The sequence below is a fragment of the Vigna unguiculata genome, chromosome 7 (assembly GCF_037176805.1).
Source record: "Vigna unguiculata cultivar grain cowpea cultivar isolate G323 ecotype 2 chromosome 7, ASM3717680v1, whole genome shotgun sequence".
Lineage (NCBI taxonomy): Eukaryota > Viridiplantae > Streptophyta > Magnoliopsida > Fabales > Fabaceae > Vigna > Vigna unguiculata.
In genome coordinates, this window is record NC_140798.1 from 15,589,556 (window position 1) to 15,661,644 (window position 72,089).

The window sequence follows — 72,089 nt, forward strand, 5'->3', positions numbered from 1 at the left end:
CTTGCGTGCGTTAGATCTGTCCGACTAGTTCCTTGTTTCTGCCGACATCTTTAAAAAAAAAGGTATGTCCAGTAGTAGTGATACTGTGTCATTGTCTTCTTCAAGTAGTGAGACTGTGCAGTTTGGGGGGAGTGTAGGTAGGCATTTTGAGGAGGAGAGTACTAGTCCGGTGGCTGTGGTGGGGAGGATACCGATGGAGACAGTGATTGAGGTGATGGAAGATCCTCCCGAAGAAATAGTAGAAAGTAATTGGCCGGCTAAGGTCGATTATGATTGGGTAGCGGCTGATGTTCGTAACTAGTCATCATTGTTCCGGTGGTCTCGTCTGCTGAATTCGTGGTTGAACTATACCCCCGTTATCACGAAAGGTGTGGACCGTGGTATCGTGTCATTGGAACGAATGAGCGCTATTGAACGCGTTGGTCACGGCCAAGAAGGAGCTGCCGAAAAATTCCTTTACATGTATATGTGCCATTTCTCTTAGTTACATGTGAGGTTGCTGCTAGATGACTTTACCATGGGGGTACTTCGTTAGCTCAACGTGGCACCTACTCAGCTACATCCGAATAGTCAGGCCTACTTGTAGGCCTTTCGTGTTTTGTGCCAGTCACCGTATCTGCAGCCTTCTCCTCATGCGTTTCTATATTTTTATGACAAGAGACCTTGACAATCGACTACCTAGTTATCCTTGGTGAGCAGGCCGAGCATTAGCAAACTGGACGCGTTTTCACAGTCGTTCAAGCACTTCAAGGATGACTATTTCAAGGTTATGGTGAAGGGGGGGGGGGCAAGTCGCATTTTCTTAATGCAGATGGGAGTACAGAATTCCCTTTTAGTTGGACGGGTAGCCCTTCTCGGTATAAGGATATGGGTACCGATGAGTTATCGGCGGTGGATAAAGAGGTAGTGGAGGTTCTAATGAAGTTTACTGATAAACTGCCCATTAAGGGCTTAGTTAGGGTTTATAATTCGGTTCACCCGATTATTTGATAACGCTGTCGTTGACGCGATCAAATTAATACTACTAAACTATAGCAACGTCAGTATTGCTAAGATAGTAGTCAAGAAAATAGAAAAGGTAAAGTAACCCTAAGTCGTCTCCCAACGAACACGGAATTGATTTTTAACAAATTAGTTCTTAATAAACTATACAAAGCGGTTAGTCAAATAAAATAAAAAATATAGGGGATTAAGATAAACAAAGATAGAAATAAATTTAAAAGATAAAAAGAAATAAAAACAATAGTAAAGAAAATAGATTGATTCCATTGCTTTTTCAAAATAGATTCATCATCGGATATCTAAAGATTATTGCTCAATTAATTATTGTTGTAGATTTGCAAATTAATCAATGTAAAGTCTCAATTAATTTGTTGGCGTTCTCACTTTTAACCAAAGTACAGTCTCAATTAAAAGTGAGAACTTTTAGATTATCCATAGTAAATTCAATCAAAGTACAATCTCAATCAAATTTTACTATGCCTAATCATGTCTATTCTTTTATCTCCTCACCAAATAAAAAGCTTAATTAATCAAAGTAAAGTCTCAATTAATTTTCGTTAGAGTAAATACCTTTAATCAAAGTAAAGTCTCAATTATTGGTAAAAACTCATTTAATCATATGAAAGTTTCTAAATAAAATCAAAGTAAAGTCTCAATTAAATTTAAAAACCCTTGACTCATATGATCAATATGCATATAGATCTAAAATCATTACTTTTTATGTGATTCAAAGATAAAAAACATAGATAAATTAAAACCTCAACAATAATAAAAAGAACAAAGAAATTAATTCATTCTAACCTCAGAATCCATAATGAAATTACAATGGAATCAACCCAAGAAGTTTAGCAATTCATGGAATACAAAATGAAAAGAAGAATAGAGAGAAGAAAAGAGAGAGAAAGGAAACGAAATTAGGCACCCGTAAGGGTTCCAAAACTCCGAAGTCCCGAGCTTGTTTTCTGCTTCTCCCTTGGTCTCTTTATATAGGAATTGGACTGGGCTTTTCTGGTGCTAAAATCTCTCAAATATCTTTTAAAATAAAGATAAATATAAATATTTAAAAATATTTAGAGAGATATATACTATTTGACAAATATAGTTGGTTGATAATATCAATATCTAATATAATTAAATTAATTAATTACTTAAAGATATATGATAAATTATCACCAATTAATATTTGAATTAATTTTCCAAATCAACCCTTTGCAATCTCCTCAAATTATCTTCTAAATAATCCAATATCTTCAAGATATATTTGTTTGTTGTGGATCTAAAAAGATTCCAGAAGATCTTGTCATATTTAAAAAGATTTGGTAGTTAATATAATATTTTATGATATAATTAAATAAGATAATTATTTAAAAATATCAAATAAAATATCTAAAGATATCTTTTTCCCAAATTATCTTCTATCATAAAGATAAAGAAAACCGCAAGGTCCAATTTTTTTGTTCCTCTCTTCTTGGTTTAGCCAAACTTCTTCACTTTTCCAAGTTTTTCTTGTCATCTTCATGCAATGCTTGGCCTGAATTTTTGTGCTTTTGATAATTTCTTATTCTTCGATTTATCTTTAAGGTGTCATGAAACTTTAATCAATTTATTTCCACACCTCTAAATGAGCTTAAAACTTAACTTCAGCTGCATCAACAAACGTTAAAATATCCAAAAATAATTTATGCAGCTAAAAATCACTTTTTAAGACATTTTTATCACACAAGCTCAAACAACCTAATTATCAGAATTATCAATTAAATCACTCTTTAAGCACACAAATTCAATTAAATACCCAGAATTAAACATTAAATGAGGGCAAAAATACGCACTCATCAGTATCTATTTATGACTTAAACTGTCTTGATGTTTCTAAGTTAAACTAACCGGAACTTGGTGTATTTGTGCAGGACACATGGCTAAAGCTGGAAAGAAGAACTTGACGCTTTTTCAAGCACTGAGGAAGGAGAAGGCCGTGAAGGTGAAAGCAACTGGGAATACTGAGGTCCCAAATTTATAAGAGTCGTTGGTTGAGGTACACGTTCATGGCGGCACCAAGAGGAAAGCCGAGTTACTGGCTAGGCCTGGTAAGGGCAAGGATGCGAAAAATGTGAAGGCGGCCTTGCTTGGGTAAGGGTCATCGAGTGAGGCTAAAGGACCAGAGGCCGGTCTGATAGCGTTGCCAGAGACGGTCGTTAGGAAGGACATCGCGATTAATCTGCCAAAGATAATGATTAATTCTATCGACAACATGGAGTCGAACCACTTGGTAAGGACGATGGTGGAGTTTGGGAGCAAGGCGCTAATTTTGAGTCGCCGAGTTGGTTCGTTGTATCGTCGGGAGGTGAAAGAAGGGAACCGAGAAAAGGTGGAGTTGCAGGAGAAAGTTGACAAGTTCGCGAAGGAAAGGGCTGCGTAGGAAAAGGAGAGGGAAGGGTAGGAGGAAGAAAAGAAGAGGTTGGGAACCTAGAAGGTTCACTGTCTGGATTCAGAGACTAAACTTAATGAGATGATAGCGGATGTTGAGGCGGATTATGATGAATTAAAGGAAAAATATGAAGGCGTGGAGGTGGAGCTCGAAGACTTGAAAGGTTGGATTATTCAAGAGCACATCAACGGGTTCCAGAAAGGGGTGAGGCAGGCGGCCTTCTTTTGCCAATATATTGATGCGGCTGATCCAAGATTTAACGTGAACAAGGATGTGGTGGACGACTAGCTTGTTAATGAGGTCGAGAGCAACCCCGAGGAGGAGGCAGAGAGGGGAGCAGCGAAAGAGGACGGGAATGCGGGAGATGCCGTGGAGGGTGATGATAGCAAGGCGGCTTAGGACATTTATTGTTTATGATGTTAAAATGACAATGAATTCTAAGTTTGTAATAATTCGTACACTATTTTACTTTGCTTTTAATATGATGAATGCTTTGTGTATGCTATGTTGTTTGTTTGATGCTGATAACTTGTGTGATAGTGGTGCGTTAGTGGTATGGTATAATTGTGAGTGGATGTTTGATGTATATAATGTTTGGCGAATGCGATTTTTCATTGAGGATATTCGACCCAGGCCGCTTACTTGTGGTAAGGGTGGGGAACTGAAACGAATTAACATTAAGTTAAGGGTGTTCGACCCAGGCCGCTTACTTGTGGTAAGCGTGGGGAACTTAAACGAATTAACATTAAGTTAAGGGTGTTCGACCCAGGCCGCTTACTTGTGGTAAGGGTGGGGAACTTAAACGAATTAACATTAAGTTAAGGGTGTTCGACCCAGGCCGCTTACTTGTGGTAAAAGTGGGGAACTTAAAAGAATTAACATTAAGTTAAGGGTGTTCGACCCAGGCCGCTTACTTGTGGTAAGGGTGGAGAACTTAAAAGTGCGTGAGAAGCGAAGTGAGGAGTAGTCGTGAGGTTGAGAACCCTTTGTTTATTCATGAAATTTGGGGTGCCTCGTTAAAACATCCCTGGCCAAAACCCTCCTGAAGGAAAAAAGACCAAGTGAGGAAAAATAGTACATCTAGGGTTACAAGTATTTGGTACAAAGCATGTCTTTAACTAAAGTAAAACTTGAGATGGGATACATTCCATGTATTGGGTATTGTTTCCCCTGATAACTATTCAAGCCTATATGCTCCTCCTCCAACGTGTTCACGTATTCGGTAAGGGTCGTCCCAATTGGCGGAGAACTTGCCATCCTTCTTTCTTGCACTGCTGGCCATTCTCCAAAGTAAGTCTCCCTTTGCAAACGATCTCAGGTGTAGGTTCGTATTGTACTTTCTTGCCGCTCGTTGTTTGGCTGCTAAGTTACGTATTTGGGCTTCTTAACTCGGGCAGGAGGTTGAGGTAGGTTCTCATGTTTTGATGATTTTGGTCGGGGTTGTATAGTTCTCGGCGCACAGATGGTTTGCCAATTTCAATGGGTATTATGGCGTCTGCGTCGTACACTACGCTAAATGGAGATTCGTTTGTTGCTGATTGAGGGGTACACCTATAGGCCTATAACACTTCCACTAATTCTTCTAGCCATCGACCCTTGGCGTTGTCCAACCGCTTACACAGTTCTACTTGTATAACTTTTTTTGCTGCCTCGGCCTGTCCATTGGTCTATGGGTGTTCGACGGAGTTGGTTACATGTTTATACATCTTTGTCTATAAACTATCGGCCATTGTCGGTTATGATTGTATGTGAGACGCCATATCGGCATATAATATCCTTCCAAATAAATTGTTGTACTTGTTGGGCTGTAATGGTGGCTAGTGGTTTGGCCTCTATCCATTTGGTTAAGTAGTCGACGACTACTATCAAGAACTTTACTTGGCCTTTGCCGGGGGAGAAGGGGCCAACGATGTCCATTCCCCACTTTGCGAAGGGCCACGGGGATAGTATAGAGTGAAGCTGCTCTTGTTTCTGGTGGATAAGGTTGCCATGCTTCTGGCATGGTATGCATTTTTTGATGAAGTCTTAGTAGTCGGCCTCCATGGTTGGCCAGAAGTAACCATCGCGAAGGATTCGGGTAGTCATGGTGTGTGCGCCGGAATGATAGTCGCATATGCCCTCTTGTAATTCTTTAATTATGTACTGAGCTTGTTCTATCGTGACACATTTGAGAAGTGGCTGGTCGTATCCGCGTTTGTAAAGGTCATCGCCTATCATCGTGTACCTAGCGACTTTAGTTAGCCAAATTCTGTCGGCGTTAGGTGGAGGGTTACTGGTTTGGAGGTATTGGATGTAAGGAGTTGTCTAATTGTCGGCTTGGTGTTGGGTTAGGTTATGGCAAGTACTTGTGATGGAAGGGGAGGACAGTGTTTGCTGCAATAGGGATCGATGGTGGCTTTTTAACTTGGCGTTGGCTAGGTTGGATACTATGTCGGCTCTGACGTTTTTGGATCTGGGAATGTGTTGGATGCGGACTTGTTCGAAGGCGGACTGGACGACTTTCCAGACCAGATGGTAATATTGTAGGAGGGTAGAGTCTTTGATATGGAACTCGTCATTTAAATGGCCTACAGTAAGCTTGGAATCGGTTTTGCATGTTAGCGACTTGACACCAACCTCGCGGGCCAGGGATAAGCCGACGAGGATGACTTCGTATTCGGCTTGGTTGTTAGATGTCTTGAAGGTGAAGTCGAGGGATTTTTCGATGAGGATGTCGTTGTGGCCTTCTAGCACGATGCCAGCACCTGTTCCCTTCGGGTTTGACGAACCATCAACATAAAATGTCCATTGGTCCTCTTCAGGAGTTTGTTGGAGATCGTTGACAAAGTCTAGAAGGCATTGAGCTTTGATGGGGCCGTGAGGTTCGTAGCGGATGTTGAATTCAGATAACTCAACGGCCTAGGACGACATCCGCCCCGCAAGGTCTGGTTTCTGCAATATCTTCTGAATTGGGTAGTCAATTTTGACGATGATGTTATGATTTTGGAAATATGGGCGTAGGGCTGAAAATTTGGGGTTCTTGTCCTAACGATAAATTGGTAGTTAGTGATACTGGGAAGTGAAAACGAAGGTGCTTGAAATGAGAATCGTATGATAAGGATTGTGAAAAAAGTTTAAGACCGAGATCGGGTGAGTGGAGTTGAGTTTGTAGGCACTGGGATGCTGGGATTCATACCCAAATTTACGTGAACCGCCTGGCGACACGGGGTCTGCCGCCAGGCGCCATAGTAGAACCAGTAAGGGCGCTTGACTGCGGGAAATTGGGAAATTGGGAAATTTAGAATTTTGGGGATCATTCAGGTTCCTATTGTGTGACAGAGTAACATAGGTAAAATTAACATTGTTAAGGGTTGGCTATATTAGGGAAAGAGAGATTGATAAATTAAATTAAGGAGTCTATGATGGATTAGAAACCTGGTAACTTTAAGGATGGCATGGCTGAAGTATAAAATGGTTACTTTGATTGGATAGGTTATGTTTGAGTCCAAGTAGTAGTCTGAATGGTTGTTTAAAGTAATTGGAACAATAGGAAGGGTGAAGAGTCCAGAGTACTAGAATGATAACATAGGGAAACTTGGTTACAATGTTGTCATGGTTGAGGTAATGGGAAATTCTGTAAAGACAGAATGAGTGTGAATGCTTGGTGTTGTATTTGTGATTATAATTAGAGAGTGAATTCACATTTGTAATACTGTGATGAAGGAAGACATTGCGTAATTACTGTCATGGCACCTGGCGGCAATGTGAAACCCGCCAGGCGATAGCGTCAGAGCAGAAGGGACTGGGAGTTCGTGGCCCCTGGTGTCGAGACTCAATCTGCCAAGCGATATAGGCAGAAATAGTGGGGTTCTGGAGCGCTGGCGCCTGGCAGAAGGGGGCTGACCCGCCAGGCGGTGGCTACTGTGCTTGCGTGTTTTGATGCGCTTGGCGCTTGGCGGTACGTGTCCCCCGCCAGGCGGTCTGGAAGTTGTAGCGCCTAGCGGTACGTGTCCCCCGCTAGGCGATTTGGCTGTTGTAAGTCCTAGTTATTGGACTTTGTAGGGTGATCTACAAGACTTTTGGTGATGCCTCAAAGGTAAGGTTGATGGGTTCCTTGAGTTGAGCTCGGAACGTATTACTTGAGTTTAGCTCGGGATAAGGGTTAAGCACGTACATTCCTCGAGTTGAGCTCGGAATGGCATCCCTCAAGTTGAGCTCGGGATGGGGGATGAACACGAGGAACCCTTGAGTTGACCTCGGGTTGGCGAGTGTTGCCGGTATGAGTGTGCTGGTTGTGGCCAGTACGGATGGGTCTAGATGGATTGCCCTCCTCAGTAAATCACTAACGAGTTTGGTAATCTTGGGACATTAGGACTATGTTCATAATTGGGAACTCCATTTGGTGTTACAGTGTATGATCTATGGCATTGGTTCCCGCACGTGCTTTGTCGGTTGTGGCCAATAGGTTTGACAGCAAATTATCTTAGGGTAATCATTAGAAGAGGTAGAACACCAATGGTCTGGTTGTGGCCAGACGATAGAGAATAGAGAAAGAGATCGTATATTGGTTCTTTGCAGAAAATATAGTTCTATAGTTGGTTATATATTTATTGTTATGATGTATGCTGATTTCATAAACTCACCCTATATGCTTGTGTTTGGCGATGATCGTGTACGCGGTACATGTAAGCAGAGGATATTGATGCAGGTGGTGCCGGTGACGCTTAGATACGGAGCGGGGGATAACATGGGACACTTTTTATGGCTTTATGTTATTTGTATTTTGAAATAAAAATGTAAAAGTCTATGAGACGTTCTGGATTATTCAGTTTTTGTAATCTCGGATTTGGATTTAAATATTGAAATTATAAAAGTTTAAATTTACCGCGCTTTTGGGAAATGAAGTTTATTCATAAATGTGATTTCTTTATGATATTATTTATGTTATTTATTTAAATCAGTAATATCCTGACGGGATGTTATAGACTCCGACGTGGCAACACTTGTTTGCCTTCTCCGGCGAGTTGCAGGCACGGAGGATGGTGGTGGCAGCTGCAAGGTGCAAGACTGCTGTTGGATGAAGGTGCCTAGGGTTTGAGGGAAGAAGATGATGATGACGTGGCACTACTTCATTGGCTGAATTTTGAGTTACTGGATCATGACACGTGCCATTCTATGATTGGTTAGTTTAATAAGTGGAGTGAAAATGGACAAAGGTAGGGGTGTAGAAGTAGGTTTTCTGTCGCCCATTTGGAAGGAGAGGAGTGTATAAGTAATGTGTGGGGTGCAAAAGTGATTTTTCTAGAACTTGCTGATTTTAGCCTTATTTAAAGGTGGTTTGTAACTTCAATCAATTTATTTTTCCACCTTAAATGAGCTTAATCCTAACTTTCGCTGCATCAACAAACGTTAAAATATCCAAAAATAATTTATGCAGCTAAAAATCACTTTTTAAGATATTTTTATCGCACGAGTTCAAATAGCTTAATTATCAGATCTGTCAATTAAATCACTCTTTAAGCACATAAATTCAATTAAATATCAATAATTAAACGCTAAATGAGAGCAAAAATATGCACTCATTAGTCTTTCTTTTGAAATTTTGAACAATTTTCTTATATAAAATACGAATTATTTAAATTGTAAATGATGAAAACGGTAAAAAGAATTAAAAAAACATTACCTCAAGATAAAAGTTTTCAAATTTAAAAACACGAATTCCCTTTGAGTAATGCCAAAAGTGTTTCTTTCGAAATTTTGAACAATTTTTATATATAAAATATTAATCATTTAAATTGTAAACGATGAAAAGGGTAAAAAGAATTGAAAAAAGTGTTACCAAAAGATAAGACTTTGTAAATTTAAAACCACCAATCCCCTCGGAATATTGGCCAATGTGTTTCTTTTGAAATGTTGAACAATTTTTATATATAAAATGTGAATCATTTAAATTGTAAATGGTGAAAATTGTAAAAAAAATAAAAAATTGTTATAAAAAGATGAAAATTGTGAAATTAAAAACACAAATCCCATGTGAGTTTTGGCCAATGTGTTTCTTATGAAATTTTGAACAATTTTTGTATATAAAGTATGAATTATTTAAATGGTAAACGGTGAAAAGGAGAAAAACAAATTAAAAAAGTGTTACAAAAAGATCAAAATTTTTAAATTCAAGAAGACCAATCCCCTCTAATTACAAGTTAACGTCTTTCTTTTGAAATTTTAAACAATTTTCATATATAAAATATGAATTATTTAAATTGTAATTAAATTATTCATATTTTTTATCAGAAAAATGTTTAAAAGGTCAAAAAAAGATGTTGACAATTACTCAAAGGGAGTTAGTGTATTAAAATTTGAAAATTTTCACCTTTTGGTAACACCTTTTTAATATTTTTTTACCCTTCTCACCATTTACAATTTAAATGACTCATATGTTATATATAACAAATGTTCACATTTCAAAAGAAATATGTTGGCAGTAGTCAGTAAGGATTGATCTTTTTAAATTTGAAATCTTTCATCTTCTGGTAACGCTTTGTTCATTTTTTTTTCTGTTTTCACTGTTTAAAATTTAAAAAATTTATATTTTATATATAAAAATTGTTTAACATTTCAAATAAAACACATTTCAAATGGAATTGGTGGATTACAATTTTAAAATTTTCATCTTTTGGTAACACTTTTTTTATATTTTTTTTACCCTTTTCACCGTTTACAATTTAAATGACTCATATGTTATATATAAAAATTGTTCAACATTTCAAAAGAATTATGTTGGGGGTACTTAGCGGGGATTGGTGTTTTTAAATTTGAAAGAGTTTATCTTTTGGTAACACTTTTTTAATTTTTTTATCGTTTTCACTTTTTATAATCTAAAAAATTAATATTTTGTATATAAAAATTGATCAGCATTTCAAATAAAACACTTTGGCCAATACTAAAAGGGAATTGTTGTATTACAGTTTGAAATTTTTCATCTTTTGGTAACACTTTTTTTTTTACCCTTTTCACCATTTACAATTGAAATGACTCATATGTTATATATAAAAATTGTTCATAATTTCAAGAGAAACACGTTGGACAATAATTAGAGGGAATTGTTGTTTTTAAATTTTAAAAATTTCGTGTTTTTGTAACAATTTTTTAATTTTTATTATCATTTTCACCGTTTACAATTTAAATGATTCATATTTTATATATAAATATTGTTTAACATTTCAAATAAAACACGTTGGCCAATACTCAGAGGGGATTGGTTGTTTTAAATTTGCAAAATTTCATCTTTTGGTAACGCTTTTTTCATCTTTTTTTTACCATTTTCACCAGTTACAATTTAAATTATTCATAATTTTTATAAGAAAATTGTTCAAAATTTAAAAAAAGACGTTGGCCAATACTCAAAGTAAATTGGTTTATTACAATTTTAAAATTTTCATCTTTTGGTAACACTTTTTTAATATATTTTTTTACCGTTTTCACTGTTTACAATTTAAATAACTCACATGTTATATATAAAAATTGTTCAACATTTCTGAAGAATTTTATTTGGCAGTACTCAGCGGGGATTGGTGTTTTTAAATTTAAAAGATTTCATCTTATGGTAACTCTATTTCATTTTTTTACCGTTTTCACTGTTTATAATTTAAAAAATTCATATTTTATATATAAAAATTGTTCAACATTTTAAATAAAACACTTTGGCCAATACTCAAAGGGAATTGCTGTATTACAATTTGAAAATTTTCATCTTTTGGTAACACTTTTTTATTTATTTTCACCCTTTTCACCGTTTACAATTTAAATGAATCATGTTATATATAAAAATTGTTCAACATTTTAAGAGAAACATGTTGGACGATACTTAGAGGGCACTGGTGTTTTTAAATTTGAAAATTTTCCTGTGTTGGTAACAATTTTTTAATTTTTTTATTCTTTTCACCGTTTACAATTTAAATGAGTCATATTTTATATATAAAAATTGTTCATCATTTCAAATAAAACATGTTGGCCAATACTCAGAGGGGAGTGGTTGTTTTTGTACTACACCTAGGCGGCTTAGCCTAACTATAGCCGTAAAATCCGTCTACATAACTCCCAAGGACGCAAATAATCACCATATATATGCTGAGCGAATAAAAGTAACCGACCTAAATCACTAAAAGAGCAACTGACCTAAGCCACTAAAGAGTAACAAGCCTAAATCGGTAAGTATGCATGAACCCCAATCTTGACAAGGCCCAACCCATGACGTGGCCAGACATAAATAATAATCTATAAGTATGCATGAACCCCAACAATTAAAGCTACGTATTCGTTAATCCCTTAATCACGAGATTTGTCTTTTTGAGAGTTCTTTGCTGACTTGAGCGTCAGAGTCTTCTCTGCAGGTAACCCCACTCGGGTCCAAACCGGTCCAAACCGAGATTCCAACAAATAGCATATGCCAGCTAGAAGGAAGCATATTGCGGAGATTGCAGATTGAGGTAAGGTAACGTTTGTGTCTAACATCTCTTATTTGTTCTCCGCAGGAACAATAGGCGCCCACCGTGGGGCACAAAGCAAAACTTTATGGACCAACCCGCATTCTCTCGAAAATGGTTTCTACCCGCAATAGAGCAGGAGTTAACAAGCAAGCTGAAGCAGGTCTTGTAGCACCTGCTATTACCACTCCGGACTTGGCCGCTATCTTGGATGGCCAAGACAAAATGCAACAAGAACTAGCTGATTTGAAAAAGCGTATTGCTGATGAAATGGAGGCACTACGACAGGAAAATTCATGTCTGAGGAGAAAGATCGAGGCCGATCCCACTCAAAAGGAAACATCCGATGCTGCAAAGTCCCTAGCTTTCCAGCTTACTAAAGAAGAAAGCGCATACAATCCTACCCCGCACACCTTCACTACCACTCAACAAACTCCCACCCTCTCAACCCATCATACACACTTCCATCCCACCCTCCCAAGAAACACTACGGTTCCTACCCCCGCCGCCACCCTCCCCACCACCCACATCCAACCTTACAACATCCCTCCCACCCTCCCCACCACCCATATCCCACCTCACAACTTTACATCAACCTTTCCCACCCTCATCCACCATCCCATCTGATGAGTGCGTATTTTTGCCCTCATTCAGTGTTTAATTTTGGGTATTTAATTGAATTTGTGTGTTTAAAGATTGCTTTAATTGGAATTTCCTATAATTGAGTTTATTGAGCATGAGGTACAAAAGCATGTTAAAAATAGCTTTTTAGTTGCATAAATTTTCTTTGGATATTTTCAGGTGTGTTAGTGCAGCTACAACTAAGTTGAGCTCATAGAGGTGTGGAAATAAATTGCTTAAAGCTTCATAACACCTTAAAGATAAATCCAAGAATAGGAAATTATCAAAATCACAAAAATCCAAGCGAAGCATTCCATGAAGACGGCAAGAAAAACTTGAAAAAGTGAAGAAGTTTGGCTAAACCAAGAAGAGAGGAACAAAAAAATTGGACCTTGCGGTTTTCTTTATCTTTATGATAGAAGATAATTTGGAAAAAATATATCTTTAGATATTTTATTTGATATTTTTAAATAATTATCTTATTTAATTATATCAAAATATTAAAAGATATTAACTACCAAATATTTTTAAATATGACAAGATCTTCTGGAATCTTTTTAGATCCACAAAAAACAAATATATCTAGAAGATATTGGATTATTTAGAAGATAATTTGAGGAGATTGAAAAGGGTTGATTTGGAAAATTAATACAAATATTAATTGGTGATAATTTATCATATATCTTTAAGTAATTAATTAATTTAATTATATTAGATATTGATATTATCAACCAACTATATTTGTGAAATACTCTATATCTCTCAAAATATTTTTAAATATTTATATTTATCTTTATTTTAAAAGATATTTGAGATATTTTAGCAACAGAAAAGCCCAGTCCAATTTCTATATAAAGACACCAAGGGAGAAGCAGAAAGGACAAGCTCGGGACTTCGGAGTTTTGGAACCCTCAGGGGTGCCTAATTTTGTTTCCTTTCTCTCTCTTTTCTTCTCTCTATTCTTCTTTTGTATTCCATGGATTGCTAAACTTCTTGGGTTGATTTCATTGTAATTTCATTATGGATTCTGAGGTTAGAATGAAATAATTTCTTTGTTCTTTTATTATTGTTGAGGTTTTCATTCATCTATGTCTTTTATCTTTGAATCTCGTAAAAAGTAATGATTTTAAATCTATATGCATGTTGATCATATGAGTTCAAGGGTTTTTAAATTTAATTGAGACTTTACTTTGATTTTATTTAGAAACTTTCATGTGATTAAATGAGTTTTTACCAATAATTGAGACTTTACTTTGGTTAAAGGTATTTACTCTAATGAAAATTAATCGAGACTTTACTTTGATTAATTAAGCTTTTTATTTGGTGAGGAGATAAAAGAATAGACATGATTAGGCATAGTAAAATTTGATTGAGACTGTACTTTGATTGAATTTACTATGGATAATCTAAAAGTTCTCACTTTTAATTGAGACTGTACTTTGGTTAAAAGTGAGAACGCCCACAAATTAATTGAGACTTTACATTGATTAATTTGCAAATCTACAACAATAATTAATTGAGCAATAATCTTTAGATAATCGATGATGAATCTATTTTGAAAAAGCAATGGAATCAATCTATTTTCTTTACTATTGTTTTTATTTCTTTTTATCTTTTAAATTTTATTTCTATCTTTGTTTATCTTAATCCCCGATATTTTTTATTTTATTTGACTAACCGCTTTGTATAGTTTTATAAGAACTAATTTGTTAAAAATCAATTCCGTGTTCGTTGGGAGACGACTTTGGGTTACTTTACCCTTTCTATTTTCTTGACTACTATCTTAGCAATACTGAAGTTGTTATACTACATCAACCTTTCCCACCCTCATCCACCATCCCATCCCCTCTCACCCACTATCATCCACAGAACCTAGACGTTGTCACCCATTTACTGATTTCATCGCCAACACCCCTCTCCCTACCTAGTGGGAACCTTTCACATTGGACCGTTATACAGGCGAGACCGATCCAGACGAGCACCTCAAAGTCTATATCACCCATGTCGCCCTCTACACTTCTCACTATGTCGTTTTCTGCAAGGGCTTCCCTACCACCCTCAAAGGCCCCGTTCTCGAGTGGTTTACCACCCTACCACCATACTTCATCGACTACTTTGACACCCTCTCCCACATGTTCACCACTCACTTCGTTGGCAGCCGCCCTTATCAAACCACAACCATCTCTCTTCTTGGCGTCAGACTGGAACAAGACGAGATGCGCTAGGCTTTCATCGACCACTTCAGTAAGGCAGCCCTCCGCACACCACACCTTAACCAGGAAATGATACTTCAATGCATGGCACTCACTCTTAAACCTGGCCCCTTCGCCAACAATGTCTACCTATACCCACCCGCATCCATGCATGAACTGAAGCTTCGTGCTGCGGACTACATCCGTATGGAAGAGATGCAAACTCTGCACACAAAATTTTGTAACGACTACACGCCCTCTATGGCAACCTCCCCTAAACAACCTTCACGGCCTGATCCTAGACCCAGAGAACCCCATCAACCTCGCTTCACTAGATACACACCCCTCAATGTTCCTTGATCCCGTCTCCTTGATGAAGCTCTTCAGGCTGACCTCATCCCCCCACCATGCAAGATATCCATTCCCCCCAATGCCTACAAAACTAAATATTGTTGCCATCATCGAAACAATGGCCACACCACAAACGAATGCAAAGCACTCCAAGACAAGATTGAAAAGTTGGTTCGTGCTGGCCATTTCCGTCGCTTCATCTGTAGACACGACCACCCTCCACGATCCGACCACCGACGTCGTCCCCACGATTCTCGCCACGACCGACGTCCTAGCCAACCCACCAACCGTGACCCCCAACCTGCTCGCACTGATATTGCCCCAACCGACCCCCTACTGCGCGAAACCATTAACACAATCTCTGGTGGCTTCACTAGTGGAGGATCCACCTCGTCCGCCAGAAAGAAGCATCTCCGCCATCTCCAATCCATCAACCACATAACCCATTCCCACCACTGACGCTGAATGCCTCCTATAACCTTCACAGACGATGACTTCCATGGCCTTAATCACCAGCAAGATGACCCCATGGTCACAAGGGTTGAATTGGAAAACTATGTCGTTAAGAAAGTTTTCATCGACCAAGACAGTTCAGTCGACATCCTCTATTGGGTAACATATCAAAAACTCCAACTCCCCACCACCGCCATGGTTCCCTACGACGAACCCATATATGGCTTCACAATGGAGAAGGTTGTTGGCACAAGCAAGCTTGAAGCAAAGAATTGATAAAGCCATGTGCATGAAGATCTTAAGTGTTTGATGAAGTTTGACGAAGATCCTCTTGAAGATTAAGTTTTAGTTTGTTAAACCTGTATATAACATGTTAAATGTAATGTGTTAGTGTTATATATTGTTGATAGGTTATATGACATAGGTTAGATGTCTTGTGTGCCTTAGTTAGTCTCTTTTAATATGTTAAAATGCGTTTTAACAGGTTAAAAGGCTTGCTGTATATAGTTTCTGGTATGAATGCACTCAGTCAGTTGAATTATTTTTCAATCGACTGATTTCACTTAAGTCAGGTGAAATCAACTGACTGTACGAAAAATTCTATAGACTATTTTCACTTAAACCAGACTATATAAGTTGTGTTTTCGAGAGTAGAGGTGCGAATCTGAGTTTTTCTGAACGAAATTGTGTCATTCATCTCTAGGAAGTGTTCTCTCTTTGTAATACACATCTGTAACTCGTGTTTGAACATCTTGGTTGATCTTGGAGGCATTTTGGCTTGTGAGTAGCTTGAAGAACACATGTATGGTGTGCTAGGGACAACCACCATCAGGTTTAGATGTTCTTGTGCCTCTGGATGGTTTGCCTGATGTGATTTCAGGTCTGCAAGTGTGATTCTTGTAGGTTGAGGTTCTAGATTTTTGTGTGAGTCAGAAGTCTTGTGTGCTTTGTGTTCAAAACTGTAATCTTGATGTTTGATTTGTAAAACTTTTAAATATAGTGGAAACGAGGCTCAGGTTGACTTGCAAAATTGGATGTAGCTCTGTGGTTAAGTGAACCAGTATTAAAACAGTTGTGCATTCTTCTTTCCCTCATCTCCCTCTCTTTAAAACTCTTTAAAAACTCAACAAAACCAAGCAATTTGATCTTTGGTGTGATTCAATGCGTTCTTGTGTAATCTGAGGCTTTGTACTTGTTATAAATACTGATTGGAACATGTCTTGTGTTCCTGCGAAGAACAAATAAGATATGTTAGACACAAGCATTACCTTACCCCAATCCGCAATCTCCTCAGTAGGCTTCCTACTGGCTGATATATGTCATTTATGGATATCTCGTTGTAGACCAGCTTTGACCTGAGAGGGGTTACCTGCGGAAGAGACTTCGATGCTCAAGTCAGCAAAAACTCTCAAAAAGTCAAATCTTGTAATTAAGGGAGTAATGAATGCGTACCTTTAATTGTTGGGGTCCAGACATATTTATAGATTATTAATTATGTCTAGCCACGTCATGGGCTTGGCCCCTGTTTGGGCCGTAGGTGGGCCTGGGTCTTACGCTAGGCCCCTTAGTTTGATTATCGTGAGCCCTTAGGGGCCTTGTTGGTAGTGCTCTGAATTTCTCAAGTTCTTGCTTGGTTATCCTAAGTTAGCGGTTTAGACCGGTTACCCTTTAATGACTTAAGCTGGGTATTGTTACTCGTTCATACATGGTGATTATTTACGTCTTTGGGGGCTATGTAGACGGTTATGATTAGGCTAGGCCGGCTAGGTGTGGTACACCAATCCCACAGTCTTTGCCGGTATAGTTATAGTGGCAAAGGAAGAGAAGTGTGTTTGGCTAGGCTGGCTAGGTGTGGTACACCAATCCCCCACCTTTTAAGTGTGACTAACATTGTTCAGGCTTGGAATCTGAATAAGTTTGTGGCAGGTGAAGGGGTGGCAGATGTTAGAGGTCTAATCGAAAGGATTTTACGCCGTTATTTTGAGGTTGGTGACGCTTGGTGTGTGTTGTGACGCTTCATATGACTTATGACTTTTGGCGGGAAGAAGTTGTAGCGTTTGGTATTCATGTTTATAAATGAAGATGATGTTGGGAATGTGTTCACGTTGCTTCATTTGTTAGAAATCTCAGATCAGTTGTTTGTATGCGTTAGAGTTGTCCAATATCTTCCTTATTTCCACCGTCCTAAAAAGAATAAGTATGTATAGTAGTAGCGATAGGGTTTCCTTATCAAGTTCGAGTAGTGAGCAGTCAAGAGGGAGTGGGAGTAGTCGGTCGGGTAGTAGTGATAGGGAAATATGGGGAGGATCCCTATGGAGAGAACAGTGGAAGTTAGGGAGGATCCACTTGAGGAGTTGGCAGAGAGCAACTGGCCGGCAAAGGCGGGATATGGGTGGGCCATAGATGTTCGAATGCAACACATGATATTCCGGTGGTTGCAGTTACTGAAGTCGTGGCTGAATTGTACCCCTATCTTTGAGAAAGGTGCTCAAAGGGATATAGTGGTGCCAGAGAGGGTAACTACAGTAGAATGTGTCTGCCACAATCGAGATGGAGCTGCCGAGGAGTTCCTTTACATGTACATGTGTCACTTTTTACAACTACACATCCGGTTGCCGTTTGACGAGTTCACCATGGGAGTGTTGCGTTTGTTGAATGTTGCTCCCCCTCAACCACACCCAAACAGCTGGGCATACTTCTAGGCGTTTCGGTTGTTGTGTATGGCTTTGTACTTGCAACCTACTCCACGGGCGTTCCTTTACTTTTTTGATACGAGGCCGATAAGTTCGACCACGTGGTTGTTGCTTATAAGCTGACCCAGAATTAACAGACTGGATGCTTTTACTCAGTCTTTCAAACACATTAAAGATGGGTTCTTTAAAGTAAGTTGGACGCTCACATTTTTACACCAACAATGGGAGTACTAAATTTCCCTTTTTTTGGTCCAGTAGCCCTTGGAGATATAAGGGGATGGCGAGGGAGGAGTTGTCGGTGGCTGACAGGGAGGTGGTGGATGCGGTGATAATTTTTAGCAATAAGATGCCCACTAAAGGCTTAGTTAGGGTTTATAATTCAGTTCATCCGATTATTGATATTGAAGGTATCTTTTTGTATATCTGAGTTTTATATTGTGTTTGAGTGGTCTGATGGATGTGTGTTATTGTTTGCATGTCACATGGCGTAGATGGGAAAGAAGAACTTGACTCTGTTCCAGACACTGCGAAAGGAGAAAGCGGCTAGAGCTAAGGCTGTTGGGGACACTGAGGTTCCTAACTTGCAAGAGTCGTTGGTGGATGTTCACGTACATGGTGGGACGAAAAGAAAGGCCGAGTTACTGGCTAGGCCTGGTAAGGGCAAAGTTGTGAAGAAGGTCTGAGCTGCTCTGTTAGGGGTGGGGTTGTTTAGTGGCACAAAAGGGCCAGAAGCTGGACTGATTGAGCTGCCAGAGACAGTTGTACAACGAGATATTGAAATTAATATGCTAGAGACGCTGATTAATTCAATCGATAACATGGATCCTAACCATCTAGTGAAGACTATGGTGGAATTTAGTAGTAAGGCGCTACTATTGGGGCACCGGGTTGGGTCCTTGTATCGGAGGGAGTTGAAGGAAGGGAATCGGGAAAAGTTGCAAGAGTTGCAAGAGAAGGTTGACAAACATGCCGAGGAGAAGGAGGCCTGAAAGAAAGAAAAGGAAGAATGGCTAGAAGAGAGGAAAAGGCTGGCAACGTGGAGAGTGCGTTGCTTGGACTCGGAGGAGAAATTGAAGGGCCGCATTGCTGATTTGGAGGCGGGTTATGACGAGATGAAGGAGAAACATGACGGTCTGGAGGTGGAGCTTGATGATTTAAAGAGTTATGTTATCCAGGAACATATAAAAGGATTCCAGAAGGGGTTGCGGCAAGCGTCTTTCTTTTACAAGGATATGGATGCTGGTGATGTTAGATTTGATGTAAATAAAGATGTGGTTGACAGTGTCCTCGTGGATGAGGTGGAATCCAGTCCTAGGGAGGATGTAGGGAAGGTGGTGGAGGTTGAGAAGGTAGATGCAAATCCTGATGATGCGGGGAAGCGAAAGATGTCGAATAGGGGGTGGCTTAGGATTGGTGTTTGAATGTTGTCAATTTGATTTCGATTCTAAGTCTGTCTTAATCCGTACATTGTTTAATTTTTCGTTAATTCATACACTATCTACTTTACTGTTAATGTGATGGTTATTCTTGGTATGTTTGTTGTTGCGCGATACCGATATGATGCGTTATAATATCATGTGGAATGATATTATCGTGAATGAATTGTGATGTAAGCCATATTTGGTTATAGTCCGTTTTAATTTGAGAAGGGTGTTCGATTCAGGCCGTTTACTTGTAGTAAGGGTGGGGAACTAAAAGCGAATTAAACATTAAGTTAAGGGTGTTCGACCAAGGTCGCTTACTTGTGGTAAAGGTGGGGAACTAAACGCGAATTAAACATTAAGTTAAGGGTGTTCGACCTAGACTGCTTACTTGTGGTAAGGGTGAAGAACTGGAAACGAATTAAACATTAACTTAAGAGTGTTCGACCCAGGCCGCTTAATTGTGGTAAGGGTGGGGAACTAAAAGCGAATTAAACATTAAGTTAAGGGTGTTCGACCCAGGCCGCTTACTTGTGGTAAGGATGGGGAACTAAAAACGAATGTAACATTAAGTTAAGGGTATTCGACCCAGGCCACTTACTTGTAGTAAGGGTGGGGAACTAAAAGTGAATTAAACATTAAGTTAAGGGTGTTCGACCCAGGCTGCTTACTTGTGGTAAGGGTAGGGAACTAAAAGCGAATGTAACATTAAGTTAAAGGTGTTTGACCTGGGCTGCTTACTTGTGGTAAGGGTGGGGAAGTAAAAGCGAATGTAACATTAAGGCTTGGAGTAGACCTGAGGTTAAGAACCCTTTGTTTTATTCATGAGATTTGGGGTGTGATGAGTTCAAACTTTTGCCCTCATTTAATATTTAAATTTGGGGATTTAATTGAATTTTCTGTGCTTAAAGATTGATTTAATTAGGATTTGTAATTATTAGATTTATTGAGTAAGTTTGGTAAAAGTGGCGTAAAAATTTGTTTCAGTTGCATAAAATATTATTGGATATTCTAACGTTTGTTAATGCAGCTGGAATTTATTTTTGGTCATTAATAGTGTGGATTTGAAATATTCAAAGTTACAAAATAAGTCCAAAATCAGGAAATTTTGGAAAAGAATAAATTAGGAGCTAAATGCACCCCCAGATTTTATTTGCACACTCCTCCTGCAAGTGGACCACAAAAATCTGTTCTGCACCCCTAGTTTTTACTAAGTTGCACCCCTCCTACCACTAAACTCCACTCAACCAGATTATGCCATGTGGCAATCCCCACCTTTCAAATCAGGCCAACCATAAGCTGACACGTGTCATAATCCTCCACTCACCAAATTGACCAATCAAATCTTGCCACGTCAACATCTCCCAAAATGAAACCCTAACCCTAATTTTCTCCTCTCCTTCCATCACATGGCAGCCGCCGCCGCCAATCTCGCCGTCGGCCACCACGATTCTACAGCACCATATTCTCGTTGCCAACACCACCACCGCGACGGGCACCAACCTTCTGCACCACCGTGTCGCCATTACCAAGAACCTGCAGCTCACCGAAAATCCGACCACCATCATGCATCAGTTGCGTTCAACCATCATCGCGACGCCATCCCCGTCCACACACAAATGCAGCGAACACCACCGCGCAGCAGCTTCGCACGCCGGAAACAGCACCGTAGAATCAACCATGGCCACTGCAAACCTGCACCACCACCTGTCATTCACGAACGCAACGGCAGCAACCATTGCAGCTTGCGCCTGTCACCATCTTCGCACCTGCACCAGCTCACGCCAATGCAACTTCCTCCTTCATCCCTGCACCAGCTTCACGGCCACCACGAGTTCTTCTTCCTCGCGCACAACCATGGCAGCAGCTTCCAGACCAGCACCGCCACCGCAACGCACCACCGTGGATGAGCTAGCGCCGGCAGCAGAGGAGCAGCCGTCATTGCCATCTCCATCTCCATTGCACTTGTAGAAACCTTAATTCTGGAGAGAGAAAATGCACTGCCATGTGTCAGGCTGCTATTGGACAGTCAAACTGGTCAACACTGGTCAATTGGTCAAAGTCAGCAGTCAACTCTGGTCAAAACTGCAAAAATGGTTAAATAAGAGGGGCAGAATTGGAAATTGGACAGGAATTAAGTTGCTAATTAATTAAATAAAAATAAAAGATTTTAGCAACTAACAAATAAAGCCCAAAGTCCAGTTGAAGCCTATATAAAGAGACTTAAGGGACACATAACTTAGACACTTAGAACTCTCTGGTTTTGGTAGATACCGTCTCCACCACATCTCTCATTCTTTCTTTTATTTTCTTTCCTTCATATCATCATGTATTCTATCAAAGCCATGGAGGGCTAAGCTTTTAGGGTTGATTCCACTGTAATTTGTTAACTGGATTCTGAGGTTAGATGAATTTATGTGTTTGTTATTTTGATTATTGTTGTGGTTTTTGTTTATCTATGTCCTTTGCTTCTTAATCGAATAGAAAATAATGATTTTTAATCTATATGCATGCTAATCATATGAGTCAAAAGGTTTTTAAATTAAATTGAGACTTTACTTTGATTTTATTTAGAAACTTTCATTTGATTAAATAAGTTTTTTCCAATAATTGAGACTTTACTTTGATTAGAGGTAATTACTTTAACTAAAATTAGTCAAGACTTTACTTTGATTAATTAAGTTTTCTATTTGGTGAAGAAACAAAGGAATAGACATGATTAGGAACAGTAAAATTAATTGAGACTGTACTTTGATTGAATTTACTATGGACAATCTAACAATTCTCACTTTTAATTGAGACTTTACTTTGATTAAAAGTGAGAATGCCAACAAATGAATTGAGTCTTTACATTGATTGATTTGTAAATCAACAACAATAATTAATTTAACAATAATCTCTAGATAACCCATGAAGAATCTTATTTAGGAAAAGCAGTGGTGATGAAGGATTATCTTGTTTCTTTTTAAGATTATTGAATATGGTGTGAGTTGTTTAAGAAAGCTAAGTGAAATCCCCACTGGACATTAAGATAGCAAGCTATCTAGATGTGAAGGTTCCTTTCACAAAGCTCAAGAAAAGAAGATGATGGATTGATTCAAAATAAAAAGGAAATGGAAGGCACATAAACCATAGAAAACCAAGAACAATTAAAGGAAGAAGAAAACATAAAATGGAAAGGAAAGAAATGGTAAAAATGTGAGAAGCACGCCACTACAAGGCTAGGCTAGAAGCCATGGCAACCTTGAAGATGAGTGGATGTGTGCCGCCACTTGCTATGCAAGATAAGGCTTAAAAGTATTCACTCCCTAGGGAGGAAACTCTCACAAATGGTTGAGACACAAGAATGTTTTTGCTTTATGCTTTTTACTTTATGCTTTATGCCTTTGCTTTACTCTCTCCTCCACATCATTTATGCTCCCCAATCACCATGCGCCACCTAGCATTGCTTTCTTACTCCTAATTAACCTACAAAGCAAATAAACATAGATTAGCATGTTGGCTTAAGTCAAGTCAACTATAGTCAACAACTCAAACCTAGTCAAAGGTCAACAAGTCAACTAAAGTTGATTCAACTAAGTCAACTTGGGAATCAAAAATAGCAAACACAAATGAAAGGGATGAAGGATTAGTGAACTTCCTTTCTAAACATGCTTAGTCTTCTTAAGCATTTGCCTCCATCCTTGGTTGGGGTCAATCCTTCATCATCCTCCCCTCCTTAGAGAGAATTTGACCACAAATTCTTTAAGCCTTTGTAGATGGAGCTTGACTTGATTTGGGGGAGGATTTGCGCCTCCCTTTTATGAGCTCTTCTTCCATCCTTTCTAAGGGTATTAACCCTAGCTTTGGTTAGGCCATCTTTATTTTCTAGACTATTCTTCCTCTCTTGCTTGTGCTTTGGGCCTTCCTTTTTGGCTTGGGAAGAGAAGGAAGGGTGATGTACATCTTGCTTTGGAAGAATTTTTTTGTAGGCAAGTAACACCTTGGTGAAAGCTTGCCCCTTTTCTTTTTCTTCTTTATCTTTTCTTATTATATTTCTATCCTTATTAACTTCTTGAGGTGATAGAGGTAGTAAAGTGGTCTTTTTCCCATTTATGAAGAAAATGTATTGGTTGGTATGGTCATCATGTAAAGTTTGTTTATCAAATTGCCATGGCCTACCTAGTAAGATATGTGTGACTTCCATGGGAGCAACATCATATAGCACCTCATCTTTGTAGCTTCCTATAGAGAAGTTAATTAGGACTTGTTTATTGACATCTATTTCTCCCTCTTTACTTATCCAAGCAAGCTTGTAGGGCTTAGCATGAGGAATGGTCTCTAAGCAAAGCTTTTCCACCAACCTTGTGCTAGCTACATTGGTACTACTTCCTCCATCAATAATTAGAGAGCAAACCCATTTGTTAATTTTGCATCTAGATTGAAAAATGTTTTCTCTTTGAGTTAGCTCAAGCTCACTTTGATCTTGACCTATCATGCGCCTTAATAACATAGGGTCTTTCTCAAAAATTTTAGTTTTACTAGAGGAAGAAGATTCTTTGGAAAGAGAATGGGGAGATGAGTGTTCACTTTCAACATCATTACTCTTCTTTAAGATCATGGTCCTTTTGGTTGGGCAATTTAAAGTAATGTGATTATAACCCAAACATTTAAAACATTTAATGGAACTTGATCTTTGATAAGTGGAATGGTGAATGTGATCACTTGGTGACTTACTTTTACTTGGTGGTTCTTGATGAGAGTTAGAAGGGAACTTATCATGTTTCTTTTTATCCTTTCCCTTCCATGAGTGACTATAGTAGTGGTTGGGTGAGTAACTCTTCCTTGCCCTTCTTTTTCTTTTCAATTGAATTTCAATCCCAACGGCAAGTGTGAAAACATTTTTAAGAGTGGAGTACTCATACAACTCTACTTGGTCTTGTATGTCTCTCCTAAGACCACTCACAAATATTTTTATTTTCTCTTTGTTAGTTTCTTTTATTTCAACACTACGCATTTGAGACTCTAATTCTTTAAAGTACTCACTCACACTCATAGACCTTGGTGAAGCCTTTGGAGCTTCAAAAGAAGTTCCTTCCTATAGGAGGGAGGAACAAATCTAGCACGCATAAGAGATTTAATGTCCATCCAAGAAGCCGCGGGTGGCCCTTGGTCATAATTCTTACAAACTTTATGCCACCAAGTATTGGCATACTCCAAAAATCCTAAAACTACTAGATCAACTTGTGCTTGATCCTTTACATGATTTTCATTGAAAATTTGATCAACTTTAGCTTCCCAATCAAGGAAGATTTTGGGATCACTTCCGCCATAGAACTTAGGAATCTTTAGAGTTTGCTTCTCTTGTGATGGGTTATGCCTAGAATGCCCTATTTTCCTAGGCTCTCTTTCTTTCTCCCTAGCTTCAAGCCTTTGAATGTGCTCTTGGATTCTTAGGTCACTTTGCTCCTTGTCTTTTCTCAATTGTTCAAAGGCCTCCTTCCTAGACAATTCCAAATCCCGAAGCAATCTCATCAATGTATTGTTTTTGTTTGGTGTAGGTGCATTTGATGAACTTGCCATGATTCCTACAACAAAAACACTCAAATTTGAGACAAATAAATGGATTAGGGGTTAGACAACATGAAAATCGAGACCAAATCCAACCCAAATTGTAACCCAAGTGTTTAGATCACTCTCCCAAAGTAACAAGGCAAGGCTAGCACTCAAAATCCACCAAAAGAGTGAAGCAAACACTTTTAAAAACTTGTTCAAAACCTTTCAAATGCAAGACAAGTGATTCGGCCACAACATCCCAAGAGTTTCAAGAAAAGTAAACTACTAAGACACAACAAAGAACACCTAGTGACAAGCAAGAAAAGCACAAAAACAAGAAAGTTTAACTTCTAAGGAAATTTTGTTTTAAAGACAAAACTTGAACAAGATTAAAGCAATGAAAAACACTTTTAAAAACTCTATGGAAAGCATTTGAACAAGCCAAGATTATACCTCAAATTATGCATACACCAAGAAAGATCATAACCAAGTTAAAGCATGGAACTAATTTGCCAATATCACCCAAAATACAAGTATAAAATTTGGTAGCATAACACCTAGTAAAATTGGCCAAATGGATTCACCAAGCAACACATTAGCTCTCGGCCAAACTGTTTTTGGTCATGAAAATATTTTTTTTTTCAAAACTAGGTACTTAAGATGATGAGAAGGATATTTTAGGGTGTCTTGAACACTTAGTTCCTTAAAAATTAGGTCAAAATCAATTTCAAGGAGCATGCTACAACAAAAGGCATAGATCTCATGCAATAGCTCAAATACTTAGAAACAAGAATAAGAAAACGCAAAGAAGCATATGACATATGACTCAAGCAAAAGTTAGACACATTTAAAGACTCAACATGACATACACAAAGACACAAACATGTAGCTATCATGCATTTAAACTCATGGATTTGAGGCTCAAAGAGTAAGCATCAAAAGACATGTTATCCAACCACATTTAGGAGCAAAAGAGTCACAAAACCGAAGCCAAAATTGCCACAACATAACCTGAAAATGTTGTTTTTCGTATTCTCTGCAGCTCTGTACTTTGCTCACTCATTTGATCATAACTCTCTCCACAGAACTCCAAATGCGTTAATTCGTTTTTTGTTGGAAACTAGACTCACAGAGCTTTCTTTTGATATAAAGAACGTCACTTTTGGACCACTGAGCTAGCTGCAGTATTTTTTTCAAAAACGCACACGTTGCTGCCAACACTGTTTTTATGTGGACCATTCAAAGATAGCTACACAAGACAAGGTTAGAACATGAAAACACCATATTCAAGGACAACCAAAGCTCTAGATACCAAATGATGAAGGATTATCTTGTTTCTTTTTAAGATTATTGAATATGGTGTGAGTTGTTTAAGAAAGCTAAGTGAAATCCCCACTGGACATTAAGATAGCAAGCTATCTAGATGTGAAGGTTCCTTTCACAAAGCTCAAGAGAAGAAGATGATGGATTGATTCAAAATAAAAAGGAAATGGAAGGCACATAAACCATAGAAAACCAAGAACAATTAAAGGAAGAAGAAAACATAAAATGGAAAGGAAATAAATGGTAAAAATGTGAGAAGCACGCCACTACAAGGCTAGGCTAGAAGCCATGGCATCCTTGAAGATGAGTGGATGTGTGCCGCCACTTGCTATGCAAGATAAGGCTTAAAAGTATTCACTCCCTAGGGAGGAAACTCTCACAAATGGTTGAGACACAAGAGTGTTTTTACTTCAAAATGTTCAACCCTTTTACATGTCTAGGAGCACCCCTTATATAGAAGAGTTTAGGGGCCTATAAGCAAATAAAAGATACCTAAGGATGTCTCTACAAAAACCTAACCCTAGCTTCTAGAAACTAGGTCAAATAAGGTTACAAAAATGAGAGACAAAAGAGCCAACTATGGTGTGTGCAAGGCTAATTTCGTTCTAGCACAAAAGGAGACAGAATGTGTCTCATATGTCTCCAAAAAGTGGCCAATGTATGCTAAAAACAAAGGAGACCAAAGGTACATAGGTACACTTGTTTTATGCCTTTTACTTTATGCTTTATGCCTTTGCTTTACTCTCTCCTCCACATCATTTATGCTCCCTAATCACCATGCGCCACCTAGCATTGCTTTCTTACTCCTAATTAACCTACAAAGCAAATAAACATAGATTAGCATGTTGGCTTAAGTCAATTCAACTATAGTCAACAAGTCAAACCTAGTCAAAGGTCAACAAGTCAACTAAAGTTGATTCATCTAAGTCAACTTAGGGAATCAAAAATAGCAAACACAAATGAAAAGGATGAAGGATTAGTGAACTTCCTTTCTAAACATGCTTAGTCTTCTTAAGCATTTGCCTCCATCCTTGGTTGGGGTCAATCCTTCATCAAGTGGAATTGACCTATTTACTATTACTGTGTTTACAATCTTCCGTGTCATTTTCTTTGCATATCAAAACCCCCTATTTTTATAATTGCTAGTTTTAATTGTATTTTTAAGAATCAAATATTTGAGATGAATTCCGTATTCGTTGTGAGACGACTCAGGGTTATCTTAACCCTAACTATTTTGTTCACTACTAACTTGGCAATACTGAAGTTGCTAAAGTTAAGTAGTGGTAATTTGATCGCCTAACGACAGCGATATCAAATTTGGCGCCGTTGCCGGGGAATATGGTTAGTATTTCTTTTATTTTGATTCTATTTTTATTTATTTATTTTATTTTATTTATTTATTTATTTATTTTACGCATATACGTTTAATAGAGGTTGTTATCATATTTTATATATATTTCTTTTAATATATTCCAAGCAAAAAGTTCTATTTTTGTTTTGATTAAGAATTTCTTTTAAGAAATTTTTTTGAGACTAGTTTGGAAAACTCTGTCTAGGAAAGACTTGGTATTTAAGTTGTCCACTATGACGCACCTCTCTTTCCTGGGAGTAGACCCAACGACATCTTAACTTATTTCTTTCTTGAAATCTTTCTCCAAAACAAGAATAGGAAGAAAAAAAAAACAGAGAAACACTTTCAGGTGAAGTGCGTAGTGCATGACTCGGGCCAATCTGGGTCAATTTTATCAACTTGATTCAGAACTTGAAAGGAACTTGCGTAAATCACGTAGGAGACTTGAACTCAGGTGTTCTATTGAAGGAGCACCGTCATCATCTGAACCTACCACTGAAAGTGTACCGCTAGAATCACCTCTAGTGATTAACATATCTTCTGATCCATCACCTAAACCAGAAATTCAAGAAGATAGAATGGAAGAAAGAACAATAAGAGAGTTGGCTTCACCGGATGCAGCAATTACACAAAACATGTGCATCCAATATCCAGATGGAGAATGTGAGCTTAAGTCCGGGTTAATCCATCTTTTACCCAAATTCCATGGATTAGCAGGAGAAGACCCGTACCATCATTTGAAGGAATTTCATGTTGTTTGTTCATCCATGAGACCTACAACAGTGACAGAGGAACATATCAAGCTTAAGGCTTTTCCATTCTCATTGCAAGATGCCGCTAAGAATTGGTTATACTGCCTTCCACCAGGATCCATCAATACTTGGGAGACTCTGAAAAGATTATTTCTGGAAAAGTTTTTTCCAGCATTTAGAGTTGTTGCTATTCGCAAAGATATTTATGGGATAAGGCAACAAGAAAGAGAAAATCTTCACGAGTATTGAGAAAGATTCAAAAAGTTATGTGCTTCCTGTCCTCATCATCAAATAAACGAGCATCTCCTCATTCAGTACTTTTACGAGGGATTGAGTATCATGGATAGACAAATGATAGATGCTGCAAGTGGAGGGTCATTGGTGGACAAAACGCCAACAAATGCAAGACAATTGATTGAAAATATGGCGTTGAACCATCAATAATTTTCCACCAGGAGTAATTCTATAACTCTATTGAAGGGAACCCATGGAGTAGAAGCGTCATATGTTGCAGATCACAAGAAAATAGAAGGGAAGTTGGATGACTTAGCGGCCATGGTAAGGACCTTGACAGACTTACAGAAAAAGCTTATCCCTTCCACTTTATGTGGAATTTGTGCTTCTACTAATCATCCTACAGAGGCTTGTTCTATGTTAAAAGAGACAGGGACGTTAGACAATGAACAACCTCAGGCATATGCTGCAAACATCTATGGCAATAATAGACCACCTCGGCAGCAATATAACCATGATTTGTCCTTCAACAAGTACAACCCAGATTTGAAGGAATATCCCAGCCAGAAATGGGGAAATCAACAACCTCAACACCAACAAGTCTATGTTCCACCTCAATAGAGGCAACAGCCACAACCAGCTGCAACCTCTGGTGATTCAAACATGGAAGCAATGATGAAAATGATGGCTGACATGATGAAGGGACAAATCAATGAGTTAAAATAGACGATGGAAGCAACCAATCAAAATTTGCAAAACTAGATTGGACAAATGGCAAATGAGTTAAATCAGATGAAGTCTCAACAAGGCTCGAGCAATTTGCCTGCACAAACTATAATTAACCCGCGAAATGTAAGTGCTATTACTTTAAGATCGGGTAAGCAAATACAAGGCCTTGGGGATGCCCAAGAAGATGAAGATAAGGACAATGAAGTTGTACCTGATAATGAAAGTGGAAGATCAGATGAAGCAACACAAGCAACATCTGAAATGCCTGCACCCAGTGATAACTCCAGGTTGGTATCCCCTAACACTTCCTCTGGAAATTCTTCTCCTTATTCTCCTCCTCCTCCCTATCCAAATCGTTTGAAACCAAAAACTAAAAAGATGGAGGAGTTAGACAAAGAAATCTTGAATACTTTCAAAAAGTGGAGATAAACATCCCTTTGTTGGATGCTATAAGACAAATTCCTAAATACACCAAGTTTCTCAAAGAATTATGTATACATAAAAGGCGTATTATGGACAAAGAGGTAGTGAACATGGGAAGAAACGTCTCTAGCTTAATTAAGAAGCCTGTAGTCAGAATGCCGCAAAAGTGTAAGGATCCATGTATGTTTTTTGTTCCCTGCATTATAGGAAGTACCAAGTTTGACAATGCTATGTTAGATTTATGAGCTTCCATTAATGTAATGCCTTTATCTGTTTTTACTTCACTTCATCTTGGACCTCTTAAGTCTACTGGTGTGGTCATTCAATTGGCCAACCGTAGCACAGTTAACCCTGCAGGTGTGCTAGAAGATGTGCTTGTCCGTGTGGACAAGTTAATTTTTCCTGCAGATTTCTACATCTTGGACATGAAGGATGATGAAGGAATGAGTTCAACCACAATTATCTTAGGAAGACCATTCATGATGACAACACGTACCAAGATAAATGTGCATCCAGGATCCTTAACTATGGAGATAGGAGATGAGAAGGTGCAGTTCAATGTGCTAGAAGCCATGAAGCACCCAATTGAAGACCATTCCTTGTTTTGTATTGATTTATTGAGTAATGTAGTGAACAATTATGCTTTTGGACTTTTGGACATTTTATATGGTTTTTCTTCTTCTTTGGATTTTTCTTTTTCGAATATTTCGGGCTCAATTTTAGACGAAAGAGAATTATAAAACAGGTGATATTCAGGACGCGGTGTCACTATTTGATACCTTTGTGGCGTCCGAATGTGATGCTAAGGTGGCTGAAATTACCTTAGGCAGTAAAATGTTGCCATCTGTGGAACAACCACCCATTTTGGAGTTAAAAACTTTACCATCTCATTTGAAATATGTTTATCTTGAGAGGGATGGGAAACTCCTTGTTATTATATCTGCCTTGCTTATTGACGAGCAGGAACAAAAGCTATTGTAGGTTATCAAAGATCACAAGTGAGCAATAGGCTGGACTTTGGCAGATATTCCTGGTATTAGTCCTTCTTTCTGCATGCATAGGATACTCTTGGAGGAGGATGATAAGCCAGTAAGGCAACCTCAGCGGAGACTGAATCCTCAACTGATGGAGGTTGTGAAGAAAGAAGTCACCAAGTTGCTATAAGCAAGTATTATATATCCTATTTCTGACAACAGTTGGGTGAGTCCTGTACATGTGGTCCCCAAGAAATCTGGGATCACCGTGGTCAAGAATGAGAAAGAACGAGTTGATTCCTACCCGTATTCAGAATATCTAGAGGGTCTGTATTGATTATAGAAGACTAAACCAGGCCACCAGGAAGGACCACTTTCCTTTACCATTCATGGACCAAATGTTAGATCGATTGGCAGGTAAGTCTCATTACTGTTTGCTTGATGGATTCTTTGGGTATTTTCAGATTTGTATTGCCCTAGAGAATCAACATAAGACTACCTTTACTTGTCCATTCGGTACATATGCTTATAGAAAAATGCCATTTGGCCTTTGCAATGCTCCTGGAACATTTCAGCGATGTATGGTGAGTATTTTTACAGATTTGTTGGAGCATTGTATTGAGGTTTTTATGGATGATTTTAGTGTATATGGTTCATCTTTTGATCACTGCTTGTCTAATCTTGTTAGAGTCTTGGAGAGATGTGAAGAAACTAACCTTGTTTTAAATTTTGAAAAATGTCATTTTATGGTGGAACAAGGTATAGTTTTAGGTCACGTTGTTTCCAAGAATGGTATATCTGTAGATCCTGCTAAAATTGATATTATTTCACAATTGCCTTACCCCTCTTCTGCGAAAGAGGTTCGATCTTTTCTCGGACATGCAGGATTTTACAGGAGGTTTATCAAGGACTTCAGCAAGATAGCCAACCCTCTCTCCAACTTGTTGCAAAAGAATGTAGCATTTGACTTTGGAAATAGGTGCAAAGATGCATTTGATACATTGAAAAAGGCGCTTACCACCACTCCTATCATCCAGCCACCTGACTGGACATTACCATTCGAGCTGATGTGTGATGCATCAAACTTTGCAGTAGGAGCGGTGCTTGCACAAAAAGATGGGAAGCTATCACATGTGATATATTATGCTTCCAAAATGTTAGACACAACGCAGGCTAACTACACCACGACTGAGAAGGAATTATTGGCTGTTGTGTTTGCCTTGGACAAATTCAGACCGTATATACTTGGTTCCAAGGTAATTGTTTATACTGATCATGCAGCATTAAAATTCCTTCTAAAGAAAGTAGATTCGAAACCAAGGTTGATCAGATGGATGCTACTGCTCCAAGAGTTTGACATTGAGATTCTAAACAGAAGTGGAGCACATAACTTAGTAGCCGACCATCTTAACAGGATTGAAAATGGAGAAGATAACATTCCTATTAAGGATGACTTTCCTGATGAAGTCCTCCTAGCATTGACTGCTGTGAAAGGTATGTTTCCTGAACCTTGGTTTGTTGACATTGTTAACTATTTGGTTGTTTTTGCTATTCCTCCTTCCTTTTCCAAATATGAAAGAACCAACCTAAAAAGCGAGGCAAAGTACTATATCTGGGAAGACCTAATCTTATGGCACATTGGTAGTGACCAAGTCATAAGGAGGTGTGTTCCAGATATCGAGATACCTCATGTGCTTGAGTTCTGTCATTCGTCTCCTTTTGGTGGACATTATGGCACACAAAGAACAGGTAGAAAAGTGTTGGATTGTGGATTATATTGGCCTACTATCTTTAAAGATGCACAGAGGGTATATGAAAATTGTGAGCAGTGCCAAAGGGCAGCCAGATCCATTACAAGAAGGGATGAAATGCCTCAACAACCCATGCTATATTGTGAGGTATTTGATATTTGGGGTATTGATTTTATGGGTCCTTTTCCTCCTTCTTTTGGGTTTTCTTATATTTTGCTTGCTGTAGACTATGTCTCCAAATGGGTGGAAGCCATAGCTACAAGGACTAATGATTCTCGAGTTGTTATGAGTTTTGTCAGGTCTAACATTTTCTGTAGGTTTGGGATACCACAAGCCATCATCAATGACCAGGGGACTCATTTCTGTAATAGGCTACTTGAGAACATGTTGAAGAAGTATGGGGTGACACATCGCATTGCTACACCATATCACCCCCAAACTAATGGGCAAGCAGAGATCTCTAACAGGGAGATTAAAAAGATACTAGAGAAAGTACTGAAGCCTAGTCGAAAGGATTGGGCCACAAGATTGGATGATGCACTTTGGGCACACAGGACAGCCTACAAAGCACTTATAGGTATGTCGCCTTTCAGGGTGGTTTTTGGAAAGGCTTGTCATCTACCTTTGGAGATTGAACATCGGGCCTATTGGGCCGTGAAAGCATGCAACTTGGATTTGGAAGAAGCAGGAAATGAGCGAAAACTTCAATTGCAAGAACTAGAGGAGATTAGGCTTGCAGCCTATGAAAACTCAAAGTTCTACAAAGAGAAAACCAAGAAGTTCCATGATCAAAAGCTTGTGGCTAGATAGGATTTCAAGGTAGGCCAGAAGGTGTTACTATACAAATCCAAGCTTGGTCACATGAGTGGTAAGTTGCGTTCTACTTAGGAAGGACCATACATTGTTACAAAAGTCTTCCCTTATGGAGCAGTGGAGATCATGGAAGAATCCTCAGAAAGAACTTTTAAAGTTAATGGGCATCATCTTTGGATATTCAATGAAAATCAAGATATGCTGAATAAGACTATGGATGGGATGAACTTGACTTCTCCCTCATACCTTCCACCTTGAGGAGGTAAGTACACTTCATACTTTTTCTTTGCATTTTATACATATTGAATACATTGAGGACAATGCATGGATAAAGTGTGGGGGTGTGGGGAGATTTCCCCTTTTTTTGATTTTGTTTTCTATTTGTTTTGTTTTTCCTTTTCTAATTTTGTTTTCTGTTTGTTTTGATTAAAAAATAAAATAAAATTTTGCTTTCAATTAAACATATTGACGTTGGATTTTTGGATTTGATTCACTAATTGGAACGATCATAATTCTTGGAAGATAAAAGTCATGTGCTATGAATGGATTGTTTCTGTGATTTACTATTTGAGTTGATTTGAGAGTTTCTGGAATAAATCTTTTTGTGAAAGAGTTTTTGACCTTGTGAGTTTTGAGCTTTATTGTAAGGATGAACTACCATGTGTCATTCCTATTTTTCTTGTGTGACTTGCTCATGTTTTGTTGATACTCAAATGTTTGGCTTGATTTTTTTGTTTTGCATCTTAGGTGAGCATGCATGATTTGATATGATTGAGGCATTTCTTGTTTTTAGCTACTTGGCCAAATAAGCTAATCATGACATTGATCCATTGGCAGCCCCTTGAGCTTAAACCTTTTTTTCTTGTTTTGAGCATATTGTTAAACCTTAAAAAGAAAAAGACCATGTTTTTCCTTACCTTAGGGAGAAAGAAGGAGCTAGTGGATTATGTTGAGATTGGTTGAGGAATAAAGTGTGGGGGTGAGTATTTCCCCACAAAGTTATAAAAATGGCAAAAGGAAAATAATTATTGATGACAGAGTGTTGAAATGAAAAATGATTGCTGTCTGAAAAAGAGCAGCAAAGGATAAAAGAAAAAAAAAACAAAGAAAAAAGTAAGGCTTGTTTTTGAAACTATGCTCCATAACTCTTTCTTCCTTACTATTTCAAAAACACACAAATCCTAAAGTTTTTCCTACCTTTGCTTTGGCCTCATTATAACCTGTGAAAAGTCCTCATGATTTTTGAATGCATGTTTTCTGAAAGTTGTGAATATTAGAGTCTTGCTAAGCATTGAGAGTGTTTACTTGCATGAGTATTTTGAGTGAAAACACAAGCCAAAACACTTGAGCGAATTTTGGTGAGAAAATATACATTTAACTTGAGTGTTTCTCCTTCATATTTGATTATCTTGTAAACTCAAAAGATTAACTCATGTGTGAAAAACAGAATTTTATCCATTTGTATGTGCATGACAACATGATTTCTAGAAGATTGATTTGTTTTCATTTGTATTCATTTCTTTAATCCACTGAAAATATGGAATAAAAGACCTCAGAATAAAACTTTTGAAATTGTTTAATTTTGCCCAGGAGTGCAAAAGGATAAGTGTGGGTGTGTGATGAGTTCAAACTTTTGCCCTCATTTAATATTTGAATTTGGGGATTTAATTGAATTTTCTGTGCTTAAAGATTGATTTAATTAGGATTTGTAATTATTGGATTTATTGAGTAAGTTTGGTAAAAGTGGCATAAAAATTGATTTTAGTTGCATAAAATATTATTGGATATTCTAACGTTTGTTAATGCAGCTGGAATTTATTTTTGATCATTAATAGTGTGGATTTGAAATATTCAAAGTTACAAAATAAGTCCAAAATCAGGAAATTTTGGAAAAGAATAAATCAGGAGCTAAATGCACCCCCAAATTTTATTTGCACACTCCTCCTACAAGTGGACCACAAAAATCTGTTCTACACCCCTAATTTTTACTAAGTTGCACCCCTCCTACCACTAAACTCCACTCAACCAGATTATGCCATGTGGCAATCCCCACATTTCAAATCAGGCCAACCATAAGCTGACACGTGTCATAATCCTCCACTCACCAAATTGACCAATCAAATCTTGCCACGTCACAATCTCCCAAAATGAAACCCTAACCCTAATTTTCTCCTCTCCTTCCATCACCATGGCAGTCGCCGCCGCCAATCTCACCGCCGGCCACCACGATTCTGCAGCACCATCTTCTCGCTGCCAACACCACTACCGCAACGCGCACCAACATTCTGCACTACCGCGTCGCCATTACCACGAACCTGTAACTCGCCAGAAATCCGACCACCATCATGCATCAGCTGCGTTCCACCATCATTGCGACGCCATCTCCGTCCACAAGCAAATGCAGCGAACACCACCCCGCAGCAGCTGCGCACGCCGGAAATAGCACCTTAGAATCAACCATGGCCACCGCGAACCTGCACCACCACCTTTCATTCACGAACGTAACTACAACACCCATTGCAGCTTGCGCCTGTCACCATCTTCGACCTGCAGAAAAGCACGAAGCAGCACGCCACCACAGCTTCCTCCTTCATCCCTACACCAACTTCACGGCCACCGCGAGTTCTTCTTCCTCGCGCACAACCATGGTAGTAGCTTCCAGACCAGCAGCGCCACCACAAAGCACCACCGTGGATGAGCCAGCGCCGGCAGTAGAGGAGCAGTCGTCATTGCCATCTCCATCTCCATTGCACCTGTAGAAAGCCTAATTCTGGAGAGAGAAAATGCACTACCACATGTCAGGCTGCTATTGGACAGTCAAACTGGTCAACTAGTCAACACTGGTCAACTAGTCAAAGTCAGCAGTCAACTTTGGTCAAAACTGCAAAAATAGTTAAATAAGAGGGGCAGAATTGGAAATTGGACAGGAATTAAGTTGCTAATTAATTAAATAAAAATAAAAGATTTTAGCAACTAACAGATAAAGCCCAAAGTCCAGTTGAAGCCTATATAAAGAGACTTAAGGTTACATGTTTGACCTAGGCTGGTATAGAATTTAGCGAGTTCTTTGTCTATAAACTGTCGGCCATTTTTGGTGATGATTGTATGTGGGACGCCATATCGGCATATAATATCCTTCTAGACGAATTGTTGGACCTGTTGGGCTGTAATGGTGGCTAATGGTTTGGCTTCTATCCACTTAGTAAAGTAGTCGACGACTACTATAAGGAATTTTACTTGGCCTTTTCCCGGGAAAAAGGGCCGAGAATGTCCGTTCCCCACTTTGCAAAGGGCCACGGGGATAGTATAGAATGAAGTTGTTCTCGGTTTTGATGGATGAGGTTGCCATGTTTTTGGCAGGGTATGGATCTTTTGACAAAAGCGTGGCAATCGGCCTCCATGGTCGGCCAGAAGTAACCGACGCGAAGGATTCTGGTAGTCATAGTGTGTGCACTGGAATGATATCTGCATATGCCTTCAAGTAATTCTTTAATGATGTACTGAGCTTGTTCTGTAGTGACGCGTTTGAGAAGTGGTTGGCCATATCCTCGTTTGTACAGGTCATTGCCTATCATCGTCTACCTGACGACTTTCGTTAGCCAACTCTTGTCAACGTCAGGTGGGGGGTTACCGGTTTGGAGGTATTGGATGTAGGGAGTTGTCCAATTATCGGCTTGGTGTTGGGTTAGGGTATGACAAGTGTTTGTTATGGAAGGGGCGAATAGCGTTTATTGTAAGAGTGATCAGTGGCAGCTTTTTAGCTTAGTGTTGGCTAGTTTGGGCAACATGTCGGCTCTGACGTTTTCAGATCTGGGGATTGTTGGATGCAGACTTGTTCAAAAGCGGATTGGATGACTTTCCGGACCAGGTGATAGTATTGTAAGAGGGTAGGGTCTTTGATCTAGAATTCATCATTTAAATGGCCCACTGTAAGTTTGGAATTGGTTTTGCATGTGAGCGATTCGACAACGACTTCGCGGGCGAGGGATAGGCCGGAGGATGACTTCGTATTCGGCTTGGTTGTTGGATGTTCTGAAGGCGAAGTGGAGGGATTTTTCGATAAGGATGTCGTTGGGGCCTTCTAGGACGATGTCGGAACCTGCCCCTTTTGGGTTTGAAGAACCATCAACGTAAAGTGTCCACTAGTCCTCTCTAGGGGTTCGCTGAAGATTATTGACAAAGTCTAGGAGGCATTGAGCTTTGATGGGGCCGTGGGGTTCGCAACGAATGTTAAACTCGGATAACTCGACGTCCCAAGAGGACATGCGACTCGCAAGGTCCGGTTTCTGGAGTATCTTCTTGATGGGGTAGTCAGTTTTGACGATAATGTTGTGGTTTTGAAAGTAGGGGTGTAGGCGTCGCGCTACGTGTACTAGGGATAAGGCTAATTTATCCACCATCAAGTATCTGCTTTCGGGATCCTGCAAGGTTTGACTAACGAAGTATAGAGGGTGCTGAGTGCCATTGACCTCCTAAACCAGTGCAACGCTTAGAGTGTGTTCTGTAGTAGTGATGTAAACGAGTAGGGCTGATGAGTGTCCGTCTTATGGAGGATGGGTGGTGAAGCGAGGGTGTTTTTTAGTTTTTGAAAAATTTGTTCACATTCGTCGTTCCACGAGAACTTGGCCGATTTCTTTCGTAGTTGAATAATGGGTTGGCTTTGTTCAGCCAATTTGGGGAGGAAGCGAGAGGTGGTGGTTAGTTAGCCAATGAGGCGTTTCACTTCTTTAACAATGCTGGGGCTTCGCATTTCGATGATGGCATTACATTTCTTGGGGTTAGCTTCTATGTTGTGTTGTGTAAGCATGAAACCTAGGAATTTACCATGATCGATGCCTAAAAACGCACTTTTCGGGGTTGAGGCGGAGGTTGTATTGCCGTAATGCAGAGAAGATAGTGGGTAAGTCTTGAGCGTGCTGTTGATGACTCAGAGATTTGATGACCATATCATCGACGTATACCTCGACACATTTACCCATTATGTGGCTGAAGATCTTATCCATCAGCCGCTCATACGTTGCTCCTGCGTTTTTTAGGCCGAATGGCATGACTTTGTAGAAGTAGTTGGCATCGTCTGTAATGAAAGCAATTTTTTCATGTCAGATATGGCCATGGGAATCTGGTGGTAATTAGAGAATGCATCAAGAAAGCTGAGAACTTTGTTACCGGCTGCACCGTCAACTAGCCGATCGATGTTGGGTAAGGGATAGGCGTCCCTAAGACATGCTTTATTAAGATCCGTCTAATCGATGCACATGCGCCACTTGCGTTAGCTTTCTTGACCAAAACCACATTGGAAAGCCAGGTGGTGTAGTGGGCCTCTTCGATGAATCCTGCATTAAGTAACTTGTCGACTTTAGCCTTAGCCGCTAATCGACGTTCTTCACCAAGTTTACATTTTTTCTAAGAGTCATATCTGGCCTCCTTGTAAATGGAGAGTTTGTGAGATTCAACTTGAGGGTTAACGCCAGGTAAGTCGGTGGCTGACTAGGAACAAAGGTCTGTGTTGTTGATGAGGGTGGGTATAAGGATGTCGCGCTGTTCGGGTTGTAAGCTAGTGCCAAGTTTGATGGCGCGTCCGTTACGGAGTTCTAGTGGTGTGGTGTGTTCGATCGGCTCGAGGCGGGCGTCCCGGCCTACTCTGGGGTCCATATCATCTCCAGATAAGGCTATGTCAGAGCCGGGTGGTCGTTCAATATGGTTGGTTTGAAGGAAGGGAAGTTATGGGCGTAGGCTGGCCATGTAGCATTCGCGTGCGAGTCGTTGGTCGTCGTGGTTGGTAAGGATGTCACCGGATGGGGATGGAAATTTCATGGCCAGATGAGGTGTGGATACGACTGCGCCAAGAGTGTTGAGGGATGGTCGGCCGAGGAGGACATTATAGGGATTAGGATTGTCTTGGTTTGAGGGCCATCGCTGAAAACGGTATGGAGGTCGATGTAGCCACGGGTGGAGATCTTTTCCCCTGAGAATCCATATATGGGTTCATTGTATGGAACCATGGCGGTGTTGGGGAGCTGGAGTTTATGATACGTTGCCCAGTAGAGGATGTCGACGAAACTGCCTTGGTCAATAAGGACTTTCTTGACGACACAGTTTTCCAACTCAACTGTGATGACCATGGGGTCATCCTGCTGGTGATCTAGGCCATGGAAGTTGTCGTCTATGAAGCTTATGGGGGGCATGCGATGTCTGTGGTAGGAGTGGGTAATATGGTTGATGGATTGTATATGGCAGAGGTGTCTTTTTCTGGAAAATAAGGTGGATTCGCTAGTAGCGAAGCCACCAGAGATGGTGTTGATGGTGCCGCGTAGTGGGGGGTTGATCGGGGTGATATTAATGCGAGCTGGTTGGGGGTCGTAGTTAGTGGGTTGGCTTGGATGTTTGTCGTGGCGAGAATCGTGGGGAGGGCTTCGGTGGTCAGAACGAGGACGGTGATCGGATCGGGGAGGGTGGTCATCTCTGCGAATGAAGCGGCGGAAGTGGCTAATATGAACCAACTCTTCAATCTTGTCTTGGAGTGCTTTGCATTCATCAGTGGTGTGGTCGTGGTTTCGGTGATAGCGGCAAGATTTAGTCATGTTCGCGTTGGGAAGAGTGGTCGTCTTGCGTGGTGGTGGAATGAGGTCGGCCTGTAGGGTTTTGTCAATAAGAGGGGATCGAGGAACGTTTAGGGGTGCATATCTGGTGAAGCGGGGTTCTTGGGGTTCTTGGGTCAGGCCGAGAAGGTTGTGTAGGGGGGTTTGCTGCAGAGGGTGTATAGTCATTGCAGAATTTTGTATGGAGAGTTTGCATCTCCTCCATGCGGACGTAGCCAGCGGCGCGAAGTTTCAACTCATGCATGAATGCGGGTCGGTGGAGGTAGACGTTGTTGGCGAAAGGGTCGGGTTTGAGAGTGAGTGCCATGCACTGAAGTATCATTTCTTGATTGAGTTGTGGTGTGCGAAGGGCAGCCTTTCTGAAACGGTCAATGAAAGCCTGGAGCGTCTCGTCTTGTTCTTGTCTGCCGCCGAGAAGTGAGATTGTTGTAGTTTGATGTGGGCGGCTGCCAGCGATGTGAGTGGTAAACATGTCAGAGAGGGTGTCGAAGTAGTCGATGGAGTATAGTGGAAGGGTGGTAAACCATTCGAGGGCAAGGCCTTTAAGGGTGGTATGAAAGGCCTTGCAGAAAACAACGTCATTGGAAGTGTAGAGGGTGACGTGGGTGATATAGACCTTGAGGTGTTCGTCTGGCTCGGTCTCACCTGTGTAGCATTCCAGTGTTAAAGGTTCCCACTGAGCAGGGAGGGGGTGTTGGCAATGAAATCGGTAAAAGGATGACGGCGTCTAGGTTGTGTGGATGGGAGTAGGAGAGGGGGGATGGGATGGTGAACGAGGGTGGGAAAAGTTGAAGTGAAGTTGTGAGGGGGGATATGGGTGGTAGGGAGGGTGGGAGGCATGTTGTAGGGTGGGATGTAGGTGGTGGGTAGGGTGGAAGGCATGTTATAGGGTGGGATGTGGGTGATGGGCAAGGTGGCGGCGAAAGTAGGAGCCACAGTGTTTCCTGGAAGGGTGGGATGGAAGTATGTATGATGGGTTGAGAGGATGGGAGTTTGTTGAGTGGTGGTGAAGGTGTGCGGGGTAGGATTGTACTCGCTTCTTCGGTGGGCTGGAAAGCCGGGGACCCTACGACATCAGATGTTTCCTTAGCCTTTCCCTTTTGAGTGGGATCGACCTCAATCTTTCGCCTTAGGCATGAGTTCTCCCGTCGTAGTGCCTCCATCTCATTAGCACTGCGTTTCTTCAAATCAGCCAGCTCCTGTTCAATCATGGCTTGACTGTCTAGGTTAGGGGCCAAGTCTGGGGTGCTATTAGCAGGTGTTGTAGGACCTGCTTCAGCTTGCTTGTTAACTCTTGCTCTGTTGCGGGTAGAAACCATCTTCGAGAGAATGCGAGTTGGTCCGTAAAGTGTTATCTCGTGCCCCACGATGGGCGGCAATTGTTCCTGCGGAGAACATATAAGATATGTCAGACACAAGCGTTACCTTACCCCAATCCACAATCTCCTCAATAGGTTTCCTCCCGGCTGATATATGTCATCTGTGGATATCTCGGTGTAGACTGGCTTTGACCCGACAGGGGTTACCTGCGAAAGAGACTCTGATGCTCAAGTCAGCAAAAACTCTCAGAAAGTCAAATCTCGTAATTAAGGGAGTAATGAATGCGTACCTTTAATTGCTGGGGTCCACACATATTTATAGCTTATTAATTATGTCTAGCCACGTCATGGGTTAGGCCCCTGTTTGGGCCGTATGTGGGCCTAGGTCTTAGTCCAGGTCCCTTAGTTCGATTATCGTAGGCCCTTAGGGGCCTTGATGGTAGTGCTCTGAATTTGTCAAGTTCTTGCTTAGTTATCCTAAGTTAGCAGTTTAGGCCGATTACCCTTTAACGGCTTAGGTTGGGTACTGTTACTCGTTCACACATCGTGATTATTTGCGTCTTTGGGGGCTATGTAGACGACTATGATCAGGCTAGGCCGGCTAGATGTGGTACATCTTGTATGTAAAAGATTGTTATTTGAGTTGAATTCGCGAATTCTGAATTTTGCATAATTCTCCAGTATTTTAGCCGACTGATTTGTCTTTTTAATCGACTGTTTCATAGCATCAAGAACAATTTAGTCTGCTATTTTATATTTTAATCAACTGAAAGTGTACTGGTCTGCTGCATTTACATACAAACTTTCCAGTCCATTAGATTCAATTGAAAAAGAGTTTAAGCTTTCGAAAAAGTTTTAAAAAGCCAATTCAACCCCCCCCCCCCTTCTTGGCTAAACTTGCCATTTCAAAACTAACAATTGGTATCAGAGCAAGGTTCTTGAAAGGTATTCAAGTTGATCAAAAATCTTTTTGAAATGGCTGAAAGTAAACTCCCTTTTGCTGAAGATGCCTCTATTCATAGACCACACATGTTTTGTGGCCTAAACTATTAGTTTTGGAAAATAAGGATGCAAATTTTCATTGAATCTATAGAGAAAGGAATTTGGGATGCAATAGTTAATGGACCATATACTCCTAAATGTGTTGTTGAAAATAAGCAGGTGGACAAGCCTTGGAGTGAATGGAGTGATGACGAAAGGAGAAGAGCTCAATATGATTGCAATGCCAAAAACATCATCACTTCATCTTTGAGTATGGATGAATTTTTTAGGGTCTCCCAATGCAAGAATGCAAGGAAGCATGCCTTGATTCAAGAGTATGAGCTTTTCAAGATGCAAAAAGGAGAGTCCATAGCTGAAGTGCAAAAGAGGTTCACTCACATAGTCAACCATCTCATGGGTCTAGGCAAAGAATTTGACAAAGAGGAGCTAAACATCAAAGTGGTTAAGTGTCTTGATAGAAATTGGCAACCAAAGGTGACTTCCATATCTGAATCCATGGATTTATCCATCATCACAACAGCTGCACTGTTTGGTAAGCTTAGAGAGCATGAGATTGAAATGCAAAGGCTGAGTGAGCTTGAAACAAGTGAGAAAAAGGTAAAATCTGTAGCCTTGAAGGCTAGCTCTAGGAAGAGTGATGAAACTGAGGAAGAGGTTGCTGAATCTAGTGACAATAGGAACTTGAATCTACTAGTCAAGAAGTTTGGGAAGTATCTCAAGAGGAAAGGCACCAAAGGTAATCAAAGGAGGTACAATTCTAAACAAAATGATTCAAGTAATTCTTCTAAATTCTCATGTTATAATTGTGGAAAGCAAGGACATATCAAGATTGAATGTCCTAATGTTAAGAAAGAGAAGGAGAAGGTTGATGATAGGAAAAAGGAGAAAAGGCAAGGAAAGACGTGCCTACATAGCTTGGGAGGACAATGGTGAATCAACAAGCACTTCATCTCAAGAAGGAAGTGAGGAAGCAAACCTATACCTCCTGGCCGAATATGAATCATCCTCATCAAGCCAAGTAAATTCCTTGTCATCCAAAGATAAGAATGACTATTACCAATTGTTGCATGACTTTGAAGAGTTGCATAGTGAGGCAAACAAAATTGTTATCATGAACAATCGACTAAAAGGATTAAATAGCTGGCTAGAAAACAGAGTTAGCCAACTAGAATCAGAAACAGTCGACTTAAAAACTGATTTCAAACATTTGGAAATGATTTACAGTAATTCAGTCGATTGTTTTGAAAAACAGATGGCTATAAAGCCCTGTGAAAACTGCACTACTTTGAAAAATCAAGTGAAATATCTTTTGAAAACATGTGCAAAGTTCATAAGAGGAAAAGAAAACTTGGAAGCTGTTCTTGGCTCTCAAAATTGTGTTTTTGGAAAGGCTGGACTTGGTTATACACCTATCCATGAAAAGAAAGCCAAGAAGTTCTCTAGTTTCTTTTCCAAAAGTGAGCCAAATGCTATGCCATTCATTCCTGCAACTATTGTATGAAGAAAGGTCATTCTTGAGAGTTGTCATGTTAGAAAGTATGATGTACCTAAGGGAATTATGAAATGGATCCCAAAAAAATCTAGAAAGGCATAACCATGTTGGACCCAAACTATCAAAGGGTACCATGTAATACTATGTTGTTTTGCAGGTCATAAAACAGGAAAAGAAGGATCTATAGTACCTAGATGGTGGCTGCTCAAGGCATATGACAGGAGATAAGACCAAATTTGCAAAGTTGAAATTGAAAGAATAAGGATTTGTAACCTATGGAGACAACAACAAAGGAAGAATCCTTGGAAATGGAATCATAGGCAATGGATCCTCTTTCAACATCAAGAATGTGTTGTTGGTAGAAGGGCTCAAACATAATTTGATAAGTATAAGTCAATTATGTGACAAAGGCTTTAAAGTGATGTTTGAACCAAATAATTTCTTGATATATGTTGGACATGGTAGAATTGTTTTGATAGGAAAAATAGTCAACAATATATATCTACTTGATCTGCATCATGCATCATTTAGCATCCATTGTTTGCTTACAAAAGAGGATGACACTTGGTTATGGCATAGGAGACTTTGTCACATACACATGCAACATTTTAATCGGCTAAACAAAAAACAGTTGGTTGAAGGACTACCAAAACTCAAGTTTGAGAAGGATAGAGTGTGTGAAACATGTCAAAAAGGAAAACAGATCAAGGTCTCTTTCAAACCCAAAAATGTTGTTTCAACTGAAAGACCTTTGGAGATGTTTCACATGGATCTATTTGGTCCATCTCGAACCATGAGCCTTGGTGGCAATCTTTATGCATTAGTCACAGTAGATGACTTCTCTAGGTACACATGGACTTTGTTCTTAGCTGCCAAAAATGACACTTTTCATGTTTTTAAAAGACTTGCCAAGATGCTTGAAAATGAAAAGAGTTCCAAGATAGTGTCCATTCGAAGTGACCATGGTGGGGAATTCCAAAATGAAAGGTTTGAACACTTTTGTGAAAAACATGGCATTAAACATAATTTTTCTGCACCAAGAACCCCACAAAAAAATGGTGTTGTTGAAAGGAAAAATATGTCACTTGAGGAACTAGCTAGAACTATGATAAATGAGAATTCCCTACCTAAGTACTTTTGGGCTGATGTAGTCAACATTGCTTGCTATGTTTTAAATAGAGTGTTGATTAGGCCAATTTTGAAGAAAACAACACCCTATGAACCTTTCAAATGGAGGAGGCCTGTTTTAAGTCACCTAAAAGTATTTGGATGTAAGTGTTTCATTTTAAACAATGACAAAGAAAGTCTTGGAAAATTTGATGCAAAAGCGGATGAAGGTTTTTTTTTAGGCTATGCTACACAAAGTCACGCATATAGAGTCTATAATAAGAGATTGATGACTGTGGAAGAATCTATGCATGTTATATTTGATGAAAGTAACCCAAAATTGCAAGATCATGTGCCTAAGATTGCAGATGAAGAAGAAACAACACTGGAAAAGAAATCTGCTGCAGAATTGAAATCTGCTGCAAGAAATAAGTCAGTTGAAAAGGAAATTTAGTCGACTGAAAAAGCTGTAGACAACAACTTACCCAAAGAGTGGATTGAACCCAGGGGATTATCAAAGGGCAACAGAATTGGTGACATAGAACAAAGAGTATCCACTAGACGCACGCTTACATTCTTTCAACATGTTGCATTTGTTTCTCAAATTGAACCTAAGAATATGAATGATGCATTGTGTGATAGTAATTGGGTTGTTGCTATGCAAGATGAACTTAATCAATTCACTAGAAATGATGTATGGTTTCTTGTTCCTAAAACTGATGCAATGAATGTGATTGGTACAAAATGGGTGTTTAGGAATAAAATGGATGAAAATGGTAATATAGTTAGGAATAAGGCTAGGCTAGTTGCTAAAGGTTATAATCAAGAGGAAGGCATTGATTTTGATGAAACATATGCACCTGTGGCTAGGCTAGAAGTTGTGAGGTTATTTTTAGCATATGCATGCATATGTAATTTCAAACTTTCACAAATGGATGTGAAAAGTGCATTCTTTAATGGTTTCTTAAATGAAGAAGTGTATGTATCACAACCTCCTGGTTTTGAAGATCACCTCTATCCTAATCATGTTTTCAAATTGAAAAAGGCTTTATATGGTTTAAAGCAAGCACCACGATAGTGGTATGAGAGGTTAAGCAACTTTCTTTTATCTAAAGGATATGCTAGAGGTGTTGTTGATAAAACACTTTTCATTAGAAAGCATGCAAGTGATGTAATACTTGTTCAAGTATATGTAGATGATATAATCTTTGGATCAAATAATAACTCCATGTGTGAAGAGTTTGTTGCAGCTATGCAGGGAGAATTTGAGATGTCTATGATGGGTGACCTAACCTACTTCCTAGGGCTGCAAGTGAAGCAACTGAAGCTTGGGACATTTTTAAGCCAGTCAAAATACTATTTTGATCTACTGAAAAAGTTCAAAATAGAGGATTGCAAAGAGGCTGCCACTCCAATTGCTACAAACTGCCTTATGGATGGTTCCTTGGTATATCTAACTGCTAGTAGGCCGAATATACAATTTGGTGTTTGCTTGTGTGCTAGGTTTCAATCCAATCCAAAGGAATCACACTTCAAAGCTGCAAAACAGATTCTCAAGTATCTAAAAGGGACAACTAATGTTGGATTATGGTATCCTAATGAATCTAACATTGTTCTTAGTGGTTTTTCAGATTCTAACTATGCAGGGTGCAAATTGGATAAGAAAAGCACAAGTGGCACATGCCATCTACTTGGATCAAGCCTAATCTCATGGAATAGCAAGAAGCAAGCATGTGTAGTACTCTCTACAGTTGAGGCTGAGTACATAGCAGCTGGACATGCATGTGCTCAAAGCATATGGTTGAAGCATCAACTTATGGATTATGGTGTAAAGCTAGAGAAGGTACCTCTTTATTGTGATAATACAAGTGCAATCAACCTAACTAAGAATCCAATCCAGCATTCTAAAACTAAACACATTGAAATTAGGCATCATTTCATAAGAGATCATATTGAAAAAGGTGATATAGAAATCGTGTTTGTGAAAACTGAAAATCAATTGGCGGATTTATTCACTAAATCACTTGCACGTGATAGATTTAATAAGCTTAGAACTGAATTAGGTATTCTTGACATGAAGAATGTATGTTGATATCTGGTTGGCTTGTTGATGAGAGCGTATTTTTGCCCTCATTCAGTGTTTAATTCTAGCTATTTAATTGAATTTATGTGCTTAAAGAGTCATTTAATTGATAATTCTAACAATTATGCTACTTGAGCTTGTGTGATAAAAATGTGTTAAAAAGTGATTTTTAGCTGCATAAATTATTTTTTGATATTTTAACGTTTGTTGATGCAGTTGAACTTAAGATTAAGCTTATTCAAGGTGAGAAAATAAATTAATTAAAGTTACAAACACCTTTGAATAAGGCTAAAATCAGCAAGTTTTGAAAAAATCACTTTTGCACCCCACACATTACTTAAACACTCTCCTATTTCCAAATGTACCACAAAAAACCTATTTTGCACCCCCAATTTTTACTAAGTTGCACCCCTCCTACCACTTAAACCCATTTCAACCAGATGCTGCCATATGGCAATCCTCAACTTTTAAAATTGGCCAACCAAAACAAGCCACGTGGCATTAATCCTTGCAAACACATATGCACCAATTAGACACTGCCACGTCATCATCTTCCATCTCTCCCACAAACCAGAAACCCTAGCCTCACATTCCAACGCCGGCAGCCACTGTTCCGCCACCACGAGAAACCTCCACCACTTGCCGGAAAACACACCACCATAGCAGCGCCATCACCTTCACGTCGTTCCCGAGAACGTAGATCTGCACCACCATCGCGAGTTCGTTCACTGCAACACCTCCATGGTAGCACCTGTAGACCTTGCGGCGGCCACCACCTGCATCCTTGCGAGAGTCCAGAAGCAACATCACCTTCTCGCCGGAAACCACCGTGAGCAGAACCTCCATGCCTACGCCATTCATGAACACAACTGCAGTAGCCATGGCAGTAACTTCACCACCTTCGAAGAGCTCTGCAACAGTGCGCCCCCGCACCACCGCGACGTCCACACCATATCGGACCTGCAACAGCGGAGAAGCCTCACGCGAGCACACAACAAGCAAAACCGGTGATCTGCGCGAACTTGCAACACCACCATCGCACCATGCACAGCTTCATCCTTGCTGGAAAATGCTGCTAGAGCGAAGCCACCGTGAGCCACCATGTTCTGCATCAGTACCGTGAAGAACCAGCAGCAGCAGCTTGATCAGAAGTGCAGCAACAACCATTGCACCCGCGGCATAATCCATGAAGGGAGCGAAAACCCTAATTTTGGGAGAGGGAAGGGAATGACATGTGTCATCCTGTCATTGCACAGTCAAATGCTCAAATCTGGTCAAACATTCAAAATCTGGTCAAATAATCAACTCTGGTCAAATGTTCAAAGACTGGTCAAACAAGGAGGGTTTTAATTGCAAATATTGATATTTTTGGATGTCTTTGCAAATATGGACTATAGGATTAAAAATGGCTTATTGAGAAAATTAATTGAAATATTATTTGTTAATAATTTATTACGTATATTTTCCCTCATTCAGTGTTTAATTTTGGCTATTTAATTGAATTTATGTGCTTAAAGAGTAATTTAATTGATAATTCTAACAATTAGGCTACTTGAGCTTGTGTGATAAAAATGTGTTAAAAAGTGATTTTTAGCTGCATAAATTATTTTTGGATATTTTAACGTTTGTTGACGGAGCTGAAGTTAAGATTAAGCTCATTCAAGGTGGGAAAATAAATTAATTAAAGTTACAAACACCTTTGAATAAGGCTAAAATCAGCAAGGTCTGAAAAAATCACTTTTGCACAACATACATTACTTAAACACTCTCCTATTTCTAAATGGACCACAAAAAGCCTGTTTTGCACCCCTAGTTTTCACTAAGTTGCACCCCTCCTACCACTTAAACTCATTTAAACTAGATGCAGCCATGTGGCAATCCTCAACTTTAAAATTGGCCAACCAAAACAAGCCACGTGGCGTTAATCCTTGCAAACACATATGCACCAATTAGACACTGCCACGCATCATCTTCCATCTCTCCCACAAACCAGAAACCCTAGCCTCACATTCCAACGCCAGCAGCCACTGTTTCGCCACCGCTAGAAACCTCCACCACTTGCCGGAAAATGCACCACCATAGCAGCGTCATCACTTTCATGCCGTTCCCGAGAACGCAGATCTGCACCACCATCGCGAGTTCGTTCACCACAACACCTCCATTGAAGCACCTGCAGACCTTGCGGCGGCCACCACTTGCATCCCTGCGAGAGTCTAGAAGCAACATCACCTTCTCGTCGGAAACCATCGTGAGCAGGACCTCCATGCCTGCGCCAGTCACGAACGCAACTGCAGTAGCCATGGCAGTAACTTCACAACCTTCGAAGAGCTCTGCAACAACGCGCCCGCACACCACCACGACGTCCACACTAGATCGAACCTACAGTAGCGGAGAAGCATCACGCGAGCACACAACGAGTAAAACCAGTAATCTGCGCAAACTTGCAACACCACCATCGCACCACGCTCTGCTTCATCCTTGCTGGAAAACGCTGCTGGAGCGAAGCCACCGTGAGCCACCATGTTCTGCATCAGTACCGTGAAGAACCAGCAACATCAGTACCGTGGAGAACCAGTAGCAGCAACTTGATCGGAAGTGCAGCAGCAGCCATTGCACTTGCGACATAATCCATAAAGGGAGCGGAAACCCTAATTTTGGGAGAGGGAAGGGAATGACATGTGTCATCCTGTCATTGCACAGTCAAATGGTCAAATCTGGTCAAACATTCAAAATCTGATCAAATAATCAAATCTGGTCAAATGTTCAAAGACTTGTCAAACGAGGAGGGGTTTAATTGTAAATATTGATATTTTTGGATGTCTCTGCAAATTTGTACTATAGGATTAAAAATGGCTTATTGAGAAAATTAATGCAAATATTATATGTTAATAATTTATTAGATATGTTTAAATAATAAATTTATTTATTTATATCAAAAATTATTAACCAAACTATATTTGTCAAATAGTTTAGATCTCTCTAAATATCTTTGAATATTTATCTTTATCTTTATTTTAAAAGATATTTGAGAGGTTTTAGCAACCGAAAAGCCCAGCCCAATTCCTATATAAAGAGACCAAGGGAGAAGCAGAAGAACAAGCTCTGGACTTCGGAGTTTAGGAACCCTTAGGGGGGCCTAATTTCGTTTCCTTTCTCTCTCTCTATTCTTCTTCTATTTTTATTTTGCATTCATAGAGTGCTGAACTTCTTGGGTTGATTCCATTGTAATTTCTTAATTGGATTCTGAGGTTAGATCAATTAATTTGTTTGTTCTTTTGATTCTTGTTGAGATTTATTTTCATCTATCTCTTTTGGTTCTTAATTTAGTAAAAGTAATGATTTTTACATTGTAGCAAGTTAGCACGGTGTTAAATCTACATAACATAGCAATTGTATAAGTCCAAGGGTTTTTAAATTTTAATTGAGAAGTTACGTTGATTAATTTTAGAAACTTTCATATGATTGAATGAGTTTTTGCTAATAATTGAGAAGTTACTTTGATTAAAGGTGAAAACTTAGATTAGAATTAATCAAGAAGTTACTTTGGTTAATTAACTTTTTACTAGATATAAGAGGTAAAAGAGTGGACACGATTAGGATTAGTAATATTTAATTGAGAAGTTACTTTAGTTAAATTTACTAAGATTAATCGACAAAGTTCTTGCTTTTGATTGAGAAGTTACTTTGGTTAAAAGTAAGGAGGCCAACAAATTAATTGAGAAGTTACATTGATTAATTTGAAGTCTTAAACAAGAAATCAATAACAATAAATCTTTAGGAAGCCAATGATGAATCCTATTTTGAAAAAGTAATGGAATCGACCTATTTTTCTTTACTATTTTTTTTTTAATTATTTTATCTTTTCAATTCTACTTCTTTCTTTGTTTATCTTAATCCTTTCATATTTTTATCTTTATCTCTCATATTTTTATTTGACTCACTCTTTTGTATAGTTTTATAAGAACTAACTTGTTAAAAATCAATTTCGTGTTCGTTGGGAGACAACTTAAGGTTAACTTAACCCATACTAATTTTTTGGCTACCTTCTTAACAATACTAAAGTTGTTATAGATAAGTAGTATTAATTTGATCGCTTGACGACAGTGTTATCACTTGTTAATCTTATTAGATCATGTGTTTACTGCATTTAAAGTGGTGAAATCTGCATAATTTGAAAACTGCCAGTATTTTAGCCAACTAAATTTACAATTTCAACACATAGATTTCATTTAAAATGTCAAAATCTGCATAATCTGTGTTCTGGAATTGTTTCAATCTACTAAATCTCACAAAATAACATATATATTTCATTCAAATTGGTCTGGTGTGAATTTCGTGAAATATGAAATTTTTAGTTAGCTAAAACTGCAAATTTAACACATAGATTTCATTTAAAACAGCCACTACACCAAAAATCAGTTTTCTGGTACAGTTTTAGTCGACTAACTCTGTATTTTAATGTGTTAAAATCAATTATGCTGATGTGGAATTGCTTGAATTGATTTTAATTGATTGACCCAGTAAAAGTATGCATCACATGACTGTTTTTGGACTATAGCAGCAGTTGTAACAACTATTACATCAGCTAAAATCAACTTTTCAGATTGCATTGACCATAAAGTGCTTTAATTACATGATTTCCAAAGTGCATGCATTAGATGTGCACTGTTTGTGAGTGGATTGATCATAAAACGCATGGGAAACACATCACTGCATCTCTGATTCAGATTCCCCTCACATTTAATTGTTGTGATTTCCTGTACTGCATCGAAACCAGAAAATTTGCACGATTTAAAGACTGATTTTGAAAATCAACTTGCTGATTCTATAAATACTTGCATAAGCATCATGCATTGGCATTCTCATATGCTAGTAAGAGCCAAACCTACTTTTCACCATGCCTAGAAGATCACGAGCTGCCTCCTCAGATGATGAAAGCTCCACTCCACCTACTTCATCCTCTCCAAATACCATGAATCAAGGAAGGCTTGACATATGGTTTGAAGGCCATGAAGACATAATTCAAACCTTTTTGATTGAGATCAATAGGAAGCAAATCATTCTTCCTAAGGTGATTCGTATGTCATGGCTAAGGGCAGAAAACTTTGGCAACCTTGAGCAACATCTCAAAGCTCAAAAATTGAAGACTTTCCATGAGCTTTCGGTTAAGTTGTATCCGGATTTGGTGAAGGTGTTCTATGCCAACCTCAATTTCAGCAATGGTGTTCTCAAATCAAGCGTCAAAGGTGTGGAGATGGAAATCACTAAGCAAACATGGAAGGATGTGGCTGGCCTAAGGCAAAGAGGTGTGCAAGTCCGCAAAGGTGAAACTAGTGCAGTGGATGAGTTCAACAAGGTGCAATACTTCAATCAATGTGTAAGAAACCAAGGTGAGCAAGCTAGAAATTTCCATGTGGGAAGGCTTCGTGTGGAGGAAAGGTTGCTAGCCATGGTGGTGACCAAAATCATCATGCCTAGGGGGAGCAACCATGCTACTTTGAATGAAGGTGATCTAGTGGTGATGTACTGCATTCAAAATGGGGTGATGGTGGACTGGACCTACACAATTCGTGATCACATGATGAAGGCAAAGAGGCTCACGGATTTCAAGCTCCCATATGTGGTGCTCATCTCCAAGTTCATTGAGCATTTTGGTGTGGATGTGGAAGGAGAGCTTGAGGAGTCTACTGGCCTTCTCAATCATGTTTCAACATTGAATATGCACAAGATGGGATTCACCAAGTGATGGACGTCCTTGGTGTAGGAGAGGAAGGAGATCCATGGAAGACACCAAAAAGAAGATGAAATGCAGCGGAAATGAAGATAAGAGCAAGAAGAGCTCTAGGCAATGGAGGTTTTTGGTGAAGATGAAGAGTAGAAGTGGAGTTATGGTATGGAAGGTGGCTAGAGGAGATGAAGGAGAAGGTTAGCCATGTGTGCTCTCAAAATAATAGAAGAGTGGAGTGATCTCAACACAAACATTCTATTAGAAATTTCAAGAGTTAAAATGTACAAATGGTCTACTTTTGGCTTTTATATGTGAGCCTAAAAGCTAGACTAATTCTTGGCCCTTAGATTAAGCTTGGAGAAGAAGCTTTAATCATCACCCTTGGATGGTGGCTTGGAGAAGGAGGCATCTTCCTAGCCTTTGGATGAAGACTTGGAAAAAAAGACACTCTCTTAGCCCTTGGATGAAGGAGGCACATGGGTGGAGTGTGGACTTGGCTCCATGGGATGCATGATCCATGAGTTGTAGGAAGGAATGTTGACTTCCACTTAGTCTACCTTTGACCTTTGGTAGCTCATGGGCAAATCTCCTATTGGGCTTAGTCAAGCCCAATTTTATCAATTCAACTACATATTGTTTGATTTATTATTCTAGAAAAACAAGGCCTAAAAAATGGCCCAATTTAAATCTATACTACTTCCTTCATGCATCATCTCATATTTTAGAGATTTCTTTAGCCCATGTGAATAATGTAAAAAGGCCATGACTGACTTGATTATCTTGTGAGAGGCCCATATGAATCTTTCTCATCATGCTTCTAGTGATTGGGCCTTTATGTGGGCTTGGGCTTGTTGAAGCATTTGAGGTTGGGCTTGTTGGGGTCACATCATCTCTAACATTTGAATGAAGGTGATCTAGTGGTGATGTATTGCATTCAAAATGGGGTGATGGTGGACTGGACCTACACAATTCGTGATCACATGATGAAGGCAAAGAGGCTCACGGATTTCAAGCTCCCATATGTGGTGCTCATCTCCAAGTTCATTGAGCATTTTGGTGTGGATATGGAAGGAGAGCTTGAGGAGTCTACTGGCCTTCTCAATCATGTTTCAACATTGAATATGCACAAGATGGGATTCACCAAGGTAGGCAACACTTGGCTAGTTGAAGGAGATCAAGGTGCAAACATTGAAGTTGGAGCAAATGATCATGAAGCGGGAACTAGTGGAGGAAACTAAGAGGAAGATGAACCTCAGCCAATGGCAATTGAGTTGTACAACCCTCTTGAGAATATTGGACCTGCATACTCCCAATTTGACAGAATGATTCTCAGTCAACTTCAAGACCTCAATATGGCTCAAAATGCACATCATGCATATTGCACAACAAGGTTCCAAGACTTGGATGACCAACTCCATAACGTTAATGACCTCCTCTCCAATGTCTACAACAGAGACAACCCTAGGAATGAGTGAAGGGGATGGCTCATAGGTCATGCATTGCATATTTATGCTGCATTTTGTGTGTCTGCTGTCTGTTCTAGTATTTTAGTTGGCTATTTTCTCATTTCAGTCGACTGATTATATCAGCTTTTAGCTTCATGATGTATTTGTCATTTCATTTTCTATTTTGGTGTGTTTTTATTCGTACTAGGTGCCCTGGTACACCCCTGCTTTAATGAAAATTTTATCTTTCCAAATTGATCTATGCATTTCTTTCATTTGATGAATCCAAAGGGGGAGAAAAATGACTGAAAATTGAGTAAAAGTGTGTTAGATTTGGAAAACCTGAAATAAATCTACTAGAATCATATAATACTGCAAACTTAATCTAAAATCTGAAGCTAAACCATATTATTAGTGATAGGGGGAGCATATGCATATGTGATATGTATGTATGCTTGTGTGCTTTTGCTTGGTTGTATATTTGGAATATTTGTATCTTGTATGCAAAAGCTTTTTCAGGTTTCTCTATGGATCTTAGCTCATCAATTCAACTCGAGGATGTTGGCTTCATCAATTCAGGGGGAGATTGTTGGCACAAGCAAGCTTGAAGAAAAGAATTGATAAAGCCATGTGCATGAAGATCTTAAGTGTTTGATGAAGATTGATGAAGATCCTCTTGAAGATTAAGTTTTAGTTTGTTAAATCTGTATACAACATGTTAAATGTAATGTGTTAGTATTATACATTGTTGATAGGCTATATGACATAGGTTAGATGTCTTGTGTGCCTTAGTGAGTCTCTTTTAATATGTTAAAATGAGTTTTAATAGGTTAAAAGGCTTGTTGTATATAGTTTCTGGTATGAATGCATTCAGTTAGTTGAATTATTTTTCAATCGACTTATTTCACTTAAGTCAGGTGAAATCAGTTGACTGTACGAAAAATTCTATCGACTGTTTTCACTTAAACCAAACTATATAAGTTGTGTTTTCACGAGTAGAGGTTCAAATCTGAGTTTTTCTGAACGAAATCGTTTCATTCATCTCTGGGAAGCGTTCTCTCTCTACAATACATAACTGCAACTCGTGTGTGAAGATCTGGGTTGATCTTTGAGGCATTTTGGCTTGTGAGTAGCTTGAAGAACACATGTATGGTGTGCTAGGAACAACCACCATCAGGTTTGGATATTCTTGTTCCTCTGGATGGTTTGCCTAATGTGATTTCAGGTCTACAAGTGTGATTCTTGTAGGTTGAGGTTCTAGATTTTTGTGTGAGTCAAAAGTCTTGTGTGCTTTGTGTTCAAAAGTGTAGTATTGGTGTTTGATTTGTAAAACTTTTGAATATAGTGGAAACCAGGCTTAGGTTGTCCTGAAAAACTGGATGTAGCTTTGTGATTGAGTGAACCAATATAAAAACAGTTGTGCATTCTTCTTTCCCTCATCTCCCTCTCTTTAAAACTCTTTAAAAACTCAAGAAAACCAAGCAATTTGATCTTTGGTGTGATTCAATGCGTTCTTGTGTAATTTGAGGCTTTGTACTTGTTATCAATATTGATGGGAACATGTCTTATATGTAAAAGATTGTTGTTTGAGTTGAATTCGCAAATTCTGTATTCTGCATAATTCTCCAGTATTTTAGCCGACTGATTTGTCTTTTTAATCGACTGTTTCATAGCATCAAGAACAATTTAGTCTGTTGTTTTATATTTTAATCGACTGAAAGTGTACTGGTCTGCTGCATTTACATCCAAACTTTCCAGTCCACTAGATTCAATTGAAAAAGAGTTTAAGCTTTCGAAAAAGTTTTAAAAAGCCAATTCAACCCCCCCTTCTTGGCTAAACTCACCATTTCAAAACAAACAAAGCTCTCCACCCGCGACTACATCGACCTTCATACTGTCTTTCGCTATGGCACTCAAACCAAGACAATCCCTATTCGCTTCCTTGTCGTAGACGCGCCTACATCATACAATGTCCTTCTCGGCCGACCATCCCTCAACACTCTCGACGCAGTCGTATCCACACCCCATCTGGCCATGAAATTTCCATCCCCATCCGGAGACATCCTTGCCATCCACGACGACCAACGGCTCACGCGAGAATGCTACATGGCCAGCCTACGCCCACAACTTCCCATCCTTCAAACCAACCATATTGAACGTCCACCCGACTCTTACATAGCCTTATCTGGAGACAATTTGGACCCCAGAGTAGGCCGGGATGCCCGTCTCGAGCCGGTCGATTAAATTGTGCCACTGTAACTCCCTAATGGATGCATCATCAAACTAGGCACTGGTTTACAACACGAACAACGCAAGATCCTGATACCTACCCTCATCAGCAACACTGACCTTTTTGCTTGGTTTGCCGCTGACTTACCCGGCGTCGACCCTTAAGTCGCATCCCACAAACTCTCCATTTACAAGGACGCCAGATATGTCTCCCAGAAGAAAAGAAAGCTTGGTGAAGAACGTCGACTAGCGGTCAAGACCGAAGCCGACAAGTTACTCAACGCAGGATTCATCGAAGAAGCCCACTACACCACCTGGCTTTCCAACATAGTCTAGGTCAAAAGAGAAAACGGAAAATGGCGAATATGCATTGATTACACGGATCTCAATAAAGCGTGTCCAAGAGACGCCTACCCTTTACCCAATATTGACCGGCTAGTTGACGATGCAGCAGGTAACAAAGTTGTTAGTTTCCTTGATGCATACTCTGCTTACAACTAGATTCCCATGGCCACATCCGACATGAACAAAACTGCCTTCATTACAGACGATGCCAACTAATTTTACAAAGTTAAGCCATTCAGCCTAAAAAATGCAAAAGCAACGTATCAGCGACTAATGGATAAGGTCTTCAGCCACATAATGGGCAAATGTGTCGAGGTATACATTGACGATATGGTTGTCAAATCCCCAAGTCATCACCAACAACGTATCAGCGGCAAATGTCAAACGCCTCATTGTCCGTCTAACCGTCATTTCTCGCTTCCTTCCCAAATTTGCCGAGCAAACCCAACCCATCATTCATCTACTCAAGAAATCGGCCAAGTTCTCGTGGAATGACGAATGTGAACACATGTTTCAAAAACTCAAAAAACCCTAATTTTAGCACCCATTCTCCATAAGCTAGACACTCATCAACCCCTCCTCGTCTACATCACCGCCACAGATCACACCGTAAGCGCCGCACTAGTTCAGGAGGTCGACGACACTCAACACCCTATATACTTCGTCAGTCAAACCTTACAAGATCCCGAAACCAGATACCAGATGGTGGAAAAATTAGCCCTATCCCTAGTACATGCAGCGCGACGTCTACGTCCCTATTTCCAAAACCAGAACATCATCGTCAAAACCAATAATCCCATCAAGAAGATACTTCAAAAGCCAGACCTTGCTGGCCCCATGTCGTCCCTGGGCGTAGAATTATCTGAGTTTAACATCCATTATGAACCATAAGGCCCCATCAAAGCTCAATGCCTCCTAGACTTCGTCAACGACCTGCAACGAACCCCTGAAGAGGACCAGTGGACACTTTACGTTGATGGTTCTTCAAACCCAAAAAGGGCAGGTGCCGACATCGTCTTAAAAGATCCCAAAGACATCCTCATCGAAAAATCCCTCTACTTTGCCTTCAGGACATCCAACAACCAATCCGAATACGAAGCCATCCTTGTCGGCCTATCCCTTGCCCGTGAAGTCGGCGTCAAAACGCTTACGTGCAAAACCGATTCTAAACTCACAGTAGGCCATTTAATTGATGAATTCCAGATCAAAGACCCTACCCTCCGACAATACTATCACCTGGTCTGAAACGTCATCCAATATGCTTTTGAACGAGTATGCATCCAACACATGCCCAGATCTGAAAATGTTAGAGCCGACATATTGTCTAAATTTGCCAACACTATGTGAAGAGTTCAAATTTTTGCCCTGATTTAATATTTAAATTTGGGGATTTAATTGAATTTTCAGTGCTTAAAGATTGATTTAATTAGGATTTGTGATTATTGGATTTATTGAGTACGCTTGGTAAAAATGGCGTTAAAATTGATTTTAGTTGCATAAAATATTATTGGATATTCTAACGTTTGTTAATGCAGCTGGAATTTATTTTTGGTCATTAATAGTGTGGATTTAAAATATTCAAAGTTACAAAATAAGTCCAAAATCAGGAAATTCTGGAAAAGAATAAATCAGGAGCTAAATGCACCCCCAGATTTTATTTGCACACTCCTGCAAGTAAACCACAAAAACTTGTTCTGCACCCCCAGTTTTCACTAAGTTGCACCCCTCCTACCACTTAAACTCCACTCAACCAGATCATGCCATGTGGCAATCCCCACCTCTTAAAATTAGCCAACCAGAACAAGCCATGTGTCATAATCCTCCACTCACCCAATTGACCACTTAGATGTTGCCACATCATCATCTCTTCCATCTCACTCATGAAACCCTAACCCTAATTTTCCACAAACCCCAACCGCCGCCGCACCTCTTCATCTCACCGGCCACCACTGCATCACCATCACACCATTACCAGCGACACACCAGTCACGGCAGTCGCCGTTTCCGACCACCGCGAGGCACTACACACCACTGCAGCAGCGGCAACGCCACCATCTGCCTCACCATGACAACCACCGCAACGTCGTCCGCAACAGCAGCAAACACCACCGCGCAGCTTCTTCCTTCCTCTCTGCGCCATCTATCAGCATCTGCACCACACGTCGTCACAACAGCGTTTCTGCACCTGTTCGAGTAGCCAAGTCGCTGGAATATAGCAACAGTGGAAGCCACCAGCACCTGCACCAGTTCCGGCCACGCTGCATCTGCACACACTCACGCCAGTAGCCATGGAAACCACCTTCTCCATCGCGCACCTCTTCGAACCATTGCAGCTGCGAAACTGGCATCACTTCGTTGCCGCAACACCGTGAAACGAGAAAAAGATGAAACAGCACCAGGATCTGCACCACCACGCCCGCCGGAGCAGCCACCAATGCCGTCAGCCGCGCAGCCAAGGAAGAAACATGGGGCAGAAACCGTAATTCTGGAGAGAGAAAATGCACTGCCACGTGTCAGCATCTGATAGGACAGTCAAACTGGTCAACTCTGGTGAACTGGTGAACTAGTCAAAGTCAGCAGTCAACTTTGGTCAAAACTGCAAATATGGTTAAATGAGAGGGGCAGAATTGGAAATTGGACAGGAATTAAGTTGCTAATTAATTAAATAAAAATAAAAGATTTTAGCAACTAACAGATAAAGCCCAAAGTCCAGTGGAAGCCTATATAAAGAGACTTAAGGGAGCAGAAGCAGGGGAACTTACAATTTACAACTTACAACTTACAGCTTAGACAGTTAGAACTCTCTGGTTTTGGTAGATACCGTCTCCACCACATCTCTCATTCTTTCTTTTATTTTCTTTCCTTCATATCATCATGTATTCCATCAAAGCCATGGAGGGCTAAGCTTTTAGGGTTGATTCCACTATAATTTCTTAAATGGATTTTGAGGTTAGATGAATTTATGTGTTTGTTATTTTGATTATTGTTGTGTTTTTTGTTTATCTATGTCCTTTGCTTCTTAATCGAATAGAAAATAATGATTTTAAATCTACATGCATGCTAATCATATGAGCTAAAAGGTTTTTAAATTAAATTGAGACTTTACTTTGATTTTATTTAGAAACTTTCATTTGATTAAATAAGTTTTTGCCAAAAATTGAGACTTTACTTTGATTAGTGGTAATTACTTTAACTAAAATTAGTCAAGACTTTACTTTGATTAATTAAGTTTTCTATTTGGTGAAGAAACAAAGGAATAGACATGATTAGACATAGTAAAATTAATTGAGACTGTACTTTGATTGAATTTACTATGGATAATCTAACAATTCTCACTTTTAATTGAGACTGTACTTTGATTGAAAGTGAGGATGCCAACAAATGAATTGAGTCTTTACTATGAATTCTTAACCTTGTGGTCGTGGGTTCGAGCCCCACGGTGGGCGCCAATTGTTCCTGCAGAGAACAAACAAGAGGTTAGGCACAAGCGTTACCTTACCATGTAGTCCGCTATCTCTTTAGTTGGCCTCTTCTCGGTTGATACATGTCAACTTGAACCCAGGAGGGGTTACCTGCAGAAGAATCTCCGAAGCTCAAGTAAGTCAAAGCTCTTAGAGAGTCAAATCAGTGATTAATAAATGCATACCTTTAAATGATGGGGTCCACATGTATTTATAGAACATTAATGACGTTTGACTATTTCATGGGCTGGGTCTTGACCTGGGCTCTAATTTGGGCCATGAGTGGGCCTAGGCCCCAACCCAGGCCCTTGAGACCTATTGAATGCGGGGGGCTTCGATTTTCGCTTAAGTTTATTGGAGTAGTTGGCCTAGGCTTTAACCTTACTAGATGTGCTCGAGTAGTCGGTCTCGACCGACTACTTGCCTAGATGGCTTATGTTGGTGATGTGAAGTGCTAACTCGGCGGTCTCGATATGCACACTGTTTACTTGGTCGAGTTTGGCTAGGTACAGTACATAAATCAACAACAATAATTAATTTAACAATAATCTCTAGATAACCAATGAAGAATCTTATTTAGAAAAAGCAGTGGAATTGACCTATTTACTATTACTGTGTTTACAATCTTCCGTGTCATTTTCTTTGCATATCAAAACCCCCCTATTTTTATAGTTGCTAGTTTTAATTGCATTTTTAAGAATCAAATATTTGAGATCAATTCTGTATTCGTTGTGAGACGACTCAGGGTTATCTTAACCCTAACTATTTTGTTCACTACAAACTAGCAATATTGAAGTTGCTAAAGTAGTGGTAATTTGATCGCCTAACGACAGCGATATCACTATGCTAAAAAGCCGACACCGATCACTCTTACAACAAACACTATCTACACCTTCCATAACAAACACTTGACATAACCTAACCCAACACCAAGCCGACAATTGGGCAACTCCCTACATTCAGTACCTGATGAAGGATTATCTTGTTCATTTTTAAAATTATTGAATATGGTGTAAGTTGATTAAGAGAGCTAAGTGAAATCCCCACTGGACATTAAGATAGCAAGCTATCTAGATGTGAAGGTTCCTTTCACAAAGCTCAAGAGAAGAAGATGATGGATTGATTCAAAACAAAAAGGAAATGGAAAGCACATAAACCATAGAAAACCAAGAACAATTAATAGTTTCATTAGAAGGCCTAAACGAATTAGTCCTAGGAGGTGGGTCTTGGGAACTCTTGGGTGGTGATTTATCATGTTTTCTTTCTTTATCTTTCAAAGTACTAGAATAATAGTCATTATATGAACCAATTCTCTTGGCCTCTTTTTTCTTTTGCAATTGAGTTTCAACTTTGGTAGCCAAATGTAAAATGATGAAGGTTCGTCTCGGATTTTGGGGTGGAAATTCGTCTAGTACGAAAAATGGGTATGAACCCTAGAACAAATGGAGAAAATGGAGGACGTTGATTTGGGGGTTTTCGGAACGGGAGGAATTCACGCCACTTGGAGGAGATTCCAAGATAAGTGAGGAAGATCCGCCACTTTGAATCGGAGATTCAAAGATAAGGATCGGTGGTTCTGAGGAGAACCTCGAGACTTGAGAGAAAACTCACTATTTCATAAAACTCAAATCTGAATACAAATGTGTCTCACAAGGGCTTATATACTATGGGCCGAAACACAAAAAGGCCCAACATAACTTAAGGTTTGACAAAGCCCAAACAAAAACATTACAAAAAAAAATATATAAAACAGTTCCTATTCTATGATCTGAAGCTAATTTGAGATCTCTTTGAAGATCCTAGGCATGATTCCATCATCTGTTTTCTAATCCCTTGACGGTCCTGAACCACGCCTCCATCATTGCCTCCGGGTTGGAGAAAATTCGACCTCGAATTTTAGCGCTTCATTAACTAGAAAGCAACACACAAACATAAGTGTTGAGAAGTTGATGAGATGCCTCGAGCCAAGGGACCTACAACAAGAGCCATGGCTAGGAGAATACAAGAGGAATAGGCCTTAAATGCGCATGCAAGGCCCAAGATGAACTTCACATGGGCCAAGGAAGATGTGAAGACCTAGCCTAGGACATTTTGCTTGTAAATACTAGATTAGGATTTTATTTTGGGCTTTGTATTTTGGGCCCAGTAGAATAGGGTTTTCTTTGGGCCATGTATTGGGCCTTAGAGGAAATTGGGCTTTAGAAGTAATTTTGGACCAAAAAGGGAAATTGGGCCAAATGGGCCAAAAGTAGTGTGTCTACTCTAGAAAAGCCTAGAAGCTTCTCAAACTTGCTCTCCAAGGATGAGAGTTAGCTTCCCATGGCAAGACAAGTGTGACTTGCTTAGGTGGCAAGTCACACCTCCCACATGCTCCTTTTTGGCTTCGAAATTCAACTTTCTAGACTCCTTTTTCCCTCCACTTTTTGGAGACTCCTTGGTCTCATTTTAGCCTATAAATAGAAGGCTTAGAAGATGTATTTTTCAGCTTGAAATTGAGTAATGAATTGCTGCCCAAATTTGTCCACAAATCTCTTTTGAGCTCACCTTAGAGTAAACTCTTCTCTAGTTTACTCTAGTCTTCTTCCTTAGGAGTTGGCCTCACCTCTCTTAAGAATCCTTTCACCTACACCAAAACAAACACCTTAAGCTTCTTTCCTTCATGCTTTCGCATCCAACACCATCCATGGAGCCTCCATTCTTCATGCAAGCTTCAATGGAGACAAGAAGAAGCCATCATGTGGTATCATGAGCCTTGGTTTTAGTGAGTTAAGTGCTTCTTCTCCATTTTTCTTTCAATTCCGTGTTGTTCATCACTTCTTCTACTTGTCTTGCTGTTTTTGTTCATTTTATTTTGAGTATTCATGTTTTTTTACTTTGGTTCATCTTCATTTGCTTCATCTTGAACCATCCTTATGAGCTTTAGGTGTTCTATTTGGTTTCCACCGTTTTGCTTTTTATTTTAATTGAGTATTTGTTGTTTTTTTGTTCAGTTCATTCTCTTGTTCTTGATTTTATTTTGATTTTAAGATCCATATGTTTTGTCTAGAGTCATGTTTAGTCCATACATGTCATTAATTCTTTGTTTAGCTTTTAATTTTCTCTGAATTTGTTGGTGATGTGCTGCTGAATTCTGTTTCAGATTTGAGTGCAGTTTTAATCCTTAAAAATTAACACTCTCTTCTCTCTTTGAGCCTTGGAAGTGAACCTTCACATCTAGGTAACCTTAGTTATCTTAATGTCTAGTTGGAATTTTCCTTGTGCTTGCTTAACATCACCATAAATCACACTAAATTTTGTTTCAATTAATTGTGCTTTGGTGCTTTTTCATTTCTGTTTTTGAGTTCAGATTGCTATTTAGGTCTTAGCAATATCTTAGAGTCAATTTCCATTGTGTTTCATTGTGTTTCATGATCTTCTTTTGATTCCTTTAAGTTTCCTTCTCCTTTGTGCTTTTTGTTTCCATTAAAATGCAAATGATCAAGCATAGTGTGGTGGTGATTCTGTTTTGTGGTGGAAACTAGCTGCTGTAAGAGCTATAAAAATAAAGAAAAAGAGCACAAAAAGAATACAAGCAAGTGTCAAAAAGAATCAAAATAAAAGATCAAAAGAAAGTGGCAAAAGAAGTACACTAGAATCACTACCATCACTTGAGTTTGAGAGCATTATTTTGTTACATTTTACTGTTGTTCCAGTTTCTGTCTGACTGCACACTGTTTGTATTTGATTTATCATAAAACATTGGCCTATGCAAATCCAAATCTAATTTTTGCCTCTTTTAGCTAAGACATAGACGAAAAAATGAAAAAAAGAATCATTGAAAAATGTTGAGAAATGAAAAAATGAAAAATAGCTGAAGCAGAGGCCTGAATTCACGTTTTTGGACTGACAGTGAGTGAAAAATAAAATTTCAGTGCAGTTTTCTAGCTTATTTTGGTTGTTTTTCATCCATTCTAGTGCCATTCATTAGATAATTCATTTGAGTGCTTATCTTGTTTCTTTACCTTATTTCTAGTTTGTCATTTCTTTGGTAATCCTTTGAGTTTGTCATGGCATTATTCACTTTTGGTTTAGCAATTATAATTTTGTGCTTTTCTTGCTTTATTTCTTGACCTCTTTTGGTTTTGTTTCTATATTTGGTGCATACTTCTTTTTGGAGGTGATCTAATTTTCCTAAGGTAGCATCCTAGGAGGTGGAGTTCCTAGTCCCGAAAGAGAATCCTCTTTGGTGAGATCAAGAGGAAATGCAAGAGTGAAACACTTGTGAGGACCAAGCCAAGAAGACCTTTTACAATTTGTGCACTTTGATTGTATTCAAATTGAGTTGTAAAATTGTAATGCTTTCCTTCTTGTGTTCATGGCCTAGTCAGGTGTCTTGGGGGAGTCTTAGGTACTCAATCCCATCTCCTAACTAGAACCTCTTCTATACATTAGTGAAGCGCTTTTAGTGGTGAAGTTTGAAGGTTCCAAGTGCCTTCTACTTCTACCAAAACTTAGGCTGCATATAGCTTATAATCTTTCTTGTTTTTAATTTTCTTGTTTGATAGTTTAGTGTGTGTCAACTTAGTCTTTGAATTAATTTCATTTAAGATATTTTGTACAAAAGTATCAAGTTCCCTTGGCTAGGAAAGACTTGGTATGTAAGCAATCCAAGTGATTCACCTCTCTTTCCTGGAGAAGAACTAAAAGCTTTTGCTATCTACTTCTTCTTTGAAAATTTCTTTTAAAGACCAAAGTATTCTAAAAAAAAAGAAAAAAATGTCTCAACCTCCTTCTCAATGTATGAGTGCTTCAAAAGAAATAAGTTTGAAACAAATTGCCTTTGATTTGAGAGCACTACTACGTTGGAAGGAAGATGAAATAATTGCAAGGGAAAGGGAAAAACAAGAAAGAGATAGGTTTCATCAACTTTTAGATGAAGAGAGGAGGGGAACAAGAAATATGGAAAGGTTGCATGAGAGGATGAGTAATAGGAGTCAACATTTGTACTCCCACACTCCAACACTAGTCACACACTATGAAGAAGATAGTAGACTAGTTGACAACTTCTATCAACCTTCTCCTCCTCTAAGAAGAGAAAGAAGAGAGCCTAGGGAACCAAGAGCCATTAGAATAGATCTCCCTCACTTTTATGGGAAATATGATGTTGAAGCTTATCTTGATTAGGAAATGAAGGTTGAGCAACTCTTTGCTTACCATCAAATAAGTGAGGAGAGGAAAGTACCCTTAGCTACCCTTAGCTTTCAGGGCAATGCTATGTATTGGTGGACTACCCTCGAAAGAGATAGGAGAATCAATCAAAGTCCCGAGGTCAAATACTGGAATGACCTCAAAGGAGTCCTTAAGAGAAGACATATTCCCTCCTACTATCATATAGAGCTAATGGATAAGCTCCAAAGACTCCATCAAAATAAAATGAAAGTGGAAGAATATAGACAAAAGATGGAGTTATATATGATGAGGGTTGGGATTAGGGAGTCCGAGGATACCACCATTGCAAGGTTTCTTAGTGGCTTAAGTCTTGAGATAAGAGATAGAGTAGAATTGTTGCCTTACCAAGACTTAAATGACTTGGTTCAACTTTGCATAAAGGTAGAGCAACAAATTCTAAGGAAAATTTTTTGAAATGACTACTCTAACTCTTATACCAAGAAAGAATTCAGGAGGGAGGGTAAGCAAGTCAAAGAGGAACCCTCCAAAAGTTTCAAGGAAAAGGAGAAACCAAGGGAAGGCACATCTTCACACACTTGCACTAGTGAAATCAAATGTTTCAAGTGTCTTGGTAGAGGTAATGTTGCATCTCAATGCCCCACCAAAAAGACCATGATCTTAAGGGATGTTGACCACTATAGTAGCCAAGATGAGCAAGAAAGTGAGAGTGAGACTTCTAGTGAGGAGTCTAATGATTAGTCTAAGGAAATTGCCTATCCTTGCGAAGGAGACCTTCTAATGATTAGAAGACTTCTTAGCAACCAACCCATTCTAAAAGAGCCAACACAAAGAGAGAACATCTTTCATACAAGATGTAAAATTTTAGAAAACACTTGTTCTCTCATTGCTGATAGTGGTTCATGTTGAAACTGTTGTAGTACAAGGTTGGTTGATAAGTTGGCTTTGACTATCATTCCTCATCCAAAACCTTACAAACTGCATTGGCTTAATGAAAGTGGGGATTTGACAGTCCAACATCAAGTGAAGGTCAATTTATCCATACGGAAATATGAAGATAGTGTGCTATGTGATGTAGTACCTATGGAAGCTTGCCATGTTTTATTGGTAAGACCTTGGCAATTTGACAAGAAAACCAGGCATAATGGTCTTACCAATGAAATCACCTTCACTCACAAGGATAGAAAATTTGTCTTGCATCCTTTATCATCATCCCAAGTGGTAGAGGATCAAATCCAAATGAGAAAGAAGTTGGAAAAGGAGAGAAAAGAGGATAAAAAAAAAGTCCTCCCTCTCTCCCAAAAAAGTAACTAAAGATGAATCTGAGGTGGGAGAGATTGGTGTTCCTTCTCTCAAGGTCATTCAACATGAGAACATTTTGACTATAAAATCTTTAAACCAAGTTCTCAATGATGAACAACCTTCATGCCTCTTGTTGTGTAAAGGAAAACTCACATGCACTGCCACATTTCTTGAACTTAAGAGTCTACCTCCTAAAATTGAAAATCTTTTGAAAGAGTTTGAGGATATATTCCTTAAGGAAAGGCCAATTGGGCTTCCTCCTTTTAGAGGAATTGAGCATCAAATAGATTTAGTGCTTAGGGCAAGTCTTCCAAATAGACCAGCCTATAGGACAAATCCTCAAGAAACAAAGGAGATAGAGTCTTAAGTGCAAGAATTGTTGGAAAAGGGTTGGGTTCAAAAGAGCCTTAGTCCTTGTGTTGTGCTTGTTTTGTTAGTGCCTAAAAAGGATGGAAAGTGGAGAATGTGCTGTGATTGTAGGGCTATAAATAACATCACCATCAAATATAAGCATCCAATCCCTAGGCTTGATGACATGCTTGATGAGTTGCATGGGTCCCTCATGTTCTCTAAAATTGATCTAAAGAGTGGTTATCACCAAATAAGAATCAAAGAAGGTGATGAGTGGAAAACCGCTTTTAAGACCAAATTTGGACTATATGAGTGGTTGGTGATGCCCTTTGGGCTTACTAATGCACCTAGCACATTCACGAGGCTAATGAATCACGTTCTTAGAGAGTGCATAGGAAAGTTTGTGGTTGTCTACTTTGATGACATTTTGATCTATAGCAAAAGCATGCATGAGCACATAGACCATCTGAGGTCTGTCCTTACCATCCTTAGGGTAAATAGTTTGTTTGCAAATAAAGAGAAATTCACTTTTTGTGTAGATAGTGTTATTTTCTTAGGTTTTGTAGTAAATAAAAATGGGGTCCATGTTGACCCTACAAAAATAAAGGTCATCCAAGAATGGCCTACTCCTAAAAATGTTGGAGAGGTTAGGAGCTTCCATGGTTTGGCAAGCTTTTATAGGAGGTTTGTTCCTAACTTCTCTACTTTGGCTTCACCCGTCAATGAACTTGTCAAGAAAGATGGATCTTTTAATTGGGGTGAAAAATAACAGTCTGCTTTTCAGTAACTCAAGGAAAAGCTCACCAATGCACCCATTCTAGCTTTACCAAACTTTTCAAAAACCTTTGAGCTAGAGTGTGATGCATCCGGTGTAGGAATAGGTGTTGTGTTGTTGCAAGGAGGGCACCCAATTGCTTATTTTAGTGAAAAACTTCATGGTGCCTCCCTCAACTATCCCACCTATGATGAGGAATTGTATGCCTTAGTTAGGGCCTTTCAAACTTGGGAACACTACCTTGTGTGCAAAGAGTTTGTCATTCATAGTGACCATGAGTCACTAAAATATTTGAAAGGCCAACATAAGCAGAATAAAAGACATGCTAAATGGATGGAATTCTTGGAACAATTTCCTTATGTGATAAAGTACAAGAAGGGCAAAAGTAATCTGGTGGTTGATGCCTTGTCTAGAAGGCACATCTTGTTTTCAAAATTGGGAGCCTAAATTCTTGGATTTGATCACATTCCAGAAATGTATAATCAAGATTCTGAGTTTTCCTCTACTTATGCTGAATGTATGGAAAGACCTCAAGGAGGTTTTTATGTGAATGACGGGTATTTGTTTAAAGAAGGAAAAATTTGTATTCCCCAAGGTTCACAAAGAAAACTCCTTGTTCAAGAAACACATGAAAGGGAATTAATGAGTCATTTTGGGGTAGAAAAAATCCTAGGTCTTTTAAAAGAGAAATTCTTTTGGCCCCATATGAGGAAGGATGTCCAAAGGCATTGTAATAGATGTATTTCATCCTTACAATCTAAGTCTAAAACAATGCCTCATGGATTATACACCCCCTTGCCTGTTGCTTCAGCCCCTTGGGAAGATATAAGTATGGATTTTGTCTTAGGACTCCCAAGAACACAAAGGGGTTTTGATTCCATTTTTGTGGTGGTAGATCGTTTTAGCAAAATGACACACTTTATACCCTGCCACAAAGTGGATGATGCTAGCAACATTGCTAGGCTTTTCTTTAGAGATGTGGTCAAGCTTCATGGTATACCCCGCACCATAGTTTTTGATAGAGACACCAAGTTCCTTAGCCACTTGCATAATACACTTTGGTCAAGGTTAGGAACTAAGCTTAATTTCTCTACTTCATGTCACCCACAAACTGATGGGCAAACTGAAGTTGTTAATAGGTCTCTGTCTACTATGTTAAGGCAATTTTGAAAGGGAACCACAAATCTTGGGATGAATGCCTTCCCCATATTGAGTTTGCCTACAATAGACTAGTTCATAGGACTACTAAAATCTCTCCATTTGGAGCTGTTTATGGCTTTAATCCTCTCACTCCCATGGACTTGCTACCACTTCCTACATCTTTTGAGTTTATTCATAAAGAAGGATGGCAAAATCTGATTTTGTTAAAAAAATGCATGAAAAGATTAAAAGCCAAATCCAACAACAAACAGAGAGGTATGCTCAGTACAACAATAAAGGGAAGAGGGAAATGATTTTTGAAGAAGGGGATTGGGTGTGGCTACACCTTAGAAAAGATAGATTTCCTAAGCAAAGGAAGTCTAAACTTAGTCGTCGAGGTGATGGTCCCTTTAAAGTGCTGAAAATAGTATATGATAATGCGTATAGGCTAGAGTTGCCTGAAGGCTATGATGTGCATGCCACCTTTAATGTTGCTGACTTAATACCTTTTGCAGGTGGTATAGATGATGAGGCAGAGACTACAGATTTGAGGACAAATCCTTCTCAAGAGGGAGGGGATGATGAGATGCCTCGAGCAAAAGGACCTACAACAAGAGCCATGGCTAGGAGAATACAAGAGGAATGGGCCTTAAATGCGCATGCAAGGCCCAAGATGAACTTCACATGGGCCAAGGAAGATGTGAAGACCTAGCCTAGGACATTTTGCTTGTAAATACTAGATTAGGATTTTATTTTGGGCTTTGTATTTTGGGCCCAGTACAATAGGGTTTTCTTTGGGCCATGTATTGGGCCTTATAGGAAATTGGGATTTATAAGTAAATTTCGACCAAAAAGGGAAATTGGGCCAAATGGGCCAAGAGTAGTGTGTCTACTCTAGAAAAGCCTAGAAGCTTCTCAAACTTGCTCTCCAAGGATGAGAGTTAGCTTCCCATGGCAAGACAAGTGTGACTTGCTTAGGTGGCAAGTCACACCTCCCACATGCTCCTTTTTGGCTTCGAAATTCAACTTTCTAGACTCCTTTTTCCCTCCACTTTTTGGAGACTCCTTGGTCTCATTTTAGCCTATAAATAGAAGGCTTAGGAGATGTATTTTTCAGCTTGAAATTGAGTAATGAATTGCTGCCCAAATTTGTGCACAAATCTCTTTTGAGGTCACCTTAGAGTAAACTCTTCTCTAGTTTACTCTAGTCTTCTTCCTTAGGAGTTGGCCTCACCTCTCTTAAGAATCCTTTCACCTACACCAAACCAAACACCTTAAGCTTCTTTCCTTCATGCTTCCGCATCCAACACCATCCATGGAGCCTCTATTCTTCATGCAAGCTTCAATAGAGGCTAATATGTACGCAAAACCAGAATAGTCTAAAAACAGAAATAAAATGTTATCTAGAAAATATGAGATTGGGATCATGGGAGAGGCTAATATGTTATTATCAAGGTGCTTAGAGATTCTCCTTCAGGATCAAAGATAAACCTGCAGAACACGTCAAAGAGTTTAACCACAAGTATACTAAAAAGGAGAACAACCCATAATAATCAGAATAGAAAAAGAGTGACCCTGAAATCCTTCAGGATTTCCATGAGAGGCCAAACACACAAGCAGATGATTAAATTCAGGTTCATGTTCGGCCCATGTTGTTGCTACCTTTTCCATCATCTTTTCCTCACCCCATTGCTTATGCCATTGCTCCTTAATGTATAAGTCTTCCCTAGGCATTAAGACAAAAAGAGAGGGTTTAGGAAGTGTTCCCAATGAAAATGCAAAATCATGATGTGAATGGGAACAACGAGTTAACGCATTATCATCCCCCTTTAAGGATTTCATCTCAACCATGAATTTCAAGGGAGTGAGGAGAGACTCATTCTTGTGTTTCTCTCTTTGTTCTTCTTCTTTCTTTGCTCTTTGTTTTTTCTCTTCTCGCTTGTCTTGCTTTTTCCCACATTTCCTTTAGTGCTTTTTCCGCATTTTCTCTCTCTTGTCTTGCCTTTTCATGCTTCCTTTTTACTTGTTGCTCTTGTCTAACTTCGAGCTTTTGCCTAACACTCCTCTTCACCTCTTTAAAGTATACAATGTAATCTTGGAGTTCCTGAAGATTCATGCACTTGGCGTTCCAATTAGGTCCATAACCTTCACACTTTGTGCACCTAATAGCACTTGTTTTGTCTTTTGGCAATGATTGTCTATCTTCATAGTGCTCCCTTATAAGATTCCCAAGTTTTCTATTTAACCTGATAATTTTAGACACAATGAAGTTGATATCTTCTATCAAGGTCGAACGTGTATGGAACATTCTGGAGTGCTCAGAAGTCCTAATTCCTACAGGGAAAGAGAGAAAGCAAGAACTAACACAAAACACAGTAAGTGGTTAGCAAAAGTAATATGGATAAAATTATCCAACGGGCCTCACCACTCCTTACGTGTTTACACTCAATTCAACTCGTGTTTGAGTCGCAAAGTGTATTCACTCGCTCTCAAGTTCCTGTTCAGTTCTTCACAAAACCTCCAATCAACCCATCCAGAATTCAACATCAAAGTGAAAGATGTAACGAATCTAAGCTCAACTCAGGAGGCCAAGGAAAGGAAAACTCCAAGACAAAACCAAGGAAATTTAAAGACAAACTAAAAAAGCACCAAAATCAAGAAAGGGCTAAACCAAAGGGAGTAAATATGTGACAAAACTAGGACTATGATAAAGACAAGAGTAATCTAAACAGTGTATTTAGAATTTCTACTAGAAATGTGAAATAAAATACTCAAGCTAAAATGTAATGATTAATTCAAACTCTCACAAGCAATACTTCCAACAATTTAGCTCAAGGTACATTGTCCCACAACACAAGAAACAAAGGAAAAGAAAACTCAAAGGAATGTGATAGACAAAAGACTCAAGCAAAGCGAAGGTGAACAAATAATGACTTTAAATGGCAAGACTGGGCAAACCAAAATGTGAGAGTGCACTAGAAATAGAACATGACAATGCTACTGGGACCAAATTGCATTAATCCACGTTCACTGACTTAAC